Source organism: Zea mays, chromosome 1 (assembly GCF_902167145.1).
Source record: "Zea mays cultivar B73 chromosome 1, Zm-B73-REFERENCE-NAM-5.0, whole genome shotgun sequence".
NCBI classification, from domain to species: Eukaryota; Viridiplantae; Streptophyta; class Magnoliopsida; order Poales; family Poaceae; genus Zea; species Zea mays.
The window spans coordinates 169,841,034-169,913,122 of NC_050096.1; the positions used below are offsets into that span (position 1 = coordinate 169,841,034).

At 44.0% G+C, this 72,089-nt stretch overlaps 1 protein-coding gene and 1 pseudogene across 4 annotated transcripts; both read left to right on the plus strand.

The window, feature by feature from the left end:
• The first annotated feature begins 27,620 nt into the window (after window positions 1-27,620).
• LOC100278940 (LOC100192001-like pseudogene) lies at window positions 27,621-51,336 on the plus strand (annotated as a pseudogene). Its single transcript, NR_158718.1, has 6 exons — window positions 27,621-28,878; window positions 30,377-30,511; window positions 30,643-30,706; window positions 36,155-36,225; window positions 49,298-49,433; window positions 50,901-51,336. The product of NR_158718.1 is annotated as a protein-like pseudogene (transcript).
• A 3,620-nt stretch (window positions 51,337-54,956) lies between these two features.
• LOC100192001 (uncharacterized) lies at window positions 54,957-59,655 on the plus strand. 3 transcript variants are annotated; one of them, XM_035967127.1, is made up of 9 exons: window positions 55,001-55,374; window positions 56,072-56,154; window positions 56,248-56,384; window positions 57,938-58,072; window positions 58,211-58,273; window positions 58,589-58,636; window positions 58,725-58,784; window positions 59,013-59,070; window positions 59,170-59,655. In XM_035967127.1, the coding sequence occupies exons 4-9, from the start codon at window positions 57,950-57,952 to the stop codon at window positions 59,256-59,258; spliced, it is 441 nt and encodes a 146-aa protein (XP_035823020.1). In that variant the 5' UTR covers window positions 55,001-55,374; window positions 56,072-56,154; window positions 56,248-56,384; window positions 57,938-57,949; the 3' UTR covers window positions 59,259-59,655.
• The last annotated feature ends 12,434 nt before the right edge of the window (window positions 59,656-72,089 follow it).

Consider the following 72,089-nt stretch of genomic DNA (forward strand, 5'->3'; position numbering starts at 1 on the left):
CATGATCAAAGGTATATTCATGAGCTATGCATGCAAGACATCAAAAGAAATTCCTAGAATCAAGAATATTTAGCTCATGCCTAAGTTTGTTAAAGGTTTGTTCATCAAGTGGCTTGGTAAAGATATCGGCTAATTGATCTTTAGTGTTAATATATGCAATCTCGATATCTCCCTTTTGTTGGTGATCCCTTAGAAAATGATACCGAATGGCTATGTGTTTAGTGCGGCTATGCTCAACGGGATTATCCGCCATGCGGATTGCACTCTCATTATCACATAGAAGAGGGACTTTGGTTAATTTGTAACCATAGTCCCTAAGGGTTTGCCTCATCCAAAGTAATTGCGCGCAACAATGGCCTGCGGCAATATACTCGGCTTCGGCGGTAGAAAGAGCCATGGAATTTTGCTTCTTTGAAGCCCAAGACACCAAGGATCTTCCCAAGAACTGACAAGTCTCTGGTGTGCTCTTTCTATTAATTTTGCACCCTGCCCAATCGGCATCCGAATAACCAATTAAGTCAAAAGTGGATCCCCTAGGATACCAAAGCCCAAACTTAGGAGTATAAGCCAAATATCTCAAGATTCGTTTTACGGCCGTAAGGTGAGCTTCCTTAGGGTCGGCTTGGAATCTTGCACACATGCATACGGAAAGCATAATATCCGGTCGAGATGCACATAAATAGAGTAATGAACCTATCATCGACCGGTATACCTTTTGATCTACGGATTTACCTTTCGTGTCGAGGTCGAGATGCCCATTGGTTCCCATGGGTGTCTTGATGGGCTTGGCATCCTGCATCCCAAACTTGTTTAGAATGTCTTGAGTATACTTCGTTTGGCTAATGACGGTGCCCTCTTGGAGTTGCTTCACTTGAAATCCTAAGAAATACTTCAACTCCCCCATCATTGACATCTCGAATTTTTGTGTCATGATCCTACTAAACTCTTGACATGTAGATTCGTTAGTAGACCCAAATATAATATCGTCAACATAAATTTGGCATACAAACAAATCATTGTCAAGAGTTTTAGTAAATAAAGTAGGATCGGCCTTTCTGACTTTGAAGCCATTAGCAATGAGGAAATCTCTTAGGCATTCATACCATGCTCTTGGGGCTTGCTTTAGCCCATAAAGCGCCTTAGAGAGTTTATATACGTGATTTGGATACTCACTATCTTCAAAGCCGGGAGGTTGCTCAACATAGACCTCTTCCTTGATTGGTCCGTTGAGGAAGGCACTTTTCACGTCCATTTGGTAGAGCTTAAAGCCATGGTAAGTAGCATAGGCTAATAATATACGAATTGACTCAAGCCTAGCTACGGGTGCATAGGTTTCACCAAAATCCAAACCTTCGACTTGGGAGTATCCCTTGGCCACAAGTCGAGCTTTGTTCCTTGTCACCACACCATGCTCATCTTGCTTGTTGCGGAAGACCCATTTGGTTCCTACAACATTTTGGTTAGGACGTGGAACTAAATGTCATACCTCATTCCTAGTGAAGTTGTTGAGCTCCTCTTGCATCGCCACCACCCAATCCGAATCTTGTAGTGCTTCCTCTACCTTGTGTGGCTCAATAGAGGAAACAAAAGAGTAATGCTCACAAAAATGTGCAACACGAGATCTAGTGGTTACCCCCTTATGAATGTCGCCGAGGATGGTGTCGACGGGTGATCTCGTTGGATTGCTTGGTGGACTCTTGGGTGTGGCGGCCTTGGTTCTTCATCCTCCTTGTCTTGATCATTTGCATCTCCCCCTTGATCATTGTCGTCATCTTGAGGTGGCTCATCTCTTTGATCTTCTCCTTCATCAACTTGAGCCTCATCCTCATTTTGAGTTGGCGGAGATGCTTGCGTGGAGGAGGACGGTTGATCTTGTGCATTTGAAGGCTCTTCGGATTCCTTAGGACACACATCCCCAATGGACATGTTCCTTAGTGCGATGCACGGAGCCTCTTCATCACCTATCTCATCAAGATCAACTTGCTCTACTTGAGAGCCGTTAGTCTCATCAAACACAACGTCACAAGAGACTTCAACTAGTCCCGAGGATTTGTTAAAGACTCTATATGCCCTTGTGTTTGAATCATATCCTAGTAAAAAGCCTTCTACAGTCTTAGGAGCAAATTTAGATTTTCTACCTCTTTTGACAAGAATAAAGCATTTGCTACCAAAGACTCTAAAATATGAAATATTGGGCTTTTTATCGGTTAGGAGTTCGTATGATGTCTTCTTGATGATTCGGTGTAGATACTGTCGGATTACGGGGAGGCTACGCTAGCGCAAAACAAAATTTTCAACCCCATAATACCAAGAACTACTGCGGTTATAGGTCATGGAATTACCACTAGACGTGCAGAGCAGCGGAAGACGTCTCGATGTAGACGAACGCATCGAGCAGTGTCGTGCAGTTGTCGACGTCCTTCACGTCCTCGCACGGTTCGTCCTAGTGCTCCAGATGCAGCACCTCCGAGGTATCCACACGTACAGGGAGGAAGCGCCGCGTACCGAACTGCTAGGTTCGCGATGGCGGCTTGGCGAGGGCGAGAGGCGAGCGGCTACTCGTTTGCTGGTGGCGAATTAGGTTAATCCTAACCGCGCCCCCGTCCCTCATTATATAGGCGTTATGGTGGGCTTCTGACACCGAGGCCCATCATTAACCCTAAAGCCCAGTCTAATTTCGGATCTAATCCGAGTTAGGCTTCCTTCCCCTTAAGTGTGTGACCCTATAGGTTCATGTACAAATAGACATAGCCCGAGTACTCTTACATAGCCCAATAATTGACAACGGCCTCTAGCAAGACATGTCAACTCCTATGCGCACGTAAAGATCATATCAGACGAACCATTGCAACATTACGTACATGTTGTTCCCTTTGTCTCACGATATTTGGTCTGGCTCTAAGCTGACCTCTCTTTCTCGATACTGTGAATTGGAATCCTTTCAATGGTTAACTCTTAACCCTAGCATGGCCATGCATTTCTTGATCCAATCACTCGAGGGGCCCAGAGATATCTCTCTCACAAAGAGAGGGGCAAATTCCATCTTGATTGACCATGCCTCACAGCATGCTTCCTGACAAACCCAAAACTACATTTATAACTACCCAGTTACGGAATAGCGTTTGATAGTCCCTAAGTAAGTCAATTCACATCTTGAGAACATGCGACAATCTCAGGTCTAAGGATACAGTATTCATGTTGCAAAAAGAGAACTATGTTACAATATCTCACGTTGGGTCGGTCCAGCCTCATGTCATACATGCGCCCACATTATTAGTTTAACATCTCCATGTTCATGACTTGTGAAATGTAGTCATCAACTAATACATGTGCTAGTCATCGACTCTGACTAGGGACATCATTTAGAATAACCATATAAGTAAAGAATCTCACAAACAATTCACATAATTGCTAATCAATACAAGGTGCCTTCCATGGATATTCAATTAAGCAATATATATATCATGGATACAAAAAAATATGCTCATCTCTATGATTATCTCTAGGGCATATTTCTAACAGTCTCCCACTTGCACTAGAGTTAATCTAGAAGACATCTAATACCCATAGATCTCATGTGTGCCTCATGCTTACGTTGTGGAAGAGGTTTTGTCAAAGGATCAGCAACATTCAAATCCGTATGTATTTTGCATATCTTTATCTCACCCCGCCTAACGAATTCTCGTATGAGGTGAAACTTCCGCAGTACGTGTTTGTTTTTCTGGTGGTTCCTTGGCTCCTTAGCTTGCGCAATAGCCCCATTGTTGTCACAGTAGAGGTTCAATGGGCTAGATGCATTAGGAAACACACCAAGCTCGATGAGGAACTTTCTTATCCAAACACCTTCCTTCGCAGATTCAGAAGCTGCAATGTACTCGGCTTTTGTTGTAGAATCAATCACAGTCTCTTGTTTGGAACTCTTCCAACTAACAGCACCACCATTTATTGTGAACACAAAACCTGATTGCGATTTTAACTCATCTGGGTCAGTTTGGAAGCTAGCATCGGTGTAACCAGTTACAACGAGCTCCTCCTTACCCCCATATACTAGGAACATATCTTTAGTCCTTCTTAAGTACTTAAGAATGCCTTTTACCGTTGTCCAGTGACCCTCACCTGGATCAGCCTGGTACCTACTCGTAGCACTTATAGTGTATGAAACATCTGGGCGTGTACTTATCATGGCATACATGATTGATCCAATTGCTGAGGCGTATGGTACCTTACTCATGCGCTCCCGCTCATTAGCCGTCGCAGGACATTGCATCTGGCTAAGGTGTATACCATGTGACATAGGTAAGAACCCTTTCTTGGACTGTTCCATGTTGAACCGTTTCAAAACCTTGTCAATGTACGTATCTTGACTTAATCCTATAAGCCTCTTCGACCTATCTCTATAGATCCTTATGCCCAAAATATATGCTGCTTCCCCTAAGTCCTTCATAGAAAAACTCTTTTTCAGTGAAGCCTTGACAGACTCCAGCATAGGAATGTCATTCCCAATCAATAATATGTCATCCACATACAAGATCAGAAATACAACAGTGCTCCCACTTTCCTTCTTGTAAACACAAGCTTCTTCTTCATTCTGATGAAAACCAAACCCTTTGACCACTTCATCAAAACGAATGTTCCAACTCTGAGATGCTTGCTTCAACCCATAAATGGATTTCTGAAGTTTGCATATCTTTCCAGCATTGATCGGATCGACAAAACCCTCGGGCTGTATCATATACACGTCCTCATCTAGGTTTCCATTAAGGAAAGCTGTTTTGACATCCATCTGCCAAATCTCATAATCTAAATATGCGGCAATAGCTAGAATGATCCGAATAGATTTAAGCATCGCTACTGGCGAGAATGTCTCGTCATAGTCAACTCCTTGAACTTGTCGAAAACCCTTTGCAACAAGTCGAGCCTTATAGATGTGAACATTTCCATCCATGTCTTTCTTCTTCTTATAGATCCATTTGCATTTTATGGGTCTAACACCATCAGGCGGGTCAACCAAGTTCCAAACTTGATTTTCTCCCATGGAATCTATCTCGGATCTCATGGCGACTTGCCATTTCTCGGAATCTGGGTCCATCATCGCTTCTGCATATGTTGCAGGTTCGTCGTTGTCTAACAACAACACTTCCCCATTGCCCAACAATAGCACTTCTCCTCGTGCCTCGCGAAGCCTTGCTGACCTTCGTGGTTGTGGTGGTGATTCTCTTGCCATAGACGTCTCAACTTGTTCTGCTACATTAGCATCACTTGTTGAATCTTGTCCCACTGGCTCATCCTGAACTTCTTCAAGATACACCTTTTGTTTACTTTTCTCTCTTTTGAGAAACTCTTTCTCTAAGAACACACCGTTCCGAGCGACAAACACTTTGCCCTCTGACCGGTGGTAAAAGTAATATCCTAAAGTTTCCTTTGGATATCCCACGAACATGCACTTGTCCGATTTTGGAGTGAGTTTATCTGACTGAAGTCGCTTGACGTAAACCTCACAACCCCAAATCTTCAGAAAAGACAAACTAGGAGTTTTCCCAGTCCACATCTCATATGGTGTCTTAACTACGGACTTAGACGGTACCCTATTTAGTGTGAAAGCTGCTGTTTCTAGAGTGTATCCCCAAAACGACAAAGGTAGGTCCGACTGGCTTATCATTGATCGAACCATATCCAATAAAGTCCGATTACGTCGCTCAGACACGCCATTCCTCTGAGGCGTTCCAGGCGGCATAAGCTGTGGAACAATTCCACAACTCCTTAGATGATTGCTAAACTCATGACTCAAATATTCACCTCCACGATCTGATCGCAGTGCTTTAATTTTCTTGCCACGCTGATTTTCTACTTCATTCCGAAACTCTTTGAACTTTTCTAAGGATTCAGACTTGTGTTTCATTAAGTAGACATACCCATATCTACTAAAATCATCAGTGAAGGTTATGAAGTATTGGAATCCTCCCCTAGCTGTCGTACTCATTGGTCCGCACACATCAGTATGTATGAGTTCCAATAAATCTAATGACCTCTCCGGTAAACCCGTGAAGGGCGCCTTGGTCATCTTACCAAGTAAGCAAGCTTCACATGTCTCGTATGATTCAAAATCAAACGAAGTTAAAAGCCCATCAGAATGAAGCTTCTTCATGCGATTCTCACTTATATGACCCAAACGACAGTGCCACATGTAGGTAGGACTTAAATCATTAGGCCGAGGCCTTTTAGCACTAATATTATAGATAGGTGCATCATCAAGATTTAAAATGAATAACTCATTCATAATGGATGCAAAAGCCACAAACATGCCATTCTTAGAGATCACACAACCATTGTTTTCACTCGCAAATGAATAACCATCCTTCATCAAACATGAAGGAGACATAATGTTTCGACTCATACTAGGAACTAGATAACAATTATTTAACTCCAAAATAAATCCTGATGGGAGGTGGAGTTGCATCGTCCCGACGGTCAACACAGCAACTCTTGCATTATTGCCTACCCGGAAATCAACTTCTCCTCTTTTCACGCTTCTACTTCTTATCATTCCCTGCATCGAATTGCAAATATGGGCAACCGATCCGGTATAAAATACCCAAGAATTAATATAAGAATCAGCAAGAAAAATTTCTGTAATGTGAATAGCAAGTGTACCTGCTGCGGCTGTACCCTTACTGTCGCGATCCTTAATAGAGGCCAAGTACTGCTTGCAATTCCTTTTCCAGTGACCAAGTTCTTTGCAATAAAAGCACTCTGCATCTGCAGCTGGTCCAGCCTTGGGCTTTTGATTTGGCTTGGATACTGTATCCTTTGCCTTGCCCTTCTTCTTTTGAGATTTACCCTTCTTCTTAAAGTTGGGTTTGTTTTGGACCGCCATCACATGGCCGCTGCTGCCAGAGCTTTTCTTTATGTCCCCCTCTGTTGTTTTCAGCATGCCACATAGTTCATTGAGTCCCCTCTCCGCCCCATGCATATGGTAGTTCGTAATGAAGTTTCCATAGCTGGGCGGAAGAGATGCCAAAATGAAGTCAGTGGCCAACTCTTGGCTTATTGGGAAGCCTAGCTTCTCCAACCTCTGACTGTAACCAACCATTTTGATTACGTGTGGCCCAACTGCTGCGCCTTCTGCTAGCTTGCATTCCAGAAAGGCTTTGGACACATTGAACCTTTCAGTCCTAGCCTGAGTCTGGAACATATCCTTGAGCGCCACGATCATATCGTGCACCTCATGGTTTGTCTCAAACTGCATCTGTAGCTCAGGCTCCATGCAAGCAAGCATTAGGCAACTCACTTCAAGATTATCATCCATTGCTTTCTTGTAAGCGGTTTTAGCTGCAGCAGTTGCATTTTCACCAGGATCCTCTGGCAGTGGGGTGTCTAGAACGTCTTCCTTTTTTTCAGCCCTGAGAACAATTCTCAGGTTACGGATCCAATCCGTATAGTTTGTTCCATTTAACTTATCATTTTCAAGAATTGATCGCAAAGTAAATGTTGGTGTGCTAGGTGCCATTTATCTACAACAAAATAATGCAAAATACTAAGACAAAAATATCCATGACAGAGTAAATCATATTAAACATTTAGTAGTCTACTCCCACTAAAATCAATATCCCTCGATTGATACTTAGTGATTCAGAACCCACAACTAACAAGTCTACTAGTGAGCTTTAGCATCACCGCTAGAAGACAAGGTAGATCGGTAAGCAACTCCTTGCTAATCATATCATATATATGACTCCTGTTGTTGGGTAACATCTCTATGTCTCGGCTCCCAACCTTATGCCCCAAAGTCCTTAACCATTAAGCTGACTTTGTTTAAGTTAACCAACCCTTTCTGCAGTTCGTATCCGATACAAACCTATCTAGTCAAGGAAAACTGGTGGCACCCTAATTTCATAGACCCACCACCAATTGTACAAGACTTATGATAGTGCAAGGTTTGGAGAGGCATTTAAGCTTAAACATTTATGAGGGATCGTCCTACTTATATCATCGCACGCAAGGACATATATGCAATATGAACAAGTAGAACATTAAGAATGGCATTCACACAACAGTTGTGATTCGGTATGGCTTGCTGTCACATGGTGATCCCCATCTCCAATAATCTGTCCATCACGATGATCTCCATCTCCATGATATAGGTATGCCATCCTTTAGGTGATGAGTCCTTCAAGACCTATCTAACGTATGCTGGTAAACAAATTACATATACGCTTTGGATCATCACATGTTGACACGCATGTCATTACATTAAATTTGGACAATACATGTGGCTTCAGCCGTATTGCCCTGGTCACGACACGCAGGTCATGAATAATTCATTAATATGCATCATATACACACAATAGCCATACCGATCACAGATGTCCTGCAAAAACAGGTTAGACAAACACGTTTCTACATGTTCGCCACTACAGCAGATAGCCACGCAGGATTCCATGCATCGTATGTATGGAAATTCCACTGAAAATCTCACGCGGTTGATCAAATCAACCCAAATCCGAGACTTTCGACCCGAAGAAGATTACACTCATGACGTCGATCTGTTACGTCAATCTGTTGGTTGTGTACGCAGTTAGCCCCGATGGTGATTCCAGCCGGTAGGGGCAAGTCGCGCACATAACAGAGAAGGATGAACTAATCTCTTCAATCATATCCGATGTAATCTACTTCAACCCTTTATAACCAATTGATCTAATCAAACCGTGCATCAAGTAGATCCATCTCATGAACCTAGATCCAGACCTAAAACTACGTAGAACCTGCCTCTGATACCACTGTCGGATTACGGGGAGGCTACGCTAGCGCAAAACAAAATTTTCAACCCCATAATACCAAGAACTACTGCGGTTATAGGTCATGGAATTACCACTAGACGCGCAGAGCAGCGGAAGACGTCTCGATGTAGACGAACGCGTCGAGCAGTGCCGTGCAGTTGTCGACGTCCTTCACGTCCTCACACGGTTCGTCCTAGTGCTCCAGATGCAGCACCTCCGAGGTATCCACACGTACAGGGAGGAAGCGCCGCGTACCGAACTGCTAGGTTCGCGACGGCGGCTTGGCGAGGGCGAGAGGCGAGCGGCTACTCGTTTGCTGGTGGCGAATTAGGTTAATCCTAACCGCGCCCCCGCCCCTCATTATATAGGCGTTATGGTGGGATTCTGACACCGAGGCCCATCATTAACCCTAAAGCCCAGTCTAATTTCGGATCTAATCCGAGTTAGGCTTCCTTCCCCTTAAGTGTGTGACCCTATAGGTTCACGTACAAATAGACATAGCCCGAGTACTCTTACTTGGCCCAATAATTGACAGCGGCCTCTAGCAAGACATGTCAACTCCTATGCGCACGTAAAGATCATATCAGACGAACTATTGCAACATTACGTACATGTTGTTCCCTTTGTCTCACGATATTTGGTCTGGTTCTAAGCTGACCTCTCTTTCTCGATACTGTGAATTGGAATCCTTTCAATGGTTAACTCTTAACCCTAGCACGGCCATGCATTTCTTGATCCAATCACTCAAGGGGCCCAGAGATATCTCTCTCACAAAGAGAGGGACAAATTCCATCTTGACTGACCATGCCTCACAGCATGCTTCCTGACAAACCCAAAACTACCTTTATAACTACCTAGTTACGGAATAGCGTTTGATAGTCCCTAAGTAAGTCAATTCATATCTTGAGAACATGCGACAATCTCAGGTCTAAAGATATAGTATTCATGTTGCAAAAAGAGAACTATGTTACAATATCTCACGTTGGGTCGGTCCAGCCTCATGTCATACATGCGCCCACATTATTAGTTTAACATCTCCATGTTCATGACTTGTGAAATGTAGTCATCAACTAATACATGTGCTAGTCATCGACTCTGACTAGGGACATCATTTAGAATAACCATATAAGTAAAGAATCTCACAAACAATTCACATAATTGCTAATCAATACAAGGTGCCTTCCATGGATATTCAATTAAGCAATATATATATCATGGATACAAAGAAATACGCTCATCTCTATGATTATCTCTAGGGCATATTTCTAATAGATACAACCGGTTGATGGCATAGCAGGCGGTGTTGACCACCTCGGCCCAAAACCGATCCGAAGTCTTGTACTCATCAAGCATGGTTCTTGCCATGTCCAATAGAGTTCTATTCTTCCACTCCACTACACCATTTTGTTGTGGAGTGTAGGGAGAAGAGAACTCATGCTTGATGCCCTCCTCCTCAAGGAAGCCTTCAATTTGAGAGTTCTTGAACTCTGTCCCGTTGTCGCTTCTAATTTTCTTGATCCTTAAGCCGAACTCATTTTGAACCTGTCTCAAGAATCCCTTTAAGGTTTCTTGGGTATGAGATTTTTCCTGCAAAAAGAATACCCAAGTGAAGCAAGAATAATCATCCACAATAACTAGACAGTACTTACTCCCGCTGATGCTTATATAAGCTATCGGGCCGAATAGGTCCATGTGTAGGAGTTCCAGTGGCCTGTCAGTCGTCATGATGTTCTTGTGTGGATGATGAGCACCAACTTGCTTCCCTGCCTGACATGCGCTACAAATCCTGTCTTTCTCAAAATGAACATTTGTTAGTCCCAAAATGTGTTCTCCCTTTAGAAGCTTATGAAGATTCTTCATCCCAACATGGGCTAGTCGGCGGTGCCAGAGCCAACCTATGTTAGTCTTAGCAATTAAGCAAGTGTCGAGTTCAGCTCTATCAAAATCTACTAAGTATAGCTGACCCTCTAACACTCCCTTAAATGTTATTGAATCATCACTTCTTCTAAAGACAGTGACACCTACATCAGTAAAAAGACAGTTGTAGCCCATTTGACATAATTGTGAAACGGAAAGCAAATTGTAATCTAATGAATCAACAAGAAAAACATTGGAAATGGAATGGTTAGGAGATATAGCTATTTTACCCAAGCCTTTGACGAAACCTTGGTTTCCATCCCCGAATGTGATGGCTCGTTGAGGATCTTGGTTTTTCTCGTAGGAGGAGAACATTTTCTTCTCCCCTGTATTGTGGTTTGTGCACCCGCTATCGATGATCCAACTTGAGCCCCTGGATGCATAACTCTATAAAACAAGTTTAGTTCTTGACTTTAGGTACCCAAATGGTTTTGGGTCCTTTGGCATTAGACACAAGAACTTTGGGTACCCAAACACAAGTCTTTGATCCCTTGTGTTTGCCCCCAACATACTTGGCAACTACCTTGCCGGATTTGTTAGTTAACACATATGATGCATCAAAAGTTTTGAATGAAATGCTATGTTCATTTGATGCACTAGGAGTTTTCTTCTTAGGCAACTTAGCACGGGTTGGTTGCCTAGAGCTAGATGTCTCACCTTTATACATAAAAGCATGGTTAGGGCCAGAGTGAGACTTCCTAGAGTGAATTCTCCTAATCTTGCTCTCGGGATAACCGGCAGGGTATAAAATGTAACCCTCGTTATCCTGAGGCATGGGAGCCTTGCCCTTAACAAAATTAGATAATCTTTTAGGAGGGGCATTAAGTTTGACATTGTCCCCCTTTTGGAAGCCAATGCCATCCTTGATGCCAGGGCGTCTCCCACTATAGAGCATGCTTCTGGCAAATTTAAATTTTTCGTTTTCTAAGTCATGCTCGGCAATTTTAGCATCTAATTTTGCTATATGATCATTTTGTTGCTTAATTAAGACCATATGATCATGAATAGCATCAATATCAACATCTCTATATCTAGTGCAAATAGAAGTATGCTCAACGGTAGATATAGAGGGTTTGCAAGATTTTAATTCTATCACCTTAGCATGTAATATATCATTTTCACTTCTAAGGTTAGAAATAGTAACATTGCAAACATCAAAATCTTTAGCCTTAGCAAGCAATTTTTCATTTTCAATCCTAAGGCTAGCAAGAGAATTGTTCAATTCTTCAATCTTAGCAAGCAAATCATCATTATTATTATTTCTAAGATTGGAAATTGAAACATCACAAACATTTGAATCAACCTTAGCTAACAAATTAGCATTCTCATTTCTAAGGTTGTCAATAGTCTCATGGCAAGTGCTTAGTTCACTAGACAATTTTTCACATTTTTCTACTTCTAGTGTATAAGCATTTTTAACCTTAACATGCTTTTTGTTTTCCTTGATTAGGAAGTCCTCTTGGGTGTCCAAGAGATCATCCTTCTCATGAATGGCACTAATCAATTCATTTAATTTTTCTTTTTGTTGCATGTTTAGGTTGGCAAAAAGAGTACGCAAGTTGTCTTCCTCATCACTAGAGGACTCATATCTAGTGGAGGATTTGGATTTAACCTTCTTCTTTTTGCCGTCTTTTGCCATGAGGCACTTGTGGCCGACGTTGGGGAAGAGGAGGCCCTTGGTGACGGCGATGTTGGCGGCGTCCTCGTCGGAGGAGGAGTCGGTGGAGCTCTCGTCGGAGTCCCACTCCCGGCAAACATGGGCATCGCCGCCCTTCTTCTTGTAGTATCTCTTCTTCTCCTTTCTTCTCCCCTTCTTGTCGTTGTCCCTATCACTATCACTTGATAATGGACATTTAGCTATAAAGTGACCGGGCTTACCACACTTGTAGCAAACCTTCTTGGAACGGGATTTGTAGTCCTTCCCCTTCCGTTGCTTGAGGATTTGGCGAAAGCTTTTGATGATTAAAGCCATCTCCTCATTGTCGAGCTTGGAGGCATCGATTGGTTGTCTACTTGATGTAGACTCCTCCTTCTTCTCCTTCGTTGCCTTGAATGCAACCGGTTGTGCCTCGGGCGTGGAGGGGCCATCGAGCTCGTTTATCTTCTTTGAGCCTTTGATCATCAATTCAAAGCTCACAAAATTCCCGATTACTTCCTCGGGAGTCATTAGTGTATATCTAGGATTGCCACGAATTAATTGAACTTGAGTAGGGTTAAGGAAAACAAGTGATCTTAAAATAACCTTAACCATTTCATGGTCATCCCATTTTTTGCTCCCGAGGTTGCGCACTTGGTTCACCAAGGTTTTGAGTCGGTTGTACATGTCTTGTGGCTCCTCTCCTTGGCGTAGTCGGAAACGACCGAGCTCCCCCTCGATCGTCTCCCGCTTGGTGATCTTGGTCACCTCGTCTCCTTCGTGCGCGGTCTTTAGCGTGTCCCAAATCTCCTTAGCACTTTTCAACCCTTGCACCTTGTTATACTCCTCTCGACTTAGAGAGGCGAGGAGTATAGTTGTGGCTTGGGAGTTGAAGTGTTGGATTTGGGCCACTTCGTCCTCATCGTAGTCCTCATCCCCTACGGATGGTACCTGTACACCAAACTCAACAATATCCCAAATAATTTTGTGGAGTGAGGTTAGGTGATATCGCATCATATCACTCCACCTAGCATAATCTTCACCATCAAATGTTGGTGGTTTGCCTAATGGGACAGAAAGTAAAGGTGTATGTTTAGGAATGTGAGGATAGCGTAGGGGGATCTTACTAAACTTCTTGCGCTCATGGCGCTTAGAAGTAACGGACGGCGTGTCGGAGCCGGAGGTGGAAGGTGATGAAGTATCGGTCTCGTAGTAGACCACCTTCCTCATCTTCTTTTTCTTGTCGCCACTCCGATGCGACTTGTGGGAAGAAGCTTTCTTCTCCTTCCCTTTCTTTTTGTTGCGGGACTCTTCCGATGAAGCCTTCCCGTGGCTTGTAGTGGGCTTGTCGCCGATGGGTTTGTCGTCGGTCTCCATCTCCCTCTTGGCGTGTTCTCCCGACATCACTTCGAGCGGTTAAGCTCTAATGAAGCACCGGGCTCTGATACCAATTGAAAGTCGCCTAGAGGGGGGTGAATAGGGCGAAACTGAAATTTACAAAGTTAATCACAACTACAAGCCGGGTTAGCGTTAGAAATAATAATGAGTCCGAGAGAGAGGGTGCAAAACAAATCGCAAGCGAATAAAGAGTGTGACACGCGGATTTGTTTTACCGAGGTTCGGTTCTCGCAAACCTACTCCCCGTTGAGGTGGTCACAAAGACCGAGTCTCTTTCAACCCTTTCCCTCTCTCAATCGGTCCCTCGGACCGAGTGAGCTTCTTCTTCTCAATCAAACGGGAACAAACTTCCCCACAAGGGCTAACACACAATTGGTGCCTCTTGCCTCGGTTACAATTGAGTTGTTCACAAGAAAGAATCAAAGAAGAAAGTAATCCAAGCGCAAGAGCTCGAAAGAACACAAGCAAATCTCTCTCACTTATCACTAAAGCTTTGTGTGGAATTGGGAGAGGATTTGATCACTTGGGTGTGTCTAGAATTGAATGCTAGAGCTCTTGTAAGTAGTTGAAAGATGGAAAACTTGGATGACTTGAATGTGGGGTGGTTAGGGGTTTTATAACCCCAACCACCAAACTAGCCGTTTGGTGGAGGCTGCTGTCGCATGGCGCACCGGACAGTCCGGTGCGCCACCGGACAGTGTCCGGTGCGCCAGCCACGTCACCCGACCGTTAGGGTTCGACCGTTGGAGCTCTGTCTTGTGGGCCTGCCTGGCTGTCCAGTGGCACACCGGACAAGTCCTGTAGACTGTCCGGTGTGCCACCCACGCGTGCTCTGCTCCTCTGCGCGCGCTGGCGCGCATTTAATGCGTTGCAGTCGACCGTTGGTGCGAAGTAGCCATTGCTCCGCTGGCTCACCGGACATGTCCGGTGAATTATAGCGGAGCGGAAATCCAAAGCTGGCGAGTTCAGAGTTGCTCTTCCCTGGAGCACCGGACACTGTCTGGTGTAGCACCGGACAGTCCGGTGAATTATAGCGAAGCGCCTCTGAGAATTCCCGAAGGTGTGAAGTTCAGCTTGAAGTCCCCTGGTGCACCGGACACTGTTCGGTGGCACACCGGACAGTCCGGTGCGCCAGACCTGGGCACACTTCGGTTATCCCTTGCTCTTTGTGTTGAACCCTTTTCTTGGTATTTTTATTGGCTTTTTGTGAACCTTTGGCACCTGTATAACTTATAGACTAGAGCAAACTAGTTAGTCCAATTATTTGTGTTGGGCAATTCAACCACCAAAATCAATTAGGAAAATAGGTGTAAGCCTAATTCCCTTTCAATATCATATTTGGGTCTACTAACAAATCTACTTGTGAAGAGTTTAGTAGGATCATGATTCAAAAATTCGAGATGTCTATGATGGGGGAGTTGAAGTATTTTCTAGGATTTCAAGTCAAGCAAATCCAAGAGGGCATCTTCATCAGCCAAACAAAGTACATTCAAGACATACTCACCAAGTTTGGGATGAAGGATGCCAAGCCCATCAAGACACCCATGGGAACCAATGGGCATCTCAACCTCGACATGGGAGGTAAATCCGTAGATCAAAAGGTATACCGGTCGATGATAGGATCTCTACTCTATTTATGTGCATCTCGACCGGATATTATGCTTTCCGTATGCATGTGTGCAAGATTCCAAGCCGATCCTAAGGAAGTTCACCTTAGGGACATAAAACGAATCTTGAGATATTTAGTTCATACACCTAAGTTTGGTCTTTGGTACCCCAAGGGATCCACTTTTGATTTAATAGGATATTCAGATGCTGATTGGGCAGGGTGTAAGATTGATAGGAAGAGCACATCAGAGACTTATCAGTTCTTGGGAAGATCCCTGGTGTCTTGGGCTTCAAAGAAACAAAATTTTGTAGCTCTTTCTACCGCCGAAGCCGAGTACATTGCTGTAGGCCATTGTTGAGCAATTGCTTTGGATGAGGCAAACCCTTAGGGACTATGGTTACAAATTGACCAAAGTCCCTCTCCTATGTGATAATGAGAGTGCAATCCGCATGGCGGATAATCCCGTTGAGCACAACCACACTAAGCACATAGCCATTCGGTATCACTTTTTGAGGGATCACCAACAAAGAGGGGATATCGAGATTGCATATGTTAGCACCAAAGAATAATTAGCCGATATCTTTACCAAGCCATTAGATGAGAAAACTTTTACCAAACTTAGGCATGAGCTAAATATTCTTGATTCTCAGAACTTTGATTGATTCCTTGCATACATAGCTCCTTTATACCTGTTGGGGATTTGTTCTCAAATGCTTTGCCTTGGCAAACAATAATTTCCGAGTGATGCGTTTGCAATTACAGGAACCCATGAACAGTAAAGGAATATTGTTCACTATTTATAGGCACAGGACACAGCCTGTGAGGAATTACAATCATACCCCTCATAAAAGTTTACAACAATGACTCAGACCTTTATGGACTAAAAGGTCATTCTATCTTTAAGTCGGTTCGACCCTTCATCTTCGGATATGTTGTAATACCGAAGCTTTATGAATGGTGCCTTCGGCGTCACGTACGAGCAGCTTCAGCCGAAGCTGTTTCTTTCTACAGGACCTTCGGCGATGAAGCATGGTCCCAACAGTAGCCCCTTCGCGGTGCTAGATCGTTTTTCGTAACGAGCTTGATCCATGAAAAAAGTCTCTTAGGCTTCAGGAAGCCGAAGGTCCGAAAATACCTTCCCTGAGCTCGTTGTCGAGAAACGATACAGTTTTCGAGCGCGTAGCAGTCCCACCATGCAGGTTCACTATTTTGGTTTTTGCGGCCCACCATGCAGCGGGTGCGAGCAACTGTTTGCCTGGTGTAAAAATCCTGATGATTCACCTTCTTACCTGCAGCATTATATAAACAGACAGGTAGGTGTGAAGTTACCACAACATTCATTGCTATTGCACTGTTCTGCTGCCAAAAATTTAACCATAGTCGAAGCTTGACTTTCGCATTCAAACGAAGCTCCAGTTTGGTGTCTGCTTCGTCAGAAGAAGAGCTTCGGAAGAAAGGTTATTAATTTCCAAGAAATTTTCAAGAAATTCAAAACAAATGGCCAGAGTGCGCTCTACTGCTAGAGTTGAGCGCGAAGGAGACGAAGCCGAAGCTATGGAAACCGTTCCTATCTCGGAAGCAATGAAGCGATCTGGGTTGATGACATCAGAAGACATCCCTGCTACTGAAGCAGAACAAGCAGATATTGAAGAGACTGATTCTGAAGGTGATCACAGTATCACAGTACCGAGCAAGCCCAGCCACCTGGACTTTGGAAAGTCAACCATCTCCAAGGCTGATTTTTCTAAGATGGTGAAGTCGGGCTACTTTAGCGAAGAAGAGAAAAAGCTGATTCGCTTCGGTGGAGAAGAAACTACCCCGAAGCCACAGAAAGATGAAATAGTGATTTTCAAGAGTTTCCTCAAAGCTGGTTTGAGATTTCCTTTGAATAGGATGATTGCTGATGTGCTAAAGAAATTTGGGATCTACCTTCATCAACTGACTCCTAACGCTATTGTTAGGCTTAGTATTTATATTTGGGCTCTCCGAAGCCAGGGGGTGGAACCGTTTGCCGAAGGTTTCTGCCGAGTGCACGAGCTACATTACCAAACCAAGGCCAGAAAGGATGGGTTACATGAAAGTTTTGGTTGTTATAATTTTGCCTATCGGAAAAGTACAAAATTTCCTTTGGTTAGCTACCGAAGCAAGTGGCCGGCAGGCTGGAAATCGGAATGGTTCTACGTCAAAGTTGACGATGACAAGGAGAAGCTGGTACAGAGTCCGCTTGAACTGATCTTCGGAGAGACCAGACCCCAATGCAGTATGACACCAGAAGGTCCAACCCAAACGGCGTTGGCCGAATTCAGGATTATTGCAGAGCACATTGGCACTAGAGATCTAGTGCAGGAATTTCTGGCGTTCAAAATATTTCCAACTATGAAGGAATGGGCTATGTCGAAGCTCGAAAGAGAGAAGAAGGAGGGGGAGCTTGTCCACCTGCCTTACCACTATAAGTTCAAGAAATATTTTAAAGCACCCTGCCAAGAATGGCTTGAAACAATCGAAGTAATGAGTACTGAAATTCTTGGGAATTATTCTAAAAAAGAGGATCAATTGATGACAACAGCCTTCGGCACCCGGCCGAAACGAAGGCTAAACAGAGTGCTTGATGCTATAGGCTTTGAATACCCTGACTACGAGCGGCTAGACAAGGGTGCCGAAGGGCAGAAAAGGAAAAGAGTAGCTAGCACTTTGATTAAAGACGACGAAGATCAACCAAAAAAGAAGAAAGAAAAGTTTGAACCGAAGGTAGTTGCTCCAAGAAAAAGAAAAGTTGCATCTCCAAAACCTGTATCTCCAGGACCAAAGAGATTGGTCCGAGATGAGGAAATTCTTGCGACACCTTCTGCTACCGAGGTAGAAGAAATTCTGAAGGTAATGACTGAATCTTTGCCTGTCAAGCTAAGTCCGCTGGCGCCGGAACTGACGAAGTTTTTTCAGAAGGACAAAGAAGCTTCGGCAGCAGAAAGCCCTGCGAAGCCGAAAAAACGGAGAATCATTCAAGTGACAGATGTGATTCATCAGACGCCACCACCGGTATCGGCGTCAAAAATTGCTATTGTTGAGACCGCCGAAGCCGAAGCCGCCGCAGCCGAAGCTACCGAGGCCGAAACTACTGAAATTGCAATCGCCGGAGCCGAAGCCACCGGAGCCGAAGCTGCCGGAACCGAAGCTACCGGAGCTGAAGCTACCGGAGCCGAAGCCGAGACCACCAAAGATTCGAACCTGGAAACCACACTTGAAGTTATTGACAATATACTTCTGAAAATGGCTGAAGAAGAAGCTGTTGTGGCTGCGGTGAACACGGCTACTGAAAAGGGAAAAGAGCAGGTTGACGACATTTTGGAGGAAGGAAATTTTAACTTTCAAGATTTACTTGGGCAAGAATTAACAGGTGCTGAAAAAGAAGAGCTGAAAAAATATGCTATATCCTGTGGATATAAACCAGGGTCTATGCTATTTGGTGGGGTCAACGAGGGGAAGCTAAGATGCCTTCGGAATCGCACCGAGGCCAAAGTTGTTAGGACCTTCTCCAAAAGTGTTGGCTTGCCGAAGATAGAAGCGGACCTTTGCAGGTACCAGCGACAACATATCGCCGGTAGCTTGCTTTATGCTAATTTTAAGGTAAAAAATATTATTATTATTTTATTATTATTATTTTTTATGTCGTTTTCTGACAAGGTTGTTTTGGCAGAGTATATTATTAAGTAAAGTGCTAAAAATGCAACAAGATCTTGAAGATGAGAAGAACAAAGCTATCATCAAAGATTTAGAAGAAAAAGTTGAAAATTACGAAGCTGTTCTGAAGAAGAAGGACTTCGCCATTCAAGACCTTGAAATCATGGCTAAAGAACACGAAGGTGCCTTAGAAAAGAAAGACTTTATTATTCAGTCTATGGAAGGCTCCTTGGCTGAAGTCCAAGCCGAAAATGACAGTTTAAAGAATGAATTACTCAAAAAGTTAGAAAAATCTGAGCAAGAAAAGAAGAACCTTGAAACAAGTCTCAAGACTGAGATCGAGAAAAATTTAAATTTGCAAAAATCATTGAAGGAACTTCAAGAGAAATGCCTAAATTTCGGCAGCCGATGCGTGCAGCGGCTGAAGGATGTGTTTCACTCTATCGAAGTCAGTTCTGAAAAATTTTCACCTTCAGCTGAGAACCTGCCCAGCACCTTGGAATATATTGAAGGCGAGGTTGATGCTCTTGACGAAGTTATCGGTGGGCATGCTGACTTCTGCGCTCTGGTAGCTTCTCGGGGCACAGCTACCGCTTTTCTGAAGGCTGGCTGCACGCACGGAAGAATTGTAAATAGGCCAAACTTCAGCTTGTCAGCAGCAGATTTGGTTGATATCCCGAGTCTAGCCCGAAGCATCGGAAATAGATTTATGACCCAGATTTGGGTAAATGGCGGGCGAAAGATGGCTGGTGACGAAGCTCGAAGCCACCTTAAACCGGTGAGAAACTTATATTTGTTACTTTTACCTTCTCCTTGAAATTTACACCTTTCTTATTCTGCTTCTTAATATGTGTAGGATGACGAAGCTGAAGTATGACAGGCTGAAGCTTAATAGTTGTTATAATAGACTTTTCTGCAAAAAATTCTGGAGAGATTTTTGTAATATAATTGTGGAAAAAACTTATGTAAATTTGTACATACCTTGCAATGTATCTTGTCTCCTTTATCCGTGTACAATCTGCTTTGCTGTGGACGAAACTTCTCTTTTGAGCCGAAGGCGAAAAACACCTTCCCTTCTTTTCGTACACAACGAAGCATGAAAATTTTCTCTTTCTTCGAAGTTTTTCCTCATTGCCGAAGCTTTTTTATAAACCATAATCAAATGACATGATGATGACGATTCTATACATGTCTAAATGAATGTTTATGAATGCAAATGACATGATGTAATGTATCGTGCAAATGAGTATCGGAACACATATTCATAAACCATAATCAAAACCCTTCATCCCCTTGAGAATGATTCAAATCTTTTTGTCGTTTACTTTTCGGTGTATCAGCGTTGACTTTTCGTTGTAAGCCTCCCTTAGGAGCTTCTTCGCCTTTTACTTTCAGCGGAATCAGCGTTTATTTTTCGCTGTAAGCCTCCCTTAGGAGCTTCTTCGCCTTTTACTTTCAGCGGAATCAGCGTTTATTTTTCGCTGTAAGCTCTGCATTCCCTTAGGAACGACTTTTGAGCTTCTCCCTGTTTTCTTTTCTTTTTCTTTTGCATTTACATTTACATTTTTTGGGGATATCACTCTTATAGAATTGAAATAAGGAAAAGAAAAATTACATGTTGTGGCCCCATTAAAAACCTTTCTCCCCCTTTGGAAAGGAAAAGGGTGCCACAAAAAAGAATAGAAAAAATTACATCAAGCTAAACATAATATCGCCGAAGCTCATCTGCATTCCATGATCTAGGAATGTCGTTGCCGTCCATATCCTTTAATCTATAAGAACCGGGTCTTGACGAAGATACTACCAAAAAAGGTCCTTCCCACTTTAGCTGTAATTTGCCTACTGTCTCAGGGTTGGCTACTCTTCGAAGCACCAAGTGTCCTGGTTCAATGTTCTTCAACCTAACCTTTCTGTCACGCCATTTTATTGTTTCAGCTTGATATTTGTTAATGTTTTCCACAGCTTGAAGCCTGATCCCTTCTATAGCATATTTTTCCACAGAATAATCAGCTTCATCTTCGCCTTCTGCCGAAGCTACTGTTCTTATTGATCCTGTTTTGGCTTCTTCCGGGGTTATTGCTTCGTCACCAAACAATAGTTTAAATGTCGTAAAGCATGTTGATCTTGACACTGTTGTGTTATGGCTCCACACCACTTTGATTAATTCGTCTGGCCACTTTCCCCTGGGCTGATTGAAGATTAACTTCATTATTCCTGTCATTATGATCCCATTAGCTCTTTCAACAAGTCCATTTGACTCCGGATGTCGAACTGATGCGAAATGGATCTTCGTGCCAATTTGATCGCAAAATTCTCTGAAAGCTTCAGAATCAAACTGTGTCCCATTATCCACAGTAATGGCCTTCGGCACTCCGAAGCGACAAACAATATTTTGCCAGAAAAACTTTTGAATAGTAACCGAAGTTATTGTGGCTAAAGGCTTTGCCTCAATCCACTTAGAAAAATATTCCACTGCCACTACAACATATCTTAAGTTCCCCTGTGCTGGTGGCAATGGACCTAGCAAATCAAGGCCCCACCTTTGCAACGACCAAGTGGGTTGTATTAATTAAGTTAAAGACGAAGGTTGTTTTTGATCTCTTGCACATTTCTGACAACCTTCGCACTTTTGAACTAAATCCGCTGCATCCGAAGCTGCTTTTGGCCAATAAAATCCTTGACGAAAAACTTTTCCGAGCAAAGGCCTAGATCCAATGTGAGATCCGCACAGGCCTGCGTGTATTTCCTTCATCAATTCTATGCCTTCGGCTCTGGATAAACACTTGAGTAACGGGGAACAGACCCCCCGCTTGTACAATTCCCCTTCTATTATGATATATGGTCGAGCTCTTGCTTCTATCCTCATGTTATAAGCTTCGTCATCTGAAAGAAAATTACCCTGAAGGAAAGAGATGATCTCAGTTCTCCAATCTTCATTATAGACAGGGGATATGTTGAGGACTGCTCTTTCAAGAAGCTCGACCGAAGGTGCTTTTATTGTTTCAAAAAATACTTCCGAAGGTAAGGGCAGCCCCTGTGCTGCTGACTTGGCTAATAGATCAGCATATTCATTTTCTCCACGAGAAATATTTTTAACAGAGAATCCTTCGAAGGAAGCCTCAATCCTTCGGACTGTATCTAAATATTTTTCAAGCTTCGGATCTCTTACTTTGTAGCTCTTGTCAATATGACCAGAAATAACTTGGGAATCAGTTTTAAGAATGGCCCTTCTGATTCCCATTGCCTTTAACTTCCGAAGACCCAAGAGCAGAGCTTCGTACTCAGCAATATTGTTTGTGCAACTGAAATCAAGTCTTGTCGCATAACAAGTTTTAACTTTGGAAGGTGAAATCAACACAACAGCTGCTCCTGCTCCGAAGGTTCCCCAAGACCCATCGCAAAACACTGTCCATACTTCGGCATCTTTATTCGTTTCTTCCTCTTGAGCCCCTGGCGTCCAGTCAGCAATGAAGTCTGCCAACGCTTGGGATTGAATCGAAGACCTATGCACATAATCAATACAAAATTCATTGAGCTCTGCAGCCCATTTTCCAATCCTTCCAGTAGCTTCTCGATTTCTCATAATATCCTTCAACGGTTGTGAAGAAGGAACAATTATATTGTAAGCTTGAAAATAATGCTGAAGCTTCCTGGAGGCCATCAAAACAGCATACAGTACCTTCTCCAATTCTGTATAATTTTTCTTTGATAAACTAAGAACTTCGGATACAAAGTATATTGGGGCCTGCTTTTTGATTTGGCCTTCAAGCTTCTCCTGGACAAGTGCTGCACTTACCGCTGAGTGCGAAGCTGCCACATATAACAACAAAGGAGCCACTGGCGTTGGTGGAGTTAGTGTTGTTAGATCTATCAAATATTGCTTCAGCTCTTCGAAGGCTCTCTGCTGGACTGGTCCCCATTGAAAAACTTCGGCTGACTTCAACACTTCGAAAAATGGTAAATTTCTCTCTGCTGATCTAGATATGAATCTGTTGAGAGATGCCAGTCTTCCTGTCAATCTTTGAGCCCCCTTCTTTGTACTTGGTGGTTCCATTTGAATGATAGCTTCGATTTTGTTTGGATTAGCCTCAATTCCTTTTGTTGAGACTAGACAGCCAATAAATTTCCCTTTCTTCACTCCGAAGACACATTTTTCTGGGTTCAACTTTAGACCAACCTGTCTAAAATTAGCGAAGGTCTCCTGCAGATCAGCAATGTGATTATCTTGCTTCGTGCTTTTTACAATGATATCATCAACATAAGTTAGCACATTTCTGCCTATCTGGGAATGAAGAACCTTCGCTGTCATTCTGCTGAAGCTTCCTCCAGCATTCTTAAGCCCCTCAGGCATCCGAAGGTAACAATATGTTCCACTAGGGGTTATGAAGCTGGTTTTCGGTTCATCCTCCTTCTTCATCCAAATTTGGTGATAGCCTGAATAACAATCCAGCAGACTCATAAGCTCTGATGAAGATGCTGCATCAACTAGGAAATCTATCCTTGGCAATGGAAACTCGTCCTTCGGACAGGCCTTATTGAGATCAGTAAAATCAATACACATCCTCCATTTACCATTGGCCTTCTTTACCATAACAGTGTTAGCCAGCCATTCTGGGTATTTTACCTCTTTGATAACTCCGGCACTGAGGAGTCTTTTCACTTCATTCCGAGCACCTTCGGCCTTGTCATCAGACATCTTCCGAAGCCTCTGCTTTCTAGGTCTAAAGGATGGATCAACATTGAGCGAGTGCTCAATAACATCCCTGTTAACTTCGCAAAGATCATTAGCTGACCAAGCAAAAACATCTTTATTGTTGAACAAAAACCTTATCAAGGTTTTCTCCTGTTCTTCGGACAGTTGAGATCCCAACAGCACCTTCTGCTCTGCTATGTCCTCACACAAGAGCATGGGCTTCGGCTGATCAGCCGAAGCAGCTTTTTCCCTTCTGAACTTGTATTGCTCACAAGCTTCGACTCCATCTATATTATGGATTGCTTTTGAATCTATCCAATTTCCTTCGGCCCTTCTGGCAGCTTCCTGACTTCCATGAATAGCAATGGGCCCTTGGTCCGAAGGTATCTTCATGCAAAGATAAGCTGGATGAAGAATTGCTTCGAAGGCATTGAGAGTACCACGACCAATGATTGCATTGTAAGGGTATTCCATGTCAACAATATCAAATACAACTTGTTCAGTCCTTGTGTTGTTAATGAATCCGAAGGTTACTGGCATTGTGATTTTTTCAAGTGCTACAATCTACCTTCCTCCGAAGCCACAAAGGGGATGTGTGGCATCATGGATTTTGTCCTCGGGCTCTTGCATCTGTCTGAAGGCCTTAGCAAATATGATATCAGCTGCGCTGCCTGTATCAACCAAAACATTATGGACCAGAAATCCTTTGATCACACAAGAGATAACCATAGCATCGTTGTGTGGGTAATCCTTGAGTTGAAGATCCTCTTGAGAGAAGGTAATTGGAATGTGAGACCATCTTAACTTGATGAAGGGTCCTTGCACCCCGACATGTTGTACCCTTCTCTGTGCCTCCTTCTTCTGCTTCTTGTTGGCTGGCTCTGAGCATGAACCGCCTGTTATCGGGAGTACCAGCTTCGGAGCCGAAGCAACTCCAGCTTGATTGTTGAACGAAGCCATCAGCTCAAAAAAGTGGAAGTGAGTTCACCCACGGTGGGCGCCAATGTTGGGGATTTGTTCTCAAATGCTTTGCCTTGACAAACAATAATTTCCGAGTGATGCGTTTGCAATTACAGGAACCCGTGAACAGTAAAGGAATACTGTTCACTATTTATAGGCACATGACACAGCCTGTGAGGAATTACAATCATACCCCTCATAAAAGTTTACAACAATGACTCAGACCTTTATGGACTAAAAGGTCATTATATCTTTAAGTCGGTTTGACCCTTCATCTTCGGATATGCTGTAATACCGAAGCTTCATGAATGGTGCCTTCGACGTCACGTACGAGCAGCTTCAGCCGAAGGTGTTTCTTTCTGCAGGACCTTCGGCGATGAAGCATGGTCCCAACAATACCTTTGATCATATCTCTTTCATGTGCTATGACTAATGTGTTCTTCAAGTGTATTTCATGCTAAGTCATAGATTGAAAGGGAAATGGAGTTCTTCGACGAAGACAAGGCTTCTATTCCACTCCGTCAAATTATTCATCCTTCGCCGTCACTCTGCACCGCTCTCCAATTTGGTATAATCTTCACTTATATATTGTTTGCCAAAGGGGAGAGCAAGTAATTAAGGGCTTATATTTCACTCACAAGTATCCATTTTTGGTGATTCATGCCAAAGGGGGAGAAAGTATTTGCCCAAAGCAAAAGGACCGCACCACCACACCAATTTCAAAATTTTTCGAAACAAGATTAAGTTCTTTAAATGTTTTTCAATTGGTATCTTTGAAAATTCTATCTCAATTGGTAAAACCCTCTTGAACACCAAGAGGAGAATTTCATTGAGGGGGAGTTTTGTTAAGTCAAAGGAAAAGCATTTGAAATAGGGGGAGAAAATTTCAAATCTTGAAAATGCTTCTTTAGAGTCTTATTCATATACCTTTGACTATTTGCAAAAAGGCTTTGAAAAGAATTTCCAAAAGAATTTGCAAAAACAAAACAAGTGGTGCAAATGTGGTCTAAAATGTTAAATAAGAAGAAAACAATCCATGCATATCTTATGAATGTTAAATTGGTTCAATTCCAAGTAACCTTTGCACTTACCTTATGCAAACTAGTTCAATTCTGCACTTGTATATTTGCTTTGGTTTATGTTGGCATCAATCACCAAAAAGGGGGAGATTGAAAGGGAAATAGGGTCAAACCTATTCCTAAATGATTTTGGTGGTTGAATTGCCCAACACAAATTATTGGACTAACTAGTTTGCTCTAGAATATATGTTCCACAGGTGCCAAAGGTTCACAACAAACCAATACAAAGTTAAAAGAAAGGGTTCAAATGAAAGAAGTAAAGAAAACCGAAGGCTGCCCTGGTCTGGCGCACCGGACTGTCCGGTGCACCAGGGTGGATCAGCTCGAACTCCTCAGCTTCGGGAATTTGGGGAGCCCCTCCGCTAATTCACCGGACTGTCCAGTGTAGCACCGGACTGTTCGGTGTGCCAAGCGGAGCAATGGCTAACATCGCCAATAGTCGTCTGCAAAAGTTGAACAGTGAGCTACAGCGCGCGGACAGCGCGCACAGAGTCAGAGCAGACGCCAGAAGGCGCACCGGACAGTAAACAGTGACTGTCCGGTGGCCCCACATGTCATAGCTCCAGCGGTCAAACCCTAACGGTTGGGTGACGTGGTTGGCGCACCGGACAGTGTCCGGTGGCGCACCGGACTGTCCGGTGCGTCCTTCGACAGCAGCCTTCCCTAACGACCACTTTGGTGGTTGGGGCTATAAATACCCCCAACCACCAACACTTCAAGGCATCTAAGTTTTCAACCAACACATTCAATACAAGAGCTAGTGCATTCAATACAAGACACAATTAGAGTGAATCAAAATCTCTCCAAGTCCCAATTCCACTCAAAGCAATAGTGACTAGAAGAGAGAGTTTTGTCGTGTTCTTTTGAGCTCTTGCGCTTGGATCACTTTTCTTCTTCCTCATTTCTTGTTCCTAAGACATTTGTAATCAAAGCAAGAGACACCAATTGTGTGGTGGTCCTTGTGGGGACTTAGTGTCCCAATTGGTTGAGAAGAGAAGCTCACTCGGTCTAGGTGACCGTTTGAGAGATGGAAAGGGTTGAAAGAGATTCGGTCTTTGTGACCACCTCAACAGGGAGTAGGTTTACAAGAATCGAACTTCGGTAAAACAAATCACCGTGTCATCCGTTTTATTTGCTTGTGATTTGTTTTTACCCTCTCTTTCGGACTCGATTATATTTCTAACGCTAACCCCGACTTGTAGTTGTGCTTAAACTTTATAAATTTCAGATTTGCCTATTCACCCCCTCTCTAGGCGACTTTCACATACACAATAATTCTCCCTAAATATTTTTAGCATGCCACCGATAACTAATTTTTAGTGGCAACTTTTTAGCATCCTTTTGAAGTTGCTCTTATAGCTAGCATTCAAATATCTAAGGTTACATGAATTAAATTTTAGTAATGCCCTGTTTAGATCATTGGAATTGAATTACATTCTAATAATATTAATTTAAGCATATATCAATTAAGCTAATTCGGTTTTATGCAAAATATATTTATATACTATTATTAGAAAGATGTTGAAGATATTTATATGCTATATTTTTAATATAGAAAAGTGTGACGAAAAGTGTCAGAAACAAATTATACTGATGCATAAAATTATTTTCCATCCTTCACCGTATAAATTTAAGATAAATATATATCTGAACTTTAGAAAGTGGTGAAATACTAAATTTCAAACTAAATAAGTTACTTTATTAAGTCAATTCTACATCCTTTAAAATAAAGTGATCCGGACGCCAGTAAGCCGAATCAAACACTAGAATAAGCGAAATTACTGTTCTGCCATTCCGTAAATACCCTCACGGCCCCGCGCTCCCCGTTCCCCTTCCTCCCCACCACTCCGTTCCATCCCTCGCCTGCCTTCGCACGGGTGCGCCGCCCGCTCGACGGCCACGCCACGCCGCGGCGCGCCGCTCAGCTGCCCCGGCACCCGCCCTTCCTCGCCGAGCTCGGGATCGACGTCTCCCGCACCTCCTCGCGCCCGTTCCGGGCTCCGCATCCGGCCCCTCCCCGTCCCCAACCCCATTCCGCAGCAGGCGACCAGCACAACATCCCGAATCCCCCACCTCGCATTCGGCTCGCCGTAGCTCCTCCTCCGCGTCCCGCCGCCCCCGGCACGGTATGATTGGTGCCGCCTCACACCTCCTCTCCGTTTACCCTGTGGCTATAGACGAGCTCCAGATCGGGAAAGGGGAAAAATTGCCTTGTTTTAATTTATCCACTTGTGAGACGCTGGGCACGGACATGAAGATGCGTGCGATTTGAAATTAATTCAACGTTTAGTTTATTGTAGTGGACATGATGGATTGACGAAAAGAATAGCAAATGTCTTGCGTCTTTGTTTGTAGCCAAAAACGTTCAAGGAGAGTGGAAAGGGAACATATCAGGTGCACATGGTGATGCTAGCTGCTTGCTTGTTATGGGTGGAATTTGTCCGTGGACGGGGCAAATGCACTGTGCTCCTTTGTCGGCCTTAAGGGCAGGCTGTTTCAGGGCCCGAACTCCTCGATAAGAACTAACTTTTCTATATGTGATTGATGAACACACATGTTAGCTTCAAGTAGGCCTTTTTGTGTATTGATCGATAAACACGTGTGATGTCGAGGATGTCCTTTCGTGTCATTTTTGGTAAACACAGCAAAACGTTCCTAATTATGTGGAGTAATTGCAATGTGTTAATCCTACATTTCGTTATGGAAACTGAAACTGTTGAACAAAATAATCACCATTAACCAAACTCTATTGGTCATGTGGTACATTCCGTGATCAATCAGCCATTCATTACCCACAAAGGGTATTTCATGTATACAGGCCACTAGCTGGGTATCAAAACATTGGGTTGCCAAACAAGCTACCTTCTCAGATTCAGATCAATAGCTTCTCAGGTCCAACAAGTGAGCTTTTTGCACCAGTAGCTTTTGCAACCGATTGACGGAAGTTTGTTTTGTCACCCAAGACCTATCACTTGTCACCTATTCAAAGTGCAGGGGGAAGGGAACGGTGCTGATAATGCAAGTGCTGGCCAAAAAAAATGGCGCTGTGGAGCATCTGAAACGCTGCTTCCCTTGGCTCATATGAATGTCAGTTTAGGCCTTAGGATAGAGCAAAGTAGCATAATCTCAAGGTAATATATTGTCCCTGCTGTTATACTGTATGTGCATTATTACTTTCTTTCTGGAAAATTAGTAAAAATGTATCCATATGTACCATCTTTTGGGAGTAGATGCCATATCCATGTAGTGGTGCTGATGTCGATGCACGTATTTGTATCAATGCTGCGTAGGTAGCAAGTCCAATCCTGTGACAGGAGACGTGTTTTCTGAATTTGAGAAAAAAGGAAGATTTTTGCTCACTGATAATCTCATGTGCTGAACATTGAAAAAATATCATTAAGTTGACGGACACAGGAAAAAGATGCTGTTCCCTTTCAGCCTTTGTGATGACAATGTAGTAAAGCATAAATGCTTAAAGAAATGGATGAGCTAACCATTTTCCTTTGCACTTGATTTGTTAAGAATTTTATTTTTGCACTGTCAAATTCTTTTTGACTTGGTCTCTGCATTTAATATTTCAAGCTAAACAATCGGGTAACATGAGCCTGCATATTTTGATACGTAAATTGTTCTGCCTGCTGGTGAAGTTTTGTTATAGAGGAGTTGCCATAAAATCCATAGCGCAGGTACTTTTCTGTGTGTTTCCAGCACAAAATCTGATGCCAGTTTTGGTAAGAAAGTAATATTAATTGATAAATTTCCAACAATAAATGTGTCACTCCTAAAATTATTCTGAAAGGTGGTCTAAGTGAATAATTTTTTTTCTTTCTCAAACCAGTTTTGGCTAATTGTGTGTTTCTGAACATAATTTGCTTGGTTCATTTGGTTACTGGTAGCTATACCAATGTAGAATAACAAAGTTTTATGGTGACTAACAAAAACAAAGGATGTCCAACATATACTTTCTTGTAGATAGGAATAGTAGATAATCTCCGGTATATTTGGTAGTGGTTTAAACTCGTGTTTGTTGTTGTCTTGTGTAATGTTCTGCTTGTAACTGTCTGTCAAGAACATGACTTGACCTTATGAAACATATTTGACTGGGTATCTTTAGGGCTGATATTGTTGTTGATAGCATTATCTAATGTCATGCTTGTAACTTTCTGTCAAGAACATGACTTGACCTTATGAAACATATTTGACTGGGTATGTTTAGGGCTGAGATTGTTGTTGATAGCATTATAGCAAGTATGTTTGCTGTCTCTATTCTTCTGTGGTGCCATTCACTTACTCAGACTTGCTCTTCTGTTGAAGCCTGAAGGCAGTTCACTATTTGAAATATTTTGAATGCATTATCATAACCAAGTTTTTGATGGAAAATCAATGTTGGTGTAGCACACAGAGTTGTCATTAGAAGACCTCTTTTGGATTATGATGATGCTTTCCTGCTATGCCATAAAGGAAAATAAACATATTATTTTTTATAAAAGAAATTATGCGGACTTGGTAATATGGAATTATTTGTCTCACATATGTGCATCTATTACCTGTTGTACATCGCAAATTATCTGATCACCATCTTGATTCATGAATATGAACTAATCATGGAGTTGAGCTTTGCTCTTGCAGCACAAGTTTACTATGTCTGGGATGGCATTTGATGATTCACCTGCCCAAGTGAATGTTGAAGGAGATGTTTCAGAGAAAAAAGTAGAAGTTCAAGACCAGAATGAAGTGGGTGGGATGCCCTCACGACAAGAGGAGGTACTGCCTTTTGGCATCACCATTTCCCTCTTGTCTGTTGCGCGTATTTATAACATTCGCATAGCCTTCGCTTCATGTACATGTATTGTTTTCCTTCTAACCGGTTCACTGCTAATTATGTGTTTTTTCAGGAGGCAGCAATTAAGAAAAAGTATGAAGGAATATTGCCCAGAAAGACTCCTGCTTATATCTAAGGTCAATATCATTGCCTTATATCTAACTGATAACGTTAAATCATGTTTGTTTAATTTCAACCGTAATCAGATACCACACTAGAAACTGATAACAACATATTCAACTTTATTACCGTTGTTACTTAAGTATGAATAATTAACATTGCTATTTACGTTACTTTTGGTGGACCAATCGGCACCTAACGAAAGAACTGCTACCAGCAACATCAGTCGTCAGCACAAGTTCAGATGTCAGTCGTCATAAACGCAATGTCCAGGGACTTGCTTGGATTCACATGTATCTATATTAATCCGCAAGCTCTATTGTGCTACAGTATATTGGAATTAAACTTAGGGGCCAACAAGATTGGATCCCTTCATTTTGGGAAATTGGTTTATATATCTCTCTCACGTGACCAACAGTTGGATACAAATACGTTCTATATAAAACCAGGGGCGGACCCGGCCCAAAATCTAAGTGGGGGCCTAAATAGAGGCTTAGTAACTAATAAACCTTTGTTGCTATAGTAAATAAGGTAAAAGGTCCATTAAAACTTGAAATTTGAGTGGGGGCCTGTGCCCCGCTCCGTATAACGTAGGTCCGCTAGGGGTGACAATGGGCTCTAATATTTATACTATAAAATATAAGGATCGGATCGGATTAATATCGGTCCCTATTTCTATTCATTTTTGAACTAAAATTTATTCAGGGCCCTAAATAATTGTGAAAAACATTTGGATTGCGATCCATTACCACCCCTAGGTGCGCCCCTGCATAAAATTGTATTAGTTGGACCGATATGTGCCTTGAATCACGATTATATTTAGAATGGAATTTAATTCTGAGTATCCAAATGGGTCGTTTGAGGGACTAAAGATTAGTTCATCCATTTTAGTTCTATTTAGTCATTAAATTGCCCAACAGTGGGACTAAACTGTTTTAGTCTCTAGTCCCTCAAGGGGTGACTAAAAAGGACTAAAACATATTAATTTCAACTTTTTCCTCTCCTTTATTTCAGTTGCACTAATGGCGGGAGAATACTAAGGGATATTTTGGTCCTCTTATGATTCATTTATTGCATTCTGAATAATTTTAGTCCCTAGAACCAAACAGGGTAGGGACTAAACTTTAGTCCTCTAACTAAACTTTAATCCCTGGACTAAAGGAACCAGACATGCCCTAAGTATAACGTTCGCTTCATTCCAATGTACTTGGACACGCGTAGATAGAGATAAATACACATGCATCAAACTAAATCCTCCTGACTTTTCAACACAACCGATTACCGACCCCCGTTTCACAAATACAAGCCGTTCCTTTCAGAACTGCCGCTAGAAACGGCCGGTTCTGGCCACTGGGTGAGGAGAACTGTTCACGACCATTATTAAATCCAGATGAAAGGTGGGTGGTGGAAGGCGATGAAGACCTGATCTGAGGTTGCCTCACGTGACATGCATCCATAGTCCACCCAGACAGTACTACTCTGGTAAGCTAACCTCGGACGGGAGACGCAGTCACGGCTCGCTCGAGGCCATCCTTGGACGGGAGAAGCAGTTACGGCTCGCCCGAGACTATCCTCGGACGGGAGTCGCAATCACGGCTCACCTGAGGCCATCCTCGGACGGGAGACGATCATGACTCGTCCGAGGCCAACCCCGAGCTGGAGACGCAGTCACGACTCGCTCGAGGCCAACCTTGAGCGAGAGACGAAGTCACCCAGGCTGACCCAAGCTTGCTTTTTTTCCCGTTTCTTCTCCACTTGACTTCAACTCTTAGGAGGACCTTCTTGTGACTTAGACAAACACATTTAGAGTATAATTCAATTCACTGAGTCCTAGAAGATTACCTCTTTTCATATCTTCTCCCAGCTTTTTTGTTCGAGGTCGACGTTGGACTCCAAAACTCCAAGTCTCCAAGACTTGATCCAGATTGTCATCTATGAGCTCTAACACCCAACATAGGTCACATAGAACATATCCAAACACAGGAACAACCCAAACTCATGGTAAAAGTAAACTTAGCTCTTTTGGGTTGCTTCCAGGTTCTCGCTTTGGCACTGCTCTTTCTAGTGACCTTGCTCTATGACTTGAGCTTGATCTTGAGCCTTATGACTTACACCACATAACCATAGATGTTACCTCATTGGTTGTAAGTAATGTCCTTAGATAGTGATTCTCGATGCACCATATCTTTTCTCAACTCGATCAATCCTTGACATTGCAAGTCTTCTTCACCCTGGCTTTGGGTTCCTCGGCCTCCTTGACCTTCCGTGCACTTGGTACCTTGAAGCTCTTCTTGCCTCCAGCCTTGGCTTGACCAGTTGTCTCCAAGATATGCACACCAAGTCTCACATAAGCAATCTTCTCCTTCACTTGTGATGTCCACACCCTTAATCAACTCAGCCTTTGGAACATCACTCATGAACACTTGAGTTGAACTTTACAAGTTTTACACAAAGCACCCGTCCAACACTTAACACCCCGGTCTGTTCTCAGACCTTTCTCTTTCTTAATATAAATTACACGCAGCTCTCCTGCGTGTTTCGAGAAAAAAACACTTAACACACCTGTCAGTCGTTTATTTGGGTTGTCATTCAAACCACCCAAACCCACAAGAGAGCTTTCAGGTGGGCGGGTGGAGGCAGAGGCGCATGCATCTAGGGAAGTACTTCAATGTCCTGTGCCGTTTCGTGCCACATGCAGAGGTGCGTGCATCAATGGAAGTTCGTCCTGTGGCCTGCGGACAGTGGACCCGAGTGACCGGACGCGACGCCTACGTCTAGTCGTCCAGGCACGACGCCTACGTCAGCACGTCCGGGCGCGAGGAGTTCTGATTATTTATGTATGGCAAATACTCATTATGAAAATATAAAGGCATCTAGGCACTATGCAGCAGATCATGAATAAAAAAGTAGTCCCTAATCTATAACTAATAATAAAGAGGCAAAATTTCAGCCTATTTTTTGTCTATCCATTTTTAGGCCCGTCTCTCTCTAACTACAAGACAATAGAGACTTTCTTTGTCCAGACTTCATCTAGACCAATATGGAGTAGGAATCCTAATCAAAATAGGTTCCTCAGATCATGAGTACTCTAAAATTGAACCCATATATAATAATCAAATAGAAAAGGTAAGAGTCGTTCTGCTATTTATTTTGCTCGACTTTATTTAGTTCTCTATCAAGAGGGAGACAAAAAAATCATGTCCATGTGTTCCTTATTTTATATTCTCCGTCCGTTTACAAAGCAAGCGAACTCCCAATTTTTATCTCCTTTTTTATTCAAGCTTGTAGAGTTCAAATATTTTACAGAAACGTGGTGGCAATCTTTCTAAATATTTTTGTACAAATATTATGTAGTAGTAACATGTTCGGGCTTGAACTCCGGGTGCAGAACGACAGAGATATATGGTATATAGCCTGAGACACCATACATACATGTATATAATGAATAAATACATATATATTACGCCGTACCATTATTGTTATTCTTTAGTTTGATTTGATTGAGTGAAGCTCTTCAGTAGATTCAGATGCAATGAACTGCGGTGTGGTGTACTGGTATGACCTCGTGACATTGAAAAGGCGGCGGGCACGAGGACGACCATGACCAACACAACATCGTGGTGCACATGCTAGACAACAAGCGTGGCATGAGTCGGACGTAGGTGGCTAGACCGAGGTCGTCACGGGAGCCTCTGGGCACTTGACCTGGTTCGCTTTGACGACAGACGACGCTGGCAATAAGTTGTCATGTCAAGGCCATCGGAGTAGCTCCAATATGACATGGTGTTCGGTTTGGGCAACTTTAGGTGCACTCTACCCTATGACTCCGCAATTTCTAGCCACCTCGCCGTGGTCGTAACTCGGATGTGGCTAGACCTTTAAGTTTAATTCCGCAATTATTTCGGTCAGCCAACGTTAAGTTTTAGAAAAGACTATTCGCCCCCTCTAGTCCACCATATAGGCCCTACGGCAGCAACCGATGACACCCATAAGTAATGGTTATAACTAGTGCTTCATATATATTGTATGCATCTTGTTCATTTTTTATTAATCATATCCTAGAAATGATGTTCGTACCTAGGACGATCGGATCAAAAGTTGCTGCGGCATTAATCCATGATCAGAATGCTCGACACCAATATTGGGAACCATCCACAAGTGTGTCAAGTATTGCTCACCAATTTCTAAAATATAATTGCGCCTAAAAATAAAGGACTAATAAATACTTCACCGAACATACATCACTCGTCAACACAAGACATCTCATTGTTTATTATTCAATATATTGAGTAGGACACTATATATAGATTCAACACATACACTTAAATGTATGAAATCAACCATGAAAGCAAGATCAGACATCACACTCGCATTATTCAATTGATGCTTGCTTTTCATATATCAAGGCATAAAAAGGTATAAAGGTAGCCTTTGCTAGTAGGCAATCTAGCCTATTAGCAAAGGGTCTTTATACCTTTTTATGCCTTGATATATGGAGTTTCTTCAACGATTTCCTCATTAGTGTTTGGGTCCACGCTGAAGTAGATGACAACACGTATAGTTCCGGGTGCGAGTTGGTCTGAAGGCCTCGGGGTCTCGTTCAAATCCACATCTAGTGACTCAAAGAATGTTACATCTGGCCGCTCTTGTTCTATTACTTCAATTGCATCATTAATCTCCTTGCCAATCAACTCGGGCCAACTGGTCTTGTCCTGCGTTGCCATGATCACGTACTATCCTTAGCTTTTCTCTCTTTTGAAACTGTTATAATATCAATAAGAATCAATAATCGAGCAACGTTAGTGTAATGAATAGAAACATAATATGTTGTTTTGTGCTAATGCTATCATACTTTCATAGTAAGCATGTCTTAATCGAATGCACTACATAACTACCGAGCTGCAAACAGTCTATTAAAATGCTAAAAAGATACTTTTTTCAAAGCAATTACTAATAAAGAAATACATGATAACCTGCGTGGAAGAACACAGTAGCCTCTGGCGATGATAAGTGCTCTATGTATAGGTGTGTATATATACACGATGACATTTGTATTGTTGCTTGGATGCTGTCGGTGAAAACAATGCAAATATTTTGTCCACTATTAATTAGGAAACATGATCATATTGCCCTTTTGCTACCAATAACTGTAGTTATCTACCATAACAATGCATGCTTTGACTTAGTAAACATCATCATATCTCCTTGTTCACAGGGGGACAGCTGAATGTACATACTGTACACAGCCCGTGACTCAAACAATATACGTGTAATCCAAACGAAACATAAAAAAGCCCTAGAAATAGTGGCAACCCGCTAATTCATGTCGTTGTTGTCCAGCTAAATTTTTTGACCCCACATGCATCGTTTTCTAACCTCACTCAAATCCAACAGATGCCAGACTTTCGTGGTTTCTCATGTTTTGTTATTTTGATTTTTTTTCATATATTTAAATGCCTCACCAGATTCTTAGCTAAGGGCTGGCATGATGCATCTGTCAACAAGATCACCAGTTTTCCACGCTGTTGAATCGCAGGTATAGCAGACTAACACAATTTTTATGTTGAACTATTTTTTTTTAGAAATTTATGTTCACCTGATAATCATCAGAATATCCTGAAATCAAACTACTCACGCAAGAAAAAAAATTCTGGAAAGTAAATTGTTCTGCCTGCTGGTGAAGTTTGGTTAGAGGAGTTGCCATAAAATCCATAGCGCAGGTACTTTTCTGTGTGTTTCCAGCACAAAATCTGATGCCAGTTTTGGTAAGAAAGTAATGTTAATTGATAAATTCCCAACAATAAATGTGTCACTCCTAAAATTATTCTGAAAGGTGGTCTAAGTGATTTTTTTTCTTTTTTTTTCTCGAAAGCGCAGGGGAACTGCGCCTTAAAATATATTAAGAAGAGGAAAAAAGGTCTATAGTAGACCAGGGTTACAACATTTGACTCCTTACGGAGGCCAGTACCGCACATAAGTGAAAGAATCTAAGACTTCCAGACTCAAAAAACTACTAAAATAGAAACAGTAGGGTTCAGCCATTTGTCAACGAAGCTGCCAAGAATGAGAGACCCTTGGCCCCAGCTAATTCCCAAAGTCTTCTCTCATCATCAGCCTGCCGAAGGATAGAGGGGAGACTGGGGGTCTGTCCATCAAACACACATCTATTGCGGTGATTCCAGATCGTCCAGGCCCCCAAAGAGATCAGCGAACTCAGACCTTTCTTGACCATTCCCTGAACTGATTCAGAAGCTATCTCCCACCATTCCAGGAAGGAAGTCAGGCCCGGCTGGGGAGCTAGGTTATCCAACCCGAACTTTCTGAGCAGATTATACCAGAAAATCCTTGCAAACACACATGAGACCAGCAGGTGGTTAATAGTTTCAGGTTCTTGATCACACAGTGGACAACTGCTAGGATGATTGAGCCCCCTTTTTGCTAATCTGTCAGCAGTCCAGCACCTGTTATGGGCCACCAGCCAGAGGAAGAAACGACATTTTGATGGAGCCCAAGTTTTCCAAACCCGCTTATAGTGTCCAAATGTACAGGATCCCAGGAAGAGACCCTTGTAAGCTGCCTTCGCTGAATATTTTCCATCTGGGGCTATACTAAAGATGTGTCTATCTTCAATGAGAGGGTGCAACTCAAAACCAGAGAGACAATCCCAGAGCTTAAAGTAATCTGCCAGAACTCCAACAGTAAGACCGCCTCTAATATCATAAATCCATCTGTTGTTTAACAAGGCCTCATGAACCGTTCTACTTTTTGCTACCCTCTTTGGGATTATGGAAAATAGGCTAGGGGCAATGATCGAGATGCTTTTACCCTGCAACCAGTTATCAGACCAGAAGAGGGTACTATGTCCATTACCTACCATCGAGACAAGGACTTTACTGAAGAACGCTCTGGCTTTACTTGGAACCTGAATAGGAAGCCCTGTCCAAGGTCTTCTGGAGTCGGTTTTTTGTAGCCACAGCCATCGCATCCGGAGGGCCCATCCAAGTTCCGGTAGACTAGAGATACCCAGTCCACCAAGCTGAAGTGGGCGACACACCTTGCCCCAAGCCACCAAACAGTGTCCCCCTTTAGCTTCTTTTCTTCCTCTCCAAAGAAAGCCCTTTCTTATTTTATCTATAGCATCAACCGCCCAGTGGGGTATATCAATTGCCATTGCCAGATACACAGTCATACCTGTGAGTACATGTTGCACTAGTATCCTCCTGCCTGCTCTGGTCATCAAATCAGCTTTCCAATTAGGAAGTTGGTCAGCAAACTTATCAACATACGGCTGGAAATGTTGCTTGGACAGCTTATGCAAGGATAGAGGAAGTCCCAAGTATTTGCAAGGAAAAGCTGCGATCTCACACGGTAGCAGACTTTGGACTTCCAAGAGAGTTTCTTCTGAACACTGTATGGGGTAGACATTAGATTTTTGCACATTATTTTTCAGACCAGAGGCACTGCCAAATAGCTGCAAGATATTAAGAGTGATGGGGATTTCATCCACCGTAGGGTGTAAGAAGAGGGCTACATCATCTGCGTAAATGGAAACTCTGTGTAGCTGTCTTCTGGCTGCTAGCTGCTGCAATAAACCTGCCTCTTCTGCCTTTATAAATAGGTGTCCAAGGACATCCATGACCAATATGAATAGCATCGGTGAAAGGGGGTCCCCTTGTCTAAGCCCTCTTCTATGCTGAATTTGCTGTCCAGGAAACCCGTTGAGCATGACTTGGGTGGTGGATGAAGCAAGGAGACCACAAACCATGTCCCTCCAGATCTGTCCAAACCCAAACTGCTGCATGACTTCAATTAAAAAAGGCCAGGAGACAGAGTCAAAGGCCTTGGTGATGTCAAGTTTGAGGAGTAGCCGGGATAATCTTTGTTGATGAAATAGTCTAGATGTCTGTTGTACTAACATGAAGTTGTCTTGGATGAATCGCCCCTTAATAAATGCACTTTGATTTGCGGAAACCAATTCATTCAGTCTTGGTGCTAGTCGGTTTGCGAGGATTTTTGTAATCAGGTTTGCAATGCTGTGGACAAGGCTAATTGGCCTGAAGTCCTTTACTTGCTCAGCCCCATCTTTTTTAGGCACCATGGTGATGTAGGCAGTGTTAAGTTTCCAGAAATTGCCAAATCTTCTGCTCCAGACAGCAGATACCACTGCCATAATATCACTTTTCACAATGTTCCAGCACACTTTGTAGAAAAGACCAGTGAATCCATCCGGCCCAGGAGCCTTGTCAGAGGGTAACCCTTTGATGGTTTCCAAGACCTCCTTTTCTGTAAAAGGGGAGTCCAAGGCAGCCAGGTTGTATCTAGGAAGGCCAAGAGCTGCCAGGTCAATTGTTACATCCCTCTGTCCATCCTGTCCAATAAGATTTTTGTAGAAGAGGTCCACTGCTGCTGCTTTCTCACTATGCTCAGTTAGAATGTGGCTGCCATCAACTAACTTGGCAACAAAATTCCTCCTCTTGCGGTGCCTAGCATGAATGTGAAAAAACTTTGTATTCGCATCACCTTCTCCTAACCATGTGATCCTAGATCTCAGCCTTGCCATAGTACGTTTGAAAGAAGACAGCAACAATGAGTGTTTTTTGAGGCAGTTCTTGAACCAGTTTTCAGCTGGGGAGAGGGCTCTTTCGTCCTGTGCCATCTCAAACCTGTGAAGCAGTTCTTTTGCCAAGGCTAACTGCAATCTCACATGGCCCACCTGTTTGTCACTCCAGCCTTGAAGAGATCTTGCTGTTACTCCGAGCTTCAAATCCAGGTTTTGGAATGGACACCTGGTATTGTGTACCGAATCCCAAGCAGTCTGTACCACCTCCAGGAAACCTTCCAATTTTGGCCAGAAAGCCTCAAAATGAAAGCGTTTCTTCCCCGGTTTGTTCCCTTGAAGACCCAAAAGGAGCGGACAATGGTCAGAATCATGAGATGCCATGCTCTGGAGGAGGACATTCGGGAAACATTGCTCCCAAGACACGGAGCAGAACACTCTATCCAGTTTAACTAAAACAGGATTTGCTTGCTGGTTGGACCATGTGTACTTTCGCCCATGTAATGGAATTTCCTTAAGAGCAATGTCATTGATTGTTTGACGAAAACGACCCATCATTGCCCTATTAATATTGGAATTGTTCTTGTCAGCAGAGCAGTAGATGAGATTAAAATCCCCAGCCACCATCCAAGGACCATCACATGCATTTCTGATGTCTCTAAGTTCCTGGAGGAACTGAATTTTTTCCCCCTCTCCCTGAGGTCCATACACACAAGTGAGCCACCAGGCCTGCCCTTCTGCCCTACAAAACTGAACCGAAATACTGTGATTATGAATTTTTGTTTGTCCTGTGTGACCAATGTGTCTCCTCCAAGCAATCAAAATGCCACCACTTGCCCCCACAGATGGAAGGTACACGAAATCAGGAAAATCAGCTCCCAACATGGACAAAATATTTCTCCTAGTGATGTTCTGCATTTTTGTTTCTTGAAAGCATACCACATCGACCAGGGAGGAGTCCAACTCTTTTATTGAGTCCTGCCTAACAGAGGAGTTCAGCCCCCTCACATTCCAAATTAAAAGTTTTCCAGGATCCATTGAGAACAGATAAGAATCACTACTGAAAAAACCAGAAGGCCGGAAACCTAATAATCCAGGCCAGGTGGAGGGGTCCAACCAAAGAGGGCTGCCAAAGCCTCTACCTGATTATGGGACAAATGTTGCTTGAAAATCTTTGCATAAGCGTCTATTGCCTCCTGTGTAGTACCTTCATCTTCAGCGAAGATATGCAATGCTCTCATAGCCTTCTTAGTAGACCTGTTACCCCAATCTTGCATATTAAACTCAACCCCAGCCCCCGCAATACGACGGCTGCGCCTAGGAGCAGCCACCCGAGAAGGATGTGGGGCTGGTGAGGTATTCATAACTTGCCTTGGAGCCGGCAGTATTTTATCAACTGCTTTACTGATTTTTCTGAGGAAATCTTCCTTCTCTGATATAGGCTGGATCATAGTTCTCGAGGCCGAGTGTAAGGTGATGTTTGTCTGAATTAAGCTGTCCTCTGTCCCCTCATTCTGACTGATTTGGAGAAGATGTGCCTTAGTTCTTCTGCGAAAATAGACCTTGAGAGCTTTTGTTGCTTCGTTGTGTTGGACTGTTACTGCCATCCTCCCAGCCATTCCCAACATCTGTAGAGGCAAGCCAGCACTTGGAACTGTTGTCTCAGGCAATCCAGAAACGAGTTGGGGCGAGACTATCATGGGGGCGTTTGTCTTCAGCGGCCCAGAGCACAGTTGGGGCGAGACAGGCAAAGAAATGCATGTCTCCAGCGGCCCAACCGGCTCAAGGGGCGAGACAGGAGCGGTCCCAGATGTCTCTAGCGGCCCAACCAGGCACCAGGCCGGATCCGGCCTGAGAGTCCTTAACTGTCCAAAAATCTCAAGGCGGGAAGAAACTGACAGAGACGCACCCGCCACCCCGCCAGTTTCATGCACCGCAAAGTAGCTGCCTAGGGGACTGTTTATCTTCTCCATCAATACTTGTCCCGTCGCTTCAAAGCCAGGTGAAGGTGCGCCATCAATAAGAAGAGACGCCTCGGGTCGTGCCTCAGCTTGAAGGGTCTCCTCGGACGTCAGGTGCAGTAAATGCATATCGCGCATAGTATCTCCAGTTCTCTCCCGCGAGGCATATGGCGGCGTAGGCACCTCGATGTCGCGGCCCAAGGACGGCTGCGGGCCCAGGCTGGTTTGAGAAAGAACATGACTTGATAGCTTTAGGGTTTAGGGCCCAGGCGCATAGTATCTTTAGGGCTGATATTGTTGTTGATAGCTTTATCTATTGTCCTGCACTCCTGCTTGTAACTTTCTGTCAAGAACATGACTTGACCTTATGAAACATATTTGACTGGGTATCTTTAGGGCTGAGATTGTTGTTGATAGCATTATAGCAAGTACGTTTGTAAGTAGAGGGACTCTAACTCTCATCAAGAGGATGACACTATGAGTTGGGGCAATTTTCTGTTTATTTCCTCAAACACTACACAATGTCATACCCGTCTAAGGGTTGGGATACATATTTATAGCCCAAGGGGCTGCAACATATGCTTTCTAGAGTTGCGAATTTGTTGTCCTACAAACTGCACTAACCGCTATGTTCTGTTGTACTCTAGTCAAAAGAAAAACTGCAGCAAGCTGCTGTCCTCCAAAAGCTGGAAAATGAAAAGTAGATACTTGCAGCACGCTGTCCTTGCAGTCAAAAGACTGCTGTTGTGCTGTCTGCCGCAGTCCTTGCAATCAAGAACTGTTGTTGCTGCTGTCCTACAACAGAGATGCTGTGCGGACTATCCTCCACATGAAGACCACATGACTTATTCCATCATTCTCCCCCAAAGTCTTATGCGTCGCCTTGTGGGAAAGTTGAGCCATTCCAGACCTAGAACAAAGCTCAAGGAACTTGATCCTCCCAAGGGGCTTGGTGAGCAGATCCACAAGCTGGTCCTTGTTGATGTAGCGCGCCTTGATGCTTCCTTCTGTCAAACAGTCACGGATGAAGTGGTACCTCACCCGGATGTGCTTGCTCCGTTCATGGAACACGGGGTTCTTGGCCAACGCCAGGGCGGACTGGCTGTCCACCCGGAGTTCCACTGCTCCAACGTCTCTCCCGAGGAGATCATCGAGCAGGCGAGCAAGCCAGAGCGCCTGAGTTGAAGCGGTGGAGGCCGCTATGTACTCGGCCTCGCAGCTGGACATGGCCACCACCTGCTGCTTGACCAACTGCCAGCTGATGGGGCACTTGCCGAGGAAGAAGAGGATCCTGCTTGTGCTCTTGCTGGTGTCGATGTCGCCGGTGTGGTCGCTGTCGCTGTACCCGACAAGGCGTGCCTCCCCAGGGCACCTCGGGTAGTAGAGACCGTGGTCGAGAGTCCCCGCAACATAGCGGATGATCCTCTTCACAACTTGCTCATGCTCCGTCGTCGGTCGCTGCAGAAACCGACTAACGTAGCCGACGGAGTATGCCAAGTCAGGCCGTGTGTGGACGAGGTAGCGAAGGCTCCCCACAAGACGCCGGTACTGTGTAGCGTCCACCTCCGTCGTGCTGTCGCGACTCAGCTTCAGCCTCTCCTCCATCGGAGTGAGAGCTGGGTTGCAGTCGGTGAGCCCAGCCAACTCAACAATGTGCCTAACATAGGCGGTCTGGTGAAGTGTGATCCCGGAGTCTCCCTGGTGCACCTCAATCCCCAGGTAGAAGGAGAGATGCCCCAGGTCACTCATTTGGAAGGTGGCCTTCATCTCTTCCTTGAACGCTGCTACCTCTGCATCCTTGGCGCCGGTGATCACCAAGTCGTCGACGTAGACACCCACCAGTAGGGCATTTTCTCCATTACCCCGCCAATAGATGGCCGCCTTGTGCGGGCTTGGCATGAAGCCCATCCTCTTGAGCGTGGAATCCAGCTTGGCATTCCACGCCCTTGGTGCCTGTCGCAAGTCGTAGAGGGCCTTGCGCAGGCGCAACACCTTGCCCTCCTTGCCAGGGATCGCAAAACCTGGCGGCTGGTGTACATAGACCTCCTCCTTTAAGTCGCCGTTAAGAAACGCCGACTTGACATCCATGTGATGAACATGCCAGCCCTCCTGGGCTGCCAGCGCGAGGAGTCGCACAGATTTCATCCGTGCTACAGGGGCGAAGGCATCGTCGAAGTCGATCCCCTCCTGTTGCAAGAAATCGCGTGCCACCAAGCGAGCCTTATGCTTGACGATGGCGCCGGCTTCATCCCTCTTCAGTTTGAACACCCACTTAAGGGTGATCGCGCGATGACCATGAGGGAGATCAGCGAGCTCCCAAGTGCAGTTCGTCTCAATCGCGTCCATCTCCGACTGCATCGCGGCACACCAAGCCGCATGTTTCTCGGCCTCCGCGAAAGACCGAGGCTCACCATTGTCGCATGCAAGATGCAACTCTCCTGCCAGAATGCGAGACGCAGGGCCCGACACCGACGGGTCGATGAGAAGGCCCTCCACCCTTCGATACCGCAACGGCTCGCCGTCGTAGCACGCGTCGACGCGCTCCTCGTCGCGGGAGAGCGGGGTCACGAGCTCCACTGGATCGTGCTTGATACGAGCTGGTGTCGGAGAGGACGTTCCTGGAGAGGGTACCGTCTGTGCTGGAGTACGTGGTGGCGAAGAGCTCGCTGTAGCCGGAGTCGTGGCTGAAGTGCGTGGTGGTGAAGAGCTCGTTGTAGCCGGAGCTGGAGAGCGTGTGGCTGGAGTCGGTGGAGACTTGGGGGCTGGGGTAGACCTGCTCGGAGAAGAGTTGCCTACTCCCCCAGCTCCCTCAAAGTGGACGTACTCGATGGTGAAGTCGTCGTACGTCGGAGTCGTGCCGTCGTCCACCGCCTTGTCCCACGCCCATCCTCGCCCTTTGTCGAACACTACGTCGCGCGCCGTGCGCACACGCCGTGTTCCTGGGTCAAGGATGCGGTAGGCCTTCGAGCCCTCTGCGTAGCCAATGAACACCCCCGGGGTGCTCCTGTCGTCGAGCTTGCCGATGTGGCCAAGCTCCTTGGTGAACGCGAGGCAGCCGAAGACCCGTAGGTGAGAGACCGCCGGCTTGCGCCCATGCCAAGCCTCGTACGGTGTCATCCCGTTGAGTGCCTTGGTGGGCGAGCGGTTGAGGATGTAGACCGCTGTCACCACCGCCTCTCCCCAGAAGGCAGCCGACATTCCCCTCTGTTTGAGGAGAGCCCGAGCCATTCCCACAACCGTCTGGTTGCGCCGCTCGACGACGCCGTTCTGCTGCAGGTTGTACGGCGCGGAGTAGTGGCGCTGAACGCCCTCATCCGCGCAGTACGACGCGAACTCCGCCGCCGTGAATTCGCTGCCGTTGTCGGTGCGCAACACGCGCAGCTTGCGGCCGCACTCCGCCTCCGCAGCGACCTGCACACGCCTGATGGCGTTCGCAGCCTCTCCCTTGCTACCAAGGATCATCACCCACATGTAGCGGGAGAGATCGTCGACGAGCAATAAGAAGTAGCGTCGTCCTCCTGGTGTGGCTGGTGTCACCGGGCCACACAAGTCCCCATGCACGAGCTCGAGCCTCTCCTTGGCTCGGAAGCTCGACTGCTGGGGAAAGGGGAGTCGTCTCTGCTTTGTCAACACGCAGACATCGCAGAATTGCTCCACATGGTCAAAGCACGGCAGGCCTCGTACCATCTCCTTGGCGCTGAGCCGCTTCAGGGCCTCGAAGTTAAGGTGCCCGAAGCGCTCGTGCCACTGCCATGCCCCGTCGTCTCGACGAGCAGCAAGGCAGCAAGGTTGTGCCTCCTTCACATTGAGGATGTAAAGCCGATTTGGACTCCTGCGTACCATGGCGAGAAGGCGACGAGAGGGATCCCAGATCCTCATGACTCCGTGCTCGACCTCCACGCGCGAACCGTTCTCATCCAGCTGTCCCAAGCTGATGATAGAGTTCCTCAATGCGGGGATGTAGTAGACTCCGGTGAGCAGCCTGTGCTCACCAGACGTGGCGGTGAAGACGACTGAGCCGGCGCCCTTGATCTCTACGCCGGAGGCGTCCCCAAACTTGATGGAGCCTCGGACGCTAGAGTCAAGCTCGGTGAAGAACTCCCGTCGGCCGGTCATGTGATGAGTGGTGCCGGTGTCGAGGCACCATCCTTCGATCATGTCCTTGTTGGAGCCGTCGCCGAGGAAAGCACGTGCTTTCGACTCATCAAGGTGGAGGAGTGCCGCTGCGGCCGGTGCCGCTGGAGATGGCTCGATGCTTGCATGTGCCAGGAGCAGGGCCTCCTCCTCCGCCTCCGTCTGTGCGATGTTGGCCTGGCCACGTCGTGGCTGTCGACAGTTTCTGGCCCAGTGGCCAAGCTTGCCGCAGTTGTGACAGCCGTCGTCTCGTGCCGACTTCTTGTTGCCGACGGCGCCGCCTTGGGCACCTCCACGGGCACCACCCTCAGCATGTCCTCGCGCATCGGCCTGGGCGCCTCCACGCGCCTTGCGCGGCTTGCCGCGTTTGCGGCCTCGTGTCGAGGACTCCCCCTTCTTCTTGTCACCCTGGCAGGCCTCCCACTGCTCCCGAGTGAGATGTAGCATCCTGTCGATAGTGATAGGCCCAGAGGGAGCCTGTGGTTCGTCGCCGTCGACCACCTTGAGACGACCTATCGCCTCTTCGATTGTCATCGTGGAGAGGTCTAGCAGAGACTCGATCGAGCGAGCAATCTGCTTGTACTTCTCGCGGATGCAACGGAAGAGCTTATCAACAGCTCTCTCCTCATCGTAGGTGTCGTCGCCGAACTGCACCATCTTCTGCAACAGAGTGTTGAGGCGGAGAGCAAAGTCATCAACATCCTCACCTGGCTTGAAGGTCAGGTTCTCCCACTCCTTGCGAAGTGCCTGCAGTGTGGTCTTGCGGGCACGGTCGCTGCCGATGCGGGTCGCAGCGATGGCGTCCCAGGCCTCCTTGGCAGTCCGCTTCTGGGAAAGCGAAAACTGCATCTCGGACGGGACTGCAGCAATGAGGGCATCCAGCGCCCGCCGATCCTCGTGGTAGTCGACGTCGCCGTATCGAACTGCTTCCCACATGTGGCGAACCTGGAGCCGTACCCTCATCACCGCGGCCCACTCGACGTAGTTGGTCTTGGTGAGGGTAGGCCACCCACCGCCGGGACCGATGTCCCTGACAATGGCCTAGGCCATGCGGCGACCATGGTACCGATCCGGGGAGGGAGAGTCGCGTCGCCTGTAGAGGCCGCGATCTTCGTCGACTCGGTCGCCGCCGCCGGGAGCACCGCCGGCGCGTCTACGCCCGTCTGGGCTGCCGCCGCGTGCGCCCTCGCCCGGAGCGCCGTCAACGCGTCGGCGCCTATCTGGGCTACCGCCACGCGCGCCCCCATGGGGATGCGTGGCTGCCCACTGTGTCGCCTGCTCTCGCGCTGCTTCCCTCGCCAGCCTGAGCTCTTCGTCGGTGTTGTCATCGACAGAAGCAGAGCTGCCAGCTCTACTGCCGCGCAGAACCTCGAGCTTTGCTGCCGCCGCACGTGCAGCATCCGCCGCCTCCGTTGCTTCTACTTTCGCTCTCGCTGCTGCAGTTCCGCTGTCGCCAGCCGTGCAGCCCTCGCCGCTGTCGCTGCAGCCGCTGTTGCTGCTCGCTCGCATTCTTGTGCCGCGGCGACCTCGGCTTCCTGCTGGCGCCGCGCACTCGAAGTGACCGAGCGTAGGGACATGGTGGGCTAGTGAGGGGTCGCTGCGTGTGGAAGAGGTTGTCTCAGACAAAAGGTTGCTCGTCCGAGCAGGAGAGGAAGGAACAATTGGAGCTCTTGCTGCCGACTGAGTGTGGGGAGATGCGCGGGAAGGAGATGAGCAAGAGATGTTTAGGCTGCAAGATAGTTTGACTCCGATACCAATTGTAAGTAGAGGGACTCTAACTCTCATCAAGAGGATGACACTATGAGTTGGGACAATTTTCTGTTTATTTCCTCAAACAATACACAATGCCATACCCGTCTAAGGGTTGGGATACATATTTATAGCCCAAGGGGCTGCAACATATGCTTCTAGAGTTGCGAATATGCTGTCCTACAAACTGCACTAACCACTAGGTGCTGTTGTACTCTAGTCAATAGAAAAACTGCAGCAAGCTGCTGTCCTCCAAAAGCTGGAAAATGAAAAGTAGATGCCTGCAGCACGCTGTCCTTGCAGTCAAAAGACTGCTGCTGTGCTGTCTGCCGCAGTCCTTGCAGTCAAGAACTGCTGTTGCTGCTGTCCTACAGCAGAGATGCTGTGCGGACATCAGAGATGCTGTGCAGACTGTCCTCCACACGAAGACCACATGACTTATTCCATCAACGTTTGTTGTCTCCATTCTTCTGTGGTGCCATTCACTTACTCAGACTTGCTCTTCTGTTGAAGCCTGAAGGCAGTTCATTGTTTGAAATTTTGAATGCATTATCATAACGAAGTTTTTGATGGAAAATCAATGTTGGTGTAGCACACAGAGTTGTCATTACAAGACCCCTTTTTGGATTATGATGATGCTTTCTTGATATGCCATCAAGGAAAACTAGTCGGTTACCCGTGCGTTGCGACGGCTCACAACAACATCCACGTAAATTATCCACCAAAAAGATCTCAAGATTTTTTATTGATTGTCTCCGCTCTTCGCATAATATTTTTTATGAACGCACGGGTACCATAGGCAGCAAATCAGAGACCCTCATCCCTTGCCTCCACTTCCAAGATTTCGTAGAGCATGAGGGGAAGGGAAGAGGCGGACATACCTGTTCGTTGTCGGGGAAGGACACGACGAAGATCTGGGCATCCGGAGGCGACATAGGTAGTATAGCGCTAGATATATAGGGAGAGAGCACGCAAGGGGAGAAAGAAGCCTAGCCGGAGTAGCTCCAAAGTCCAAACCGAGAGGCACCCGCACCAGGCGTCAATCCGAGAAGGGCGAGAGAATGCGAGTGTCTTCCCAGCCCTGGACCTGCCGAAGCGACACAACACCACCACCAACTCCGTAGCATATGCCGACTGCTGCCACGCTACGAGCCTTGGTTGTCCAATATCTCAGACCTGGACTCCTCATCGCTAAGATAACCTAAGCGTGGCAGACACCACCATGTCCTCCTCGACGGCACACACGTAGAAAGGCTAGGAGCATGACCGACTCGCGCCGTACCCGCGTCGACGAGCGTCGGTCGGCTCGCGGCTGCGACCATGGGCGGGGGCAGCAGGTTGGGGAGGAAGAACAGGGCGAAGACCGGGAAGACGAACGGGACGTCCGACGACGGCGAAAACGATGGTGCGCGCATGATGTGAAACGTCCTCGTGGACATGCAATAGCCACTGCGCGAGTCGGTGTTGGGGCTGGTGTTGGACGAATACGGGGAGGAGGCGCATGCTTCTACGCCCTCTGCCGAGAATGGGGTGGCGCGGAGGTGGAGTGTGAGGGGAGAGAGAAAAGAATTAGAATGGCGAATGAGGTGGTGGCAACTGAGACGAGAACCATCATTATCGTGCGGAGGTATAGATGGCCAAATGCGCTGTGTCTGGCGAGCCGACCCGAGGCACGACCCATTTAATAGTGTCTGGGCCAACCCGACACGAGCGTCGTGCAGTGCTTGGGTCTTAGCCTTGGCCCGTAGTGCTGGCCCGACCCGACACGATTATTTTTTATTTTACAAAAAATCATATGTACAATTTATATTCAATATTATAAACACCTGACTACCTGAGCATGATGTTCTACTGGTTAGATAGATTCGCCCAGTGTCTCCCACCCTTCTTCCATCAGGGTGTGGGTTCAAATCCCACCTCCTGCACCGCTTTTTAACATTTTACGCTGAGTTGATTTGGAAGAAATGTAGGGACTTTTTGTGGGACTTTTTTGTAAAAAGATGACGCAGGACGACCGTTGAAACTGGTGCTTTAAGTATAGTAGAGATAAACATATTATTTTTTATAAAGAAATTATGCGGACTTGGTAATATGGAATTATGTCTCACATACGTGCATCTATTACCTGTTGTACATCGCAAATTATCTGATCACCATCTTGATTCATGAATATGAACTAATCATGGAGTTGAGCTTTGCTCTTGCAGCACAAGTTTACTATGTCTGGGATGGCATCTGATGATTCACCTGCCCAAGTGAATGTTGAAGGAGATGTTTCGGAGAAAAAAAGTAGAAGTTCAAGACCAGAATGAAGTGGGTGGGATGCCCTCAAGACAAGAGGAGGTACTGCCTTTTGGCATCACCATTTCCATCTTGTCTGTTGCGCGTATTTATAGCATTCACATAGCTTTCGTTTCATGTATGAATCAACTCCATTGCTGTTCTCAACTCCATTGCTGCCCCTGAACCCTAGACCAGGCGTCACCACGGCAATCTCTCACACTTCTTCCTCCAACCCTCCAACCATTAGCCACTCATACAACCTCCGTAGCCGGGGTAATCTTAACAAGGACACTACTCAATATAGATTCAACACAGACACTTAAATGTATGAAATCAATCATGAAAGCAAGATCAGACATCACACTCGCCTTATTCAATTGATGCTTGCCTTTCATATATCAAGGCATAAAAGGTATAAAGGTAGCCTTTGCTAGTAGGCTAGAGCCTTTGCTAGTAGGCAATCTAGCCTACTAGCAAAGGCTACCTTTATACCTTTTATGGCTTGATATATGGAGTTTCTTCAACGATTTCCTCATTAGTGTTTGGGTCTAGGCCAAAGTAGATGACAACACGTATAGCTCCGGGTGCATGTTCGTCCGAAGGCCTCGGGGTCTCATTCAAATCCATATCTACTGGATCAAAGAATGTTACATCTGGCCGCTCTTGTTCTATTACTGCAATTGCATCATTAATTTCCTTGCCAATCAACTCGGGCCAACTGGTCTTGTTCTGCGTAGCCATGATCACGTACTGTCCTTAGCTTCTCTCTCTTTTGAAACTGTTATAATACCAATAAGAATCAATAATTGAGCAACGTTAGTGTAACGAATAGAAACATAATATGTTGTTTTGTGCTAATGCTATCATACTTTCATAGTAAGCATGTCTTAATCGAATGCACTACATAACTACCGGGATGCAAACAGTCTATTAAAATGTTAAAAAGATACTTTTTTTCAAAGCAATTACTAACAAAGAAATACATGATAACCTGCGGGGAAGAAGAACACAATAGTCTCTGGCGATGATACGTGCTCTATGTATAGGTGTGTATATATACACGATGACATTTGTATTGTTGCTTGGATGTTGTCGGTGAAAACAGTGCAAATATTTTTTCCACCATTAATTAGGAAAACACGATCATATTGACCTTTTGCTGCCAATAACTGTAGTTCTCGACCATAACAATGCAGGCTTTAACTTAGTAAACATCATCATATCTCCTTGTTCACAGGGGGACATCTGAATGTCCATACTGTACACAGCCCGTGACTCAAACAATATAGTGCTATCCCACTACGTTGTTGTCCAGCTAAAATTTTTGACCCCACATGCACCGTTTTCTAACCTCACTCAAATCCAACAGATGCCGGACTTCCGTGGTTTCCATGTTTTGTTATTTTTGTTTTTTCATATATTTAAATGCCTCACATGGCCATGCACTATAGCCAGATTCTTAGCTAAGGGCTAGCATGATGCATCTGTCAACAAGATCTCCAGTTTTCCACGCTGTTGAATCGACAGGTATAGCAGACAAATACAGAAAAGGGCTGGCCTGGTTAAAAACGGTTCAGGTTAGCAAGCATCATGGCCCGTATCCAGAAGGTAGCTTCACGTTTGAGAGAAGGTGGCTTCGAACGAGACCTGATCGTTTCCTTCGTCCTGGGCGACTTGGCTGGCTCTTGCTCAATGGGAGTTGACAGGACAGATCACGGCTAGCCAGTCAGGTTCGTTGTGATGAGATCCAGAAGCAAGCAGCATGGCTCGATGTGATGAGCTGTACAAGAGGCGATGATGCGTTATCATCTCAGGCAGATTTATATCGGAGGAGATGAATCGCGTTCGCGTGGCTCTTCTCTCGGTTCTGTTTTACTGATGTAAATTTTAGCTTATTTTTAACTAGAGGAACGATGTAAGTTTAACCAGACCAATAAAACAACCGTGTATGCTCTGCTTCCAATCCAGCTATTAGCTGCAGCTGTTCCTTGTGTCGTGTGTCGAATGCTTGCTTTAGTACATTAATTTTTTTTTCTACTTGTTCGAGTATACTCACTTCTTGCGCAGAAGGATAATGATGTGTTTGCGAACAAGCTGCGTTGTTTAGAATTTTTTTTCAAGACGTGTCCAAACGGGCGGCCTCGGCACAGGGTAGGAGACGCTGGATTCCGCCGGCTAACCAGTAGAACACACAGGGCAGGAAACGCTGGATTCTGCCCGCTAACCTGCAGAAGATGTGATAATAGCGAATATAAATTGTATATACTAACCAGTAGAACACACAGGGCAGGAGACGCTGGATTCTGCCGGCTAACCTGTAGATGTGATAAATAGCGAATATAACTTGTATATACATACATATACTATTTTTTTAAAAATAAAAATATAATTGTGTCAAACTGGACCAGTACTACAGGCAAAGGTAGCGGCCTAGACACTATTAAATAGATCGTGCTTCTGGTCAACTTGCTAGAAACAATCTATTTAGCCATCTATAGACGTCAATACAATGATAGTTCCATCTTTCTCTTGGAAATACCTTTCACTGCTCCACAAACTCAAATGGAAGAGTATTCTCTTGAGTTGGATCTTTTAGCTGGTCTTGAGTCTTGACTTAGACCAGTGACTACACTGGGCACGAAAGAAGAGAGAAAAATGATGCAATCCTTAAATACCTTAGTTTCGTCATCAAATCAAATTTAAATTAAGACCTATTTGGATCCACTTGACCAAATTTTAGTCCATTCACATTAAATATTTAATACTATTTAGAAGTATCAATATAATCTAATTATAAAACTAATTAAATAGGTTATAGATTAATTAGACTTAATAATTTTTAGTTTTATAATTATATTATCTCTACTACTTATTAAGTTAGCAATAGTAGCCTGCCTTTTTGTGTTCTGTCATTCTGCAATCTCAGCCGTCTATTCTACCGTTATACAATCTCAGCCGTCCAATCCCGCACACCAGTTTTCCGCGCGCAGAAAAAAAAAATCAAACCATGGCTGCCTAGAGAGGATCGAACCTTGGATCTATTGAGCAGAATGCTCAGCCTTCCACCCTCTAGCCAACATGACTCATGTTGAATTGTGTACAACTTCAACTAAAACGTCTTTTGTGTTTAACCCACCGTCCACTCTGTATGCTTACTGAATCTAGAAAAACGTTTATAGCTTGGCCCCTGATCTTTCTGGAATTTGGGACACAGTCCAGGAAATAAAGAAAATAGGGAAAAGGAGTTTATAAATTGATTTTTAGTTTAAAAATAATTGCAGAAACTCATTTAATTCATGGAAATTTCATATTAAATCTAAATGAGTTCATTCCAATTTCTATAATTCTATAATATTATTTTTATCACATAATACCTCTGCTTTGTCATGAAAACAACAATAAAATTGATTTCCTAATTAATCCTATATCAAATACATAGAAACTTTGAAAATTCGTAACTTCCCCATTTTAATTCCAAATTGAATCGTTCCAGTTGTGTTAGTCTCGTATGAATATTTACTACGCAGTAACAACATTGATTATACCATGTTTCATACTTTTATAATTAGATATTTATTTATCCTATGTTAATTGGGTTAATCTATGTCTATTGGATTAATTTATTTAATATATTAATATAGTATTCTAACTTTGTGGTTATACGATGTTTGACCATTAGTCTTGCAAACACACACTTACCTTTTTATTTAAGCAAAAGCGTATGGTGGTACGTGTCCAATGACTAACGATGTACGAGAGAATTTCTTCCGGTATGTGTGAAATGTGCTCTCCAATAATGAGACCATACAAATCGTGATATATATCAAAGTCTGCATGATACTGATGGTTGCAATGTAGTGTTGAAACAAATAGATTATAAATAACAAAATTTATGTATGGCCAGAATCACAAATTGATTATGAAACATTTTCTCATAACAGTATAACACATATTTTGTATATAAGTTATCGTAGTATACTGGTATTATATATTCCCATTGCAACGCACGTGCATTCAGCTATCATGTATAGAAGTCTGCACGGTACTGTTGGTTGCAATGTAGTGATGAAATAGTTAGATTGAAATAACAAAATTTATGTATGGCTAGTATCACAAATTAATTACGAAACATTTTCACATAACAGTATAACACACATTTGTTCATACGTTATCATGATATTAAATGTTTCCGTTGCAACGCACGTGCACCCACCTATATGTGTTTATGTCTACATCTATGACAGGAAACACATCTACTACATCTCTCTCCAAGCTCACTTACTACCATTGCACAATGCGTAGTAGTAGATAAGTATCACCGATATTCTTGAATTATATTTTTGGATGGAGGTAATATTATTTAAAGAAGAGCTTTGCATGCTATTTCTTTTGTTTGAATAATGCATTATACTTAAATTATCTTTTTTGCATGTGTGAAATTTTTTCTTCGTAATATTTTTTTTCCATGGATCAGACTCGTGAGTCATTTTCCTAAACCAACGCCAAGCATGAATCCATGTTTCCTACTTCAAACCCCGAACAAACTCCATGAGCAGGAGGCATTCGCGTTGTTGTCGCTCATCGATAACGAGAAGAAGCTTGGCGACTGTTAGTTCGACCTCTAAAAGCAGTCTTACGTGGTCGCATGCGCCGCTGTGTACGACAAGCTCCCGCGAAGCCGCCGCTTGGACGCGGTCCAGAGCAGCTACACCGCGTTGTCCATCGTTAAGCAGGGGAGCCTCATGGTTGTCGCCAACGTCGACGACTCTCGGGTTGTTCTGGACACCGCATCCGACGACGACGCCGTCACACCGTCCAACTCATCGTCCACCTGAAGCCCAACCTGCCACGTAAGTCGCTACTGGCCGGACATGAATTCTTGTGCGCTGGGACGATGGACGTTGCTGACGTTGTGTGAGTGTCCTCGAACATGATGTATGTAGTGGAATAGCGCATTCGGTGGTGCAACGGCCAGAGGTACTACCTCGCTGATGAGCTCGGGGTGCACTTCGTTTGGCAGCCCAACCAAGAGTCATTGGTACTCGTCATGTCGCGTGCGTTTGACGACTACTATATCGAGGATTGTGGCGTCATCTTGGCGTCGGAGGTGACACAGAGGAGGATCGACAACAATGACCAGTTCGTCATCCTCGCCACCGTCAGGGTAGCTTTTGTGCCGGTCTGCCTTTAATTCTCTTCGCAAACACATACACACTTACCTTTTTGTTTAAGCAAGAGCATATGGTGGTGCGTGTCTGATGACTAACGATGTACGAGAGAATTTTTCCGTCATGTGTGGAACGTGCTCGTGCTCTCCAATGATGAGACTATACAAATCGTGGCATATATCGAAGTCTGCATGATACTGATGGTTGCAATGTAGTGGTGAAATAACTAGATTAAAATAACAAAATTTATGTATGGCTAGGATCACAAATTGATTATGAAACATTTTCTCATAACAATATAACACAGATTTTGTATATAAGTTATCGTAGTATACTGGTATTATATATTTCCGTTGCAACGCACGGGCATCCAGCTAGTATAATACTAAGGTGACATGAATTAAATTTTAGCACTAGAATAAGCGGATTGAGAGTATAGATTTGGCCTTGCGAAGCAGCGAAATTACCCTTCTGCCACGGATCCACACGCTACCCTCGGCACCGTAGCCGTCTGCCCCGCGCTCCCCGTTCCCCTTCCTCGCTCCCCACCAGTCCGTCCCATCCCTCGCCTGCCTTCGCACGGGTGCGCCGCCCGCTCGACAGCCACGCCGCGCCGCGCCGCGCCGCTCAGCTGCCCGGCACCCGCCCTTCCTCGCCGAGCTCGGGATCGACGTCTCCCGCACCTCCTCCGCGCCCGTTCCGGGCTCCGCATCCGGCCTCTCCCCCGTCCCCAACCCCATTCCGCAGCAGGCGACCAGCACAACATCTCGAATCCCCCGCCTCGCATTCGGCTCGCCGTCGCTCCTCCTCCGCGTCCCGCCACCCTCCGCACGGTATGATTGGTGCCGCCTCCCACCTCCTCTCCGTTTACCCTGTGGCTGTAGACGAGCTCCAGATCGGGAAAGGGGAAAAATTGCCTTGTTTTAATTTATCCACTTGTGAGACGCTTGCGTGCGATTTGAAATTAATTCAACGTTTAGTTTATTGTAGTGGACATTATGGATTGACGAATAGAATAGCAAATGCCTTGCTTCTTTGTTTGTAGCCAAAAACGTTCAAGGAGAGTGGAAAGGGAACATATCAGGTGCACACGAGACTTGTGCACTTGGTGATGCTAGCTGCTTGCTTGTTCTTGGTGGAATTTGTCCGTGGATGGGGCAAATGCATTGTGCCCCTTTGTCAGCCTTAAGGGCGGGCTGTTTCAGGGCCCGAACTCCTCGATAAGAACTAACTTTTCTAAATGTGATTGATGATTGATGAACACACATGTTAGCTTCAAGTAGGCCTTTTTGTGTATTGATCGATAAACACGTGTCATATCGAGGATGTCCTTTCTTGTCATTTTCGGTAAACACAGCAAAACATTCCTAATTATGTGGAGTAATTGCAATGTGTTAATCCTACATTTCGTTATGGAAACTGAAACTGTTTAACAAAATAATCACCATTAACCAAACTCTAATGGTCATGTGGTACATTCCGTGATCAATCAGCCATTCCTTACCCACAAAGGGTATTTCATGTATACAGGCCACTAGCTGGGTATCAAAACATTGGGTTGCCAAACAAGCTACCTTCTCAGATTCCGATCAATAGCTTCTCAGGTCCAACAAGTGAGCTTTTTGCACCAGTAGCTTTTGCAACCCTGTGACGGAAGTTTGTTTTGTCACCCAAAACCTATCACTTGTCACCTATTCAAAGTGCAGAGGGAAGGGAACGGTGCTGATAGTGCAAGTGCTGTCCGATAAAAATGGCGCTGTGGAGCATCTGAAATGCTGCTTCCCTTGGCTCATATGAATTTTAGCTTAGGCCTTAGGATAGAGCAAAGTAGCATAATCTCAAGGTAATATATTGTTCCTGCTGTTATACTTGATGTGCATTATTACTTTCTTTCTGGAAAATTAGTAAAAATGTATCCATATGTACCATCTTTTGGGAGTAGATGCCATATCCATGTAGTGGTGCTGATGTCGATGCACGTATTTGTATCAATGCTGCGTAGGTAGCAAGTCCAATCCTGTGACAAGAGACGTGTTTTCTGAATTTGAGAAAAAAAGGAAGATTTTTGCTCACTGATAATCTCATGTGCTGAACATTGAAAAAATATCATTAAGTTGAAGGACACAGCAAAAAGATGCCGTTCCCTTTCAGCCTTTGTGATGACAATGTAGTAAAGCATAAATGCTTAAAGAAATGGATGAGTTAACCATTTTCCATTGCACTTGATTTGTTGAGATTTTTATTTTTGCACTGTCAAATTCTTTTTGACTTGGTCTCTGCATTTAATATTTCAAGCTAAACAATCTGGTAACATGAGCCTGCATATTTTAATACATAATTGTTCTGCCTGCTGGTAAAGTCTTGTTATAGAGGAGTTGCCATAAAATCCATAGCACAGATACTTTTCTGTCTCTTTCCAGCAGAAAATCTGATGCCAGTTTCGGTTAGAAAGTAATGTTAATTGATAAATTCCCAACAATAAATGTGTCACTCCTAAAATTATTCTGAAAGGTGGTCTAAGTGAATGATTTTTTTTTCTCAAACCAGTTTTGGCTAAGTGTGTTCCTGAACATAATTTGCTTGGTTCATTTGGTTACTGGTAGTTATACCAATGCATAATAACAAAGTATTATGGTGACTAACAAAAACAAAGGATGTCGAACATAAACTTTCTTGTAGATAGGAATAGTAGATAATCTTCGGTATATTTGGTAGTTCTTTAAACTAGTGTTTGTTGTTGTCTTGTCTAATGTCCTGCTTGTAACTTTCTGTCAAGAACATGACTTGACCTTATGAAACATATTTTACTGGGTATCTTTAGGGCTGAGATTGTTGTTGATAGCATTATCTAATGTCCTGCTTGTAACTTTCTGTCAAGAACATGACTTGACCTTATGAAACATATTTGACTGGGTATCTTTAGGGCTGAGATTGTTGTTGATAGTACTATAGCAGGTATGTTTGCTGTTTCCATTCTTCTGTGGTGCCCATTTTGGACCTTTTTTCTTCTCTAATTAAATGATGCGCAGTTTTCCTGCGTTTTCAAAAAAAAACTTACTCAGACATTGCTCTTCTGTTGAAGCCTGAAGGAAGTTCATTGTTTGAAATTTTGAATGCTTTATCATAACCAATTTTTTGATGGAAAATCAATGTTGGTGTAGCACACAGAGTTGTCATTAGAAGGCCCCTTGTTTGATTATGATGATGCTCTCCTGCTTTGCCATAAAGGAAAATAAACATGTTATTTTTTATAAAAGAAATTATGCGGACTTGGTAATATGGAACTATTTGTCTCACATATGTGCATCTATTACCTGTCATACACCACAAATTATCTGATCACCATCTTGATTCATGAATATGAACTAATCATGGAGTTGAGCTTTTCTCTTGCAGCACAAGTTTACTATGTCTGGGATGGCATCTGATGATTCACCTGCCCAAGTGAATGTTGAAGGAGATGTTTCAGAGAAAAAAGTAGAAGTTCAAGACCAGAATGAAGTGGGTGGGATGCCCTCACGACAAGAGGAGGTACTGCCTTTTGGCATCACCATTTGCCTCTTGTCTGTTGCGCGTATTTATAGCATTCACATAGCCTTCATTTCATGTACATGTATTCTTTGCCTTCTAACCGATTTCACTGGACTGCTACTTATGTGTTTTTTTCAGGAGGCAGCAATTAAGAAAAAGTATGGAGGAATATTGCCCAGAAAGACTCCACTTATATCTAAGGTCAATGCCATTGCCTTATGATCAGTGTTCTTAAGGCGTCGCCTAGGCGACGCCTAGGCGTCCAGGCGCCCGGGCAAAACTGGCCGCCTTGCTCGCCATACCCGCCTAGGCGTCACCTTAGGCGCCGCCTAGGCGCTAAGGCGGTTGGCTGGTGCATTTGCTCGCCTAGGCGCCTTAAGAACACTGTTTATGATGTCACTGCTTTTCTCTGGCTACTTAAACTGTGCTATGTTTTCTCATATATAAATAGGTCTACAGCATATTTAGATTCTTTTCACTACACTAACATGATCTTAAATTGAAACATCTTATCAGGATCATGAACGTGCTTACTTTGATTCTGCTGATTGGGCTCTAGGAAAGGTAATAGATCCCCCCTCTAACATGATTGAATTCGATATTAATTATTTAGTGAAATGTGATATATGCTCTCGTCCTTTTGCTCTTTCAGCAAGGTGGTGTTCCCAACAAGCCTAAAGGTCCTCTTGAGGCACTCCGACCCAAGCTTCAGGTAGCAACTTCTACTCACATCAGATGCATGATAGTCTATTCAGTTCAAGCACGGGCGCATGGCTGAAAAAAACCCCAGGCCTTTTTTATCGTATGATATCCACATGATAGTCTATTCAGTTCAAGTTCCACATATAGTAATCATGTGTCGTGCCCTAATTGCTTTGCTATGTCACACCAAGTTAATTATTTCTTGACTCAAACGTTTCCGCACCAATTCCGCTCCCAGCCTACGCAACAGAATGCCCGCGCCCGCCGAACTTCATATGCGTCTGCGGACAGTGACGGTACTCCTCCTTTCCTCTACTACCTAATCGGCAATCTCTCAGCATTTATATTTCCTGTATGCACCATAGATGATTGCTTTTTCCCCCCCTCCGTGGCAGACACTTTGAATCTGTCCCCCGAGGATCTGGTCCCGCAAGGAGAACCCAGCCAGCAGGGAGAACCAGTCGAGGACAAGAACAAGGAATAAACACATGCCCAGCATAGCTACTGTACTGTACCCCTTTTCATACACAAGATGCCATTTTCCGCCGTCGCACAAAAAAAAAACTTCTTTTGCCTTGGTAATAAGCGTGTTGATTCGGTTCCGGCCCAACGGTCCCGGTGAGGCTGAGGTTGAGACACGTGCAGCTTGAACTGCATGTGAGATGTGGTATCCGCTGCACTGGGCTGTTGGGGGTCCTTGGGATGCATGAACAAATAAACAATGATGCTTGCGATGTTTACATTGCTGTACCTGGACCTGTGTTACCTCTATGCAAACACATGCAAATCCGATGGTCCGAGACTCGAAACTCTCCCGTTGAGCTGAAGGAGTTGCTGTACTAATAATAATGAAGATTTTTTTTTTGTTCTGATGTTGCCTATAGATGCATCGCAATGCTTTCTTTTATTTGCACCCTGTGCATGTTATTATTATTCGCCTGCTTGGCTGTCGGGGTACTGGTTGGTGCGTTTTTCTCTGTAAATGAGTTCTGCGCCCCTATGCTGGTTAACAACTAGTGTATTACGCGCGCCCTTGCTCGCGTACTGAACAACAGTGTGAAATAATAATTTTATGAGCATGTTGAATTAGATATCGTATCACGGTCATATGTACAATGGAAATAGTAGTTATGAAGCAAATAAGTACATAAGTACATGAACAAACTTAAACAGATTTGTATCACGATCATATGTACAATGGAAATAGTTACATAAGTGCATATCCAAACTTAAGTAGATTGTAGTTCTTACAACAGTTATAGAGTAAACTGATCTGCTAATACATAGTATTAAGTAGTATTTGAGTACCATACATCAAAGAGTTAACTACACTTCGTTCGTGGGGGTTGCATGAATATATACAAAGATGTAAAGGCTTTAGCAGTTTGGTTATCTATACACAAAGGCATTCTTGCTTCAAAAGTGATGATGCTACGCAAAACAACTACCTATACATAAACACGAAGAGAAGATCAATTATGTCTAAAGTGCTTGTTAGTTACTATATTGTTGTGCAAAGTTTAGAGGGGGCGAGGAATAATATACAAACTATATTGTTACTAAGCTCTGTACAACAAAGGATCATAGATGGCGTTGTACCTTCATGCAATTCACAACAATCTAATGGTAATGGTATTGGTGTCTATAGAATCTGATCGAAGTTTGTGAAGTTGGCTAGACTTTATCCTACATATGCATTATGCGATCAATATGAATTACAACCTATAGCTATAAAAAGAAGTTATTTGCCTTTTGTTTTCAATAATCCTATATACCACATACTTCTTAGGTGGTGATGAAAAGTCTTCTTTGTTAAGTTGACTTGCATTTTGCTCATCGTCCTATGATTAAGTGGATAAGAACTATAAAACCATTTTGCTAGTTTAAAGTAGTACAGTTGTTCTCTCTCTTTTTCCCTTTCAGAACATGTATCAAGGGATAATGGACTCCAATATCTGTTATTGTGGTGTTAAGAAGAGACAACTAAGTAACTTTAGCAACATATAGTAGCTAAATAACAATACCAAACTTACCTCTGTATTCTGTAGCGCATGGGAATATGCAAGGCTACGTCGTGCGTGGCAAACATATTTGATCAGACTGTATACATATAAGATGTTTTAAAATAGTTCCAATCAGTATTAAATAGGAATCATTTACCACATTTTTATGATCGATGTGAGTGGATAGTCTAGCAAACGATGTCGTTGGAGAGTTCTATGTGGTTGTAAGACCAAATGTCATCCTGTGTGAGCATTTCTTGTTGGGGATATTATACATGGTAGATGATACTGATGCTTGTCTTCCAAGACTTGTTAGCACAGAGGAAACAGAAAAGACTATTGGTGACAGAGAATGCTGACATGTTAATGGTAACCGCAAAGGTAAACTTAAGCGACACATTGGTACCAAGTCTGTCGGAGGACCTTGAGAATCATTCGCTGTTCTAACAAGGGTTTCACAAGGCTTTCTACTATCCATCTAGCTATATTATCGAAACAAAAAACTGCTTTAGATGTTCCATTAGTAGCAATGAAGCCAAGTTTGTATCTATGAATCAAAAACATCAGTGTAGCATAGCAGTGATTAGGTAATTATGAAAGGAAACAATCTGCATAGCAGTGATTAGGTAATTATGAAAGGAAATAACCTTTATTTTAGAATGAGGCACCATAAACTAAGTGTTTGTGTGTAGGTTACCTAAATTTAGTGTCTATCCAGTCGCATGTTGTGTAACATATGTAAATGCAAACTTGTGTGTATCAATAATAGCCTAATAAACATATCATAAAGCACATGGAACACACGAACATAGTGGCATTAAAGTATAAAAGAGTCTAAATAAAACATTAATCATCACATATCGATGATATCATGCAACATACGAATGACACCTTGCATGCAAGGAAATCAGGCTAATGCAAGTGCCACTTATAAAATGTTCTATCAACATGTAAGCAAAACAAGCTGATGAAAGTGCAACCTATAAAATGTTCTCTCAACGAAGCTAAACCAAGTGGTGATAACAGCGCTACTTATATAGAAATAAACATTATATAAAGCACATGCAAAACATAAACCAATTTTGAAAAATTAAAACATTAGTCTTCACAAATGACATGGAATAAATGGCATCTTACGTGTATGGAGAACAGGTTAGGGTAAGTGCCAAATACGGAATAAATGGCATCTTACACCAGTTTGAACCTAAAAAAGCACTGGCAGAGAGTATTCAAGACACAACTTCAGTTAGTGCAATGAATTCACAAAACGTGTTGGAGTTGAGGCTATGAGAAGGCTCACCTGTGTGCATCAATATGTTACTTGGACGTTGCCTTTTGACGTATTCTATCTACAACAAGGAAAATCAAAATATGCAAACTGTGAATTGAAGAGCTGGGAGGTACGAGCCGCAGAATCCATCGGGCAAAGAGAATACAAGGTACCTTTTTTTTCTTTCATGGAAAAATAAATGACAAAACACTTAAATTAGAAACAAAGTATGCACATCGTTGATTCAAGCGCTGATAGAAATAGGGGAGGGAGGGAAGCAAAACGTTCAAGCAGCACCAAAAGAAATAAGTGGCAAAAGGAGATAGAAAAGAGGGAGGCAAATGGAGCTGGGAGACGGAAAGACTAGCAGTAAAACTATAGAGCCGATTAGACAAAAGGAGAAAAAAGAAACAAAAGAAAATTTGGGAAAAATGAATCCAATGATTTTAGTCGAACTAGATATTTAGCCGAAGCAGCAAGCTCGAAGATACTGTATTCAAATTTGTAGACAAAGCTGACTAGACCACAAATAAATAGATCTGGCAGTGTCAAGCCTGTTCCACATCTTACAAATGTGTAGGGAGGATGGGAATCACGTTGCAAATCATAACGCGTGTAAGCTTTTCCAGGAGACAACATGAACAACGGGAGAAAGAAAAGGGGGAGACGATGGAGCTTGGAGACGGAAAAGACGGGCAACAAAAACCACAGAGCCGACCAAACAAAAGTTGGAGAAACCATAGCCGACGAAGAAATCGACGGATCTCACCAAACCATCAGTCACCAGAGCGGACGATGCAGCGAGGATAAAAGCGATGGAAGACGAGACGACTTGGAGAGGGAAGAGGTAGAGGGAGCAAGGAAAAAGAGAGACAAGCGGCAGTATCGAGGAGACGTGGCCATAGTTAAAGCATCTGCTAGAAGTCTTGAGAAGCGAAGGGAGTTTCCTTGAGGCCAGCAGAGCATTGTTGTACACAACATGAAGACAACGACAAATGGAAGCCATTGATTGTCGATCGAGCGGCGAGGAAATTTTCTGTTGACGTGGATAGTCCTATATGCGCCGTTTTGAACCGGCTTTGTAATATAAAAATGTGTTTGGTTTAGCTATAGGTTCAAGTGAACTGTGAGTAAGCTGTTGCTAGTTGACGGCTGTGTGAGAAAGATAAAAGTAGTTTGTCCCGTAGACACTGACGACATGACACATTTTATATTACCACCTTGTTTGTCCCATATGTCGTATAATACTACCTCCATTCACAAATATATATACCTCCACAAATATATATGACACAATTGATTTTTTTTCGAAAAATTTGATCACTCGTCTTATTCAAAATATTTATTCAAAAATTTAAAATTTTAAGTCAAGTACGGACTACCTTAAGTGATAAAACAAATCACAACAAAATAAATAATAACCCATTATTATTTTTTGAATAAGATGAGTGGTCAAAGTTGTTTTTTAAAAATTAATGGTGTCATATATTTATGAATGGAGTGAGTGCTCGTTTTCTACCAAACTTCACTACAAAGATAACTTCAGTTTCGATCGCCGTACTTTATGTGAAGCAGTTCACAATATATTGAAGGTGTCAGATATAACAAACTATGACAACACCAACCAAACAAACCCTGGTTTAAATATCGTGTATATTTTTTTCTCAAAAATCATAGGAGGACTACGCCTTATTATATTAAATAGTTAGGAAGAAAAGGGACAGAAACGACCCGGTTACAGGGCCTCCTTATGGAGGCCAAAACAAGCATAAATAAAACAATCCATGCACAACTAAGAAGATACAACTATTCTCAGACAATGGTACTGGGAGCATCTAGAAAGGATAGACTCTTAGCTCCTGCAACCAGCCATTTCTCCCTTTCCTCAGTAGTGGCATCTAAGAGCATAATGATACTGGGTGTGGGGGACGGATATCCCCCGGGTCCACTCAGGGATGAAAACTTCGCTCAGGGCCACATGGCAGTCGCCCCTCTATGGCATCCCGCCGTGGGCCGGGCGAATGGAAACAGTGGAAGCAGGCCGACCCCAGAGCGCGAAAGCCCCACATCCGAACTAGTCGCGGCTTAGACGTGATCATGATAAGGCCGTTCGCTTTTCCCACGCCCGACATCCTAAAACGCTGGAGATAGCTCGGCGCAGAGGCGCCGGATTTTCCTTAGGACAATGAAAGTTGTTTGCTACTAATTAGGAGATAAGCAGGAAAAGTACGATCAACATGTATGCGGGAAACACCACACGGTCGTGTATATAAGGCCAAGGGGGATCCCCTCCATTTTCATTCCATTAGCATCCCACAGCTCGGTAGACACCACCTATAATACTACTCACATACAAAGCTACCCCAGGAAGTAGGGTATTATGCTCTTCAAAGCGGCCTGAACTTGTTGAAATCCGCTTGTCTCTCTCTCGTGCCCAAGCGCGAACCATCGAGTTACGATCCTCGACACTGTCCTAGCCAAAAGCACCTCTAGGGTACCCCTGGGTGTGCGGTCGGACACAAAACACCGATAGCTGGCGCGCCAGGTAGAGGGTGTGTCGTCGATCAACGCTAACTCCATGGCCATCATTTTCAAGAGCAAGATCACCTTCAGCCTAGGAGCTGTTTTTTTGCTTCGGGACCATCTCCTGCGTGGCAGATGTAGAGGGAACTCTGCACCACATAGCAACTCCACCCAAGAAGAAATTCTCCTCAGGAGCACCAAAGGGAGCTGCAGTGAAACCGCGAGCCATGCCCCCGCTAACAAGGCGATAGGGCGTGGTCCCGCGCAAGTCTGGTCTCAGAAGTCCCCGGAGGGTAGAAGGCCAGTCAACCACGACCTCTCCAACCCGACGAACTCCATTGTCCACCTCACCCACTAAGGAGTGGACACAGATCACCCGGCGAAGGAAGATGAACATTCCGAACGGGGATGGAAAAGCGTAGCGGGCGATCACCCCGATACCATCGCCCTCAAAGGAGGACGAGAAGAAGCACACTGCTACACCTACTCCTTTCTTCCCTGACATCCTCTTCATTCAAGGGAGACTGGAGTCGTTGCCCATCTCTGACGATGAACCCATCGTGATGGGGGAAGAGCCTCCCCAGCGCGACACACGACGACGGAGGAACTGACGCCGAAACGTGCGACGACACCATAAAGCCGGAGAATGGGACCCGGCTCAACCTGTCTCTTGGGACGAAGCCTCACAGATGGGGGAGACCCCTGATGAAAGAGCACATCGAGAATGGTGCAACTCCCGCCGCCGAGACCGTCGTCAAGCTCAGGAACGCGAGCGGGAGCTAGCTGAACAAGATGTTAGACTCCGACGAGAGAATCCACTCCTCGCCCGAAACCTGTATCCCGACTTTGCCTAAGCATTGAACACGCTAAGCAAAGTTGGAGGGGTCCTAGCGCAGATAGCCGATGGCCTCCCGCGAACCCTAGACGCGGAGGGCTATCGACGAGCACTTACTCAGGCGACCAATCATCTTCTACCTCTCGCCCACCCACCTAACAATCTGCGTCATGCCATCAACAGCCGGCGGGACACACGAAGCAACATCAGTGCTCGCGCGATCGTCGACACAAGAATGAAATAAGACGCCGGGAGGAATACGATTGAGATCATGGTGTATCGGCACACAGTCACGCGACCAGGATCGAGTCAGCAGCAGCCTCTAGTAACAGTCCGGTCCGGGGACGGTCAAGGCGACCCAACACTCGCTCCCCTCCCCGGGACCAACGACATGATCATCGACATGAGGATACATGTGGAGTCTCCACGCTCACCCCTCGTCTGTGTTTATCGCAAAGTTCTAGTCCCTCTCCGATAAACCGGCGCAGCCGTGGGACCTCAAATCCATCAGGTGGCAGAATGATGAAACTCTTCGTTCATTCCTCTGAAGATTTCAAACAATGAGGAACCGTATCCCCGAGGTTGCTGAGGTGGCTGTGATCGAAGATTTCTATCGGGGATCCAATGATCCAGTTTTAGTTCGAGTCATACTTCAAAAAGCACCTGCCACCTCTAAACAACTGTTCAGGGAGGCGGACGTCTACATCACCGCGGATGAGCGGGTTCAAGACCTCATTGGAAGTGCAAATCCCGTACCACCAACACCGCGAAGGGACACGGACCAGCAACCAGACAAACACTAGGAGAAGAGACCCCGGGAGGAGGTACACACCGCCGGGTGTAACACCCTACATCCATCAATTAAAGATAACTTAGTTTATATTATTATTTTTCAATAGAAAGAAAAAAATACTTATGATTTCTAATAATAAAATGGTAATATAAATAAATTGAACAATTCTTGAATAGACAAAATTTTACCAAGTGTTTCTTGCATTCATTATCGGTGCATGATTTCTTTGTTTGCTAGTAAATTTCAAATTTATTCTCTTTTGTAAGACCCAATTTATTTAATAATAGAAATTTATATAAAGATTATTTATTATGAATTTTATTATTAAAATATTATTGCTAGATTCATTATACATTTAGAATATTTAAAATATATTTATTAATGGATAACTTATTCTAAATAATAACAAAAGTAAATGAATTTCGAAATATGTAGGTGCTTATACATTAATTGAGATTTATTTTTGTGTGAATCTTTCCTTAAAAATATAATAAGTTAGTACAATCTTATAATGAAAATATACATTTTAAATATGTTAATAATATTATAGATTTTATTCAATTTTTTGGAATAATTATTATGATTTTTAGCATTTTTAAAATATATTTATTTATATTTTAAATAGAAAAGAAAAAAAGAAACCCTAATCTACACCTGCCATTTTAGCCCATTTGACCTAGCCGGTCGCAACCCCCTCCCTCTCACCGCCAGGCGGGCCGCACCCGGGTCACCCTCCTCTCCTTCCTCCCTCATCCTCCCACAGCCCCCGCCAGGATCCCACGTAGCCGCGCCTACGGACGCGCGCCACGCCGCGCCGTGCCGCGACTCGGCCGAGCGCCGCCCCGACCCCGCGCCGCGACCTAAGCACCCCGCGCCCGTTCGGTCCCCACACCGGAAACCGCCGCCCTCTTCTCCTCCCCCCGTTTCCCCTTCTTCCTCCCCATTATGGAGCTCCATTAATGGCGTTAATGGCCACCGACCACCATTTCCTCCTCCGTGACGTCCCTCTCTCTCCGTCTCCTCTCCCCGCTCTCTATAAATTGGAGCCGGACCTCTCTCTCCCTCCCCAAGCTCGCCCTCTTCCTCTCTCTCTCCAAGCCATCCCGAGCTCGCCCCATTGCCCCTCACTTCTTGCTGACGAAAACTGTCCGGCGTGCACGTCGCCGTCGTTGCCCGCGCCGGAGCTCGCTCGCGCAGCACACCGGCGACCGCTTCCACGCCGTTCGTCGATCGCCGGAGTCTACGCCACCGCGCCGGAGCTCGCCCGTGCCGCACCCCGGTGACAACGCCCATGCCGCTGTCCGACGTCTACCATCCGTGGAGCCTCGGTAGAGTTTGCGCCCGGTCGTCCGAACGCCTTGCCGGAGCCGCGCCATCCCTGGCCATCTCGACACCGAGACCGCCCTACCCTGCTCCCTTGTCGCGACCGTCTCGCCACTCGCCCTCGTCGAGCCCATCCGCTCCGTCTTCGCTCGTCCTTGGCGGTGCCTCGCCTCACCACGACCGAATCCCTCAGTTCACCACAAGGTTGAAGACAACCCAAATATTTTTATTAACTCCAAAATCATAGTTTGAACTAATTCATGAATTTGGTAATTATTTGTTGTGTTTTGGAATATTGTGATTTGGAATTCATGTGTGTAAACGATTGATTTTGAGTATATGTGCGATGAATTAGTGAATTGTTATTAGACGTGATATTGGTTTACGATTTCTTTAGAATTGGGATTGGAATGAAGTATGACAAAAAATTTGGTAGACTCATGTTGGTAATAAAAACACTAGATAAGTAATTTCATAGTTAATTTTGTTTACGATGAATTGTAGAATTTATCTAGAAGTTTATAATCATAGGTTCATCTAAACCCACTAAATAGATAATAGAAGTTGTTCTTAACATAGAATTAGTAAGTGGTATAGAATTCATAACAATACAAATATTATAGTATAAACAGTAGTTTAATTTATTATTAGATGTTTTGATCTCTGATTATTATAATGATATTTTCTTTTAGAAAGAAAAGATAAAACTAAAATGAGATCACTATTCATAGTATAAATAATTAGGTAATAATTAGTTTATTTCTATAGAATTGGTTAAATCATTACATCTAGGCCACCTATTTTTGGTCAGATAAAAATATAGATTTTACTAGTCATGATAAATGTAAGTATAACACTTAATTACTTAGAATTAGTAAAATACTTGTTTATGTCATAAGAACCATGAATATGTTATTAAAAGCCCAATTAGTAATTTACAATTAATTCTTAGAATATTAATGTTAGAAGAATTATAAATAAACAATTTTTAGCCATACGTATAATTTCTATTTAGAAAAGAAAGGATAAAATAGAAAGAATATAATTTTATAATAAAATTAAAATGACTTAATTAGGCGCTCATACTTTCCTAATAAAGAAAATGATAGTTTATACATTTTCCTTTCAAATGATTTAGATCATATGTTCCTAAATTGAAACTAAATATAATCAATAGATTATTTATATTTTCTCACAATTTATTAATTAGACTTACATTTCAATTTGTCCATAACTAGTAATATAAGCGTGATTAATCCGTTCATCAAATTGAATCCATATTATTTATATATATCATTTAGTTTTTCCTAAAGGATAAAATAAAGAAATTAGTGTTCATGTTATTTTTATAATTAAAATGTTAGTTTACATATTGTTTTGTATATAACTTTCTTAATAAAGAATATAGACATATACCTTCTAATAAAAATAAAAGATAGTTATTTGTTTATTACCTTTTGCATGAAAATCCACTTAAGACCCATAACCTAACTCGTCATAAATAGGTGATGAATAATATAATTATGATCTTTTCACATAAAAAGTTGTTTAAAGCTATTTATGAGTTTTTTAAAAGTAATGTTTAATAATATGTTTCATAACTCATTAACCTTAGATATATAACATATATCTTCTAAAAAAGGTTAAAAATGTTTAATATTGTTATAACATGTTTTATCATCCTATAAACCCTTAATCTTAGACATATCACATATGACTTTTATAAAATATTAAATTGGTTAACCTAATATTTGTATATTTTAATTAAGATATTTATAAACTCATGTCTTGTTTTATAAAGATAGATCACACATTTTGAAAAGAATACCTTTTTAATTCTAACCTTTGCGTGTAATGTTTTTGAAAAGCGAATGCTCTTTTCGTTAAGCTTTCTTTTAGCTTTGCGTATGGTGAATGTTGTATGTTATTGATTGGTGTTTGTTTCCTCTTGTTTGTTTGTGTGATATTCAGTGGTTGATCTAGTAGTTAAGAATCCAGATCTATTCCGTGGAAGAATCTCAAGTTTTCTATAAGCAAGGCAAGTGGACTTCTCCCTCTGCATACTCTGTTTGATCCCCAAACAATACATTTAATAAAGTTTATTTTTGTATATATATGCATAATTTGATGGGTTACCTATTCAGATACACCTAACCATTCCAACCTTATTCCTTGTTAACCTGGGTTTTGATCTAATCAAATAGCTATGCTATTGCTACAACTTTATTTATATGATGTCACTCTTTAATCATATTAATGTTCCAAATGATAAGTTTACATTATTGTTGTTAATCTGATGATTAAGCAAGATCATATTGTGATAATTGGAACATGGAGTGACCACCCGGGAAAACAGTGCAACCACGAGTGCTATCATGGCTCTAGCTTTGGTAATTAGCTTTATATGCTTAGTCCCTAGCAACCTTACCTGAAATATGGGCAAGAGGGGGAGCAGCAGTGGTGGCTGCTCACGTTAACATGGGGACATATTCTTGGCTAAGGTACCTCACCCAGAGGGTCACCACGCCGACTTGGAAACCTTAGCGGGTTGCTTTGTATTAAGTGTATTATGTGAAAACCTCATAGTGGATCCCTAGCCATTCACCTCGGAAGTGTTTACGGGTTTTGGCCGACCTAGGCTAGAGGGGATACACAGCTTGTGGGTAAAGTTGTACCACCTCTGCAGAGTGTAAAACTGATATATCAGCCGTGCTCAGGTTATGAGCAGCCTGGACCCTCACATGATAATTGAACTTGAAGAAGAAAATAAATCGTGGTCCTTTTTGGTTCAAGTGGTTCTGAGCTTATGCTGGTGATATATTTATGCTGACGATATATATGGTGATGAATATTGTTCATGCTTAATTGGGTTTGGTATATACTTATACTTAGTAATCAGGTGTTGATAATAAAATGTTGACTAACTAAAATACCAATCACATTAAACTTTAGCCTTACCTCGTTACCTTGCATTTTCACCCCACTTGCTGAGCCCCGACCATAAGTGAGCTCACCCTTACTTAAATTTTGATCAGAAGTTTGCATATGAAGATATGATGCTAAACTCCATGGATGCTAGTCTAGTGATACCCCCGGTCGTCCTATGGATGGATGTCCATGTTTCGTTGTACTTTGATGAATAAAGGTTAAGACATTATGTATGTTCGATGTGTAATATGTTAATATAATCTTTATTTACGCGTTTATGCATTGTTCTTTTGATATATTACACTTGTGATATCAACATATGTGTGGAAATAGATCCTAGCACACATATGCTATGCATTCAGTTTTGCCCCTTAGAATCGGGTGTGACACCGGGCCACCTGCCGCTCAAGCCCGCGGCGCACCCCACAGAGGGGTAAGAACACTGGATGAGATCCTCGACTCCCAGTGCCCGTACCACAAGGACATGCGGCACACCCTACGGAACTGCAGGGACATCAAAAACTCCGTCGAGCATGGCCGACCATTCCAGTCGCTTCCTCCTCCCCCACCTTAAGGAGAGCCTAATGAGCCTAGGCAACCTCAACAGTAGGAAGGGGGTAGATGCGAAGCATTCCTGCGCATTGATAGGGAGGTCAATGTAATATTCGGAGGTCACGGGGCACAAGAAAGCAAAATGCAACAAAAACTTAATGATCGGCAAGTTCTAGTGGCCACAAACAGTGCTCCAGCTCCTTACCGATGGTCGAAGCACACAATATCCTTCAACCAAGCTGATTAGTGGCTTAACTTCGATCACCCTGGCAAATACCCACTACTTGTCGACCCTGTAATTCGGGAAAGCCAAGAAGGTACTGGTGGATGGTGGCAGCAGCATCAACGTGACCTTCCCCGAACACTTCAGGCTCTAGGGGTCGCCATCGCCGACCTCACTGAATTGGATACCCCTTTCTTTGGCATCGTGCCGACCGAAGGAGGGTACCCACTCGAACACATCTACATGTCCGTCACCTTTGGAACCCCAGAGAACTACCAAACTGAGTTCTTGAGGTTCGAGGTGGAGCATTTTGACTGCGGGTACAACACCATTATTGGGAGACCGGAGTTAGAAAAATTCATGGCCATCCCGCACTACCCATATATGATACTCAAAATACCTGGTACTTAGGGTATCATCACCGTGCGCGCTGACTTCCAAGGCGCCGTTGAATGCTTCCGAGGTGCCATTCTGACGTCTCTCACTACTGGGCCCTCGGTAGCTCTTCCCGCACAGATTAATGACAAGACAGTGGAAGAGGATTTTACAATTCCTTCGAATGAAGCCCCGACCAAGACCTCTATGCGGCCAACTAAAGAAACTAAAAGAATCAACCTCGGATTCTCTAATGAGCACAAGACCGCGATCATCAGTTCCAGCCTCGATGACAAATAGGAAAGCGCGCTTGTCTAGTTCCTGCAAGACAATCGAGATGTGTTCGCATGACAACCTGTGGACATGCCAGGAGTCCCAAGAGAGCTGGCCGAGCACAAAGTCAAAGTGCACCCTTAGGCAAGACCGATCCGGCAGAAGCTACGCCATTTCACGCCTGACAAAAGAGAGGCCATTCGAGCGGAATTAGCTC

Bases quoted from the DNA above. Each gene is read 5' to 3' on its own strand.
- LOC100192001 (XM_020551529.3), top strand. From the start codon at position 57,950: ATGTCTGGGATGGCATCTGATGATTCACCTGCCCAAGTGAATGTTGAA. The intron at 58,073-58,210 runs GTACTGCCTTTT...TGTTTTTTTCAG, and splicing joins TGCCCTCACGACAAGAGGAG to GAGGCAGCAATTAAGAAAAA. The intron at 58,785-59,012 runs GTAGCAACTTCT...TTCCGCTCCCAG, and splicing joins CACTCCGACCCAAGCTTCAG to CCTACGCAACAGAATGCCCG.